The sequence below is a fragment of the Ixodes scapularis genome, unplaced genomic scaffold, assembly GCF_016920785.2.
Source record: "Ixodes scapularis isolate PalLabHiFi unplaced genomic scaffold, ASM1692078v2 PGA_scaffold0__279_contigs__length_252992795, whole genome shotgun sequence".
Classification (NCBI taxonomy): Eukaryota; Metazoa; Arthropoda; class Arachnida; order Ixodida; family Ixodidae; genus Ixodes; species Ixodes scapularis.
In genome coordinates this window covers 229053427-229125515 of record NW_024609835.1, presented here as the reverse complement: position 1 = coordinate 229125515, position 72089 = coordinate 229053427, and the positions used below count along the sequence as shown (strand labels likewise).

At 44.2% G+C, this 72089-nt stretch overlaps 1 pseudogene; it reads left to right on the top strand.

Annotated features, from left to right (window-relative positions):
* The first annotated feature begins 14206 nt into the window (after window positions 1–14206).
* LOC121838178 lies at window positions 14207–63062 on the top strand (annotated as a pseudogene).
* Window positions 63063–72089: the final 9027 nt, after the last annotated feature.

Here is a 72089-nt window from a genome sequence, read left to right as displayed (position 1 = left end):
ATTTGGTTACGTCCCTTTTATGAAATGCCTGGAGGAGTCTGTTTTTGCTCTCGTCGTGTGCGGCTGAGTTTTTCCCTCGTGATTCATTTTTGTTTTGTTTTACCTTTAAGTGTCGTCGACTTCTTTCTCTCACTCTTCACCTGGCGTGGACCTATCGCCTTGCCACCGCTCAAACCTAAATCTTTTTTTTAACGTAATTTTCGTTAAAATCGGAGTTTGGTAGTGTTCTCCTTGTTTATTTATTTTTATTCCACACTTCTTTCCATGACAAGCTCTCCGCGTGTTTTGGACCGTTTCTGTGTCTTCACTTTTCTGTATTCCGGAAGTGAAAGGCCATTCCCTGGTGATACGTGCAATGTGCGGTGAACAAGCCATGGCGCTTGGTTTCGGAAAGAATTGTATGAAATATGTCAATAATAGGGTGACAGTCTATGTCTTAGTAATATAACAGCTAATAACTAGTCATGCTAGTTTACAGTGAAAGCTTCATAAGTCGAAGCAATACAAAGTCTTTTCCTCTTTGATATTGATGGTCTCTAGGCTTCTTAATTTGATTAGATATGTCGCTCGTGGTTTCCCGCTCTTATCAACACCTGAAGCACTATTTAATACCACGAATTGCGTTTATAATTGATTACAAAACGCATACAAAAATTTAAAAATATCACAATTCATAGAAACGCACGGGTCGCTATATCTTACTTGGGGTTTGCAAACTGAAAATGTTTTTTTTTTCGATATTGAGGTTGAAATATAGAACATACAAACAAAATACACACTTTCTCGTCTTGATTTTTGACTATACAGCTAGCATATCTACATTGTAAGAAAAAAAAATATATAAAAACTGATATTTTTTTAGAAAATTGATGTCAAAATCGGTCCTTCTTGGTTTTACCATAACATTAACGTAAATGTACCGCAATGCGAATTTTTTTACAGCATAGTGATTTTATAATATCTATAAAGAACATGTTTTGGGATTTCCATAGAAATCTACCCAAGTAGATCGCCCATACTTAATTGCCAAAGTTCATCAAGCCGAGGGGGCGTTTTTGACATTTTTACAGAAAAAAAATCAAAGCGCCTAAAATTCTTCCGTGGAATTAGAGTTTTTTGCCTTTGCTCACAGAGTGCTTCAAAAACGTTAATATAATGTGTACTGAAAATCCACGGCGGGAGGTTCAGCGAAACATCTGACCCACGACAGATAGGAAAAATGCGGTTTTCCGCCGCGGCCTCTTTTAAAATTCGTAAGTCGACAGCAAAAAATGTGACTAACTTGCAGTTTGGGGTGGCTGGGTTTGTAGAGGTGACGCCATAACCTATGTTTTTTCAACGAAATTACAATCGCCACCCTTTTTTTCCGGCACGATTTGCGATGAAATCCCCAATATAACTATCCTACTTGGGCTGTTTTTGTGGCGGACAATACAATGCTCAAGTATCGAATAACGGACGGTGACTTAGACGCATGTTTTCCTTTATGACGATCCAAGTGAGTCCCCGTACACTATGATTTTCTTTCGACCTAATGAAAGCTTGTATACCAACACTTCTAAAAATAACAAGAGTATAATAAACCTTAGATGTGACACCAAAATCTGAGCTTTCAGAGTTCTGGTAGCTATTATATTCTAGTTTGTCACGCACTAAGGACATCTTTTTTGTAAAAGAAAATTATGATTGCCGAAGGACTCTCTTCTCCCGGAGCAAGTGACGATTATCTCTCTTCGGTAAGGAGACCTCTTCGAGGATCTCTTGATTTGCTCTATTTTTTCGTGATCCCCAGTTTTGGTGTCTATAAATTTGCAGAATTCTATTTATTTTCACTATACTCCATGCGTGTCATTTCTTATCTTGGATATTGTTCTCAAATCATGGATTTGTGCAGCGCTCTTTCTGATCGTGGTGAACAAAAGAGATTTGTCTACAGTCCTCAAAACTGACCCCCCCCCCCCCCCCCCCCCCCTTCATTCGTCGTCCTTTTTTGTACCCGTAAAGAGAGCTCGTATAAAAAAGTGTGCTTTCAGAGGGCGTGCTCGTGTTACGTGTACATTAAACAAAACCTCTCCGGGTTCGACTTTAGTATAACTGTATTACGATTATCAATGAAAAGAATGACGTTTTAATTGACATTTTTCGTTTTGTACGCATGCATGGGGCAATTCCAGTTTTGCATAATTGAGGTGAGGTTTAGGCTCGGGGGCTGCGCTACCCTACAGTACGCTTACAACCCCATCGTCTTTGCTCTGCAAGCTCTGCTCGTTCGTATTTCCTGCGTGGAGGCAGACTTGGCATGTCCCAGAGTAATCCAGCCGCAAAAAAATAACTGCCAGCTTTTACGACGATGCATGAAACGACTCCGCCAATGCCAAGCTTTCTTCTGAACCACCGGCCGCCTAGCAGTCATCGTCGTCGTAAGCGCTATCTACATCAGCCGCAGCTTCCCACGGACCGCTGTTCGGTCTCGGTGGCTGCGCTACAACGCGGTACGCTCGCAACTCTCTCGTCTTGGCTTTGCAGATGTTTAGTACTATCACCTTGTTTGCCAAAAACAAAAAAAACGATATCTGTTTCGTGCAGCTGGCAAGCCCATGCTGCTCTGTTTCAATTTTGTACCTGTTTTGATGTTAATCCGCTTTTGGTGTTGTTCGGGGACGTTGAAGAGAATTCGGGACATTAAAAGGAAACTCGCCCGACTCGTACCAAATCAACTACCCAGTCTCGCGCACCACCATCGCAAGGAATGCTTACAACTTTGGCTAAGATTAATGCTAGACTAGAGGTCCTAATGGAGGAGCTAAAATCAATAAGAAAGTAGCATATGAGTAACATACGCGAAAGTCGGCGACCTATCTAATCAGATGAATCGGATCAAGAAATAAATTTCCTTTCTTCCTGCCGTCCACGACGAAGTCAGTAGTTAGAACTCGATAACCGTCGGGACTGCCAAAAAAACTTGCTGATATGAAGGCACGTGCCAGCGCTGCTAAAAATAGCTCTTGTCAAAGCCTTTTTTTTTGGCTTACAGGAAAATCTTACAAAGTCCTGGAAGAAAACGAAAAAACTGATAGTCGAAGATTGAACACGGCACCTCGATATACAGATCGATCAAAATTATATTGAGCGCTCTCATCGAATTGGCGAATTTCGCCCGGAAAAAAGAGGCCGATAGTCGTACTATTTTTGTATTTTAAGAAAAGCGAGCTAGTTTTGGCAATATTATTTAGTTTTAAAGGCCCTGGTCACAGCGTAAGTGAAGATCGTTTACCTGAAACCCGTCTGGCACGCAATCAACTATTATAATTTACTCGTTCACAATCGTCGCCATTTAAACTCCGCCACACTCACCTCATCATTCGCAATAATAGTAATATTATAATAATGTTTTTTATTTGCACGAGAAAGTTTGCCCACTCAGCGGCGTGCAAGGCTAGACAGAAAGGTCAGTACTTTTACGCATGTGCGGCTGCTAGCCCGCCGCTTTGACCCTCCTGAAGGAGAAGTGAAAACCTGCAGCTCATAGGAAATTACATCAGTGCATCAACTACCCGTAAATGTGAAAGCGACTACGATACAAAACCCAGTTAGCCTATCTGTTTGTTTTTTACTAACGTGCGAAGCTTAATATGGTAACCTGAAGAAGTATGCGGTCAGATTTCTTCCTGCGACTGCGACCTCGTCATCGCCACTAAGGCTTTTCCCCTGTGTTGACGAATTAGAGGTATTTCAAAATACTCCTGGGTACAAGCTTTGTAATGGTAGGAAAACCGGCGAGGAGGGGGGGGGGGGGTGTTAATAGCAATCAAGGATCGTTTAGCCTGCAATCTTGTCAAAGTATCATCACCCTTGGAGGTGCTTTGGATACGCTGCAGCCCTACCACATTCACAATCCTCGTCAGGGTGTGCTACCGTCCTCCTCACAGTGACGTTTTATTTTCATCTAATGTCAATGAAGGCCTCTCATTTCTGACTTAAAAACTCCCTCTATTCAAGCTTCTGCTCTTCGGCAACTTCAACTACCCTGGAATTCAGTGGTCAGACCTATCAGTACAATCAGCCTCAGACACAACCGAATGCTCTGAATTCATTAATGTTTACAATGCTTTTAATCTCGCATAGGTTGTGAATAAACCCACAAGAAGCACAACACCTACAACTAACATTCTCGACTTGATTCTGACATCCGCACCTGACAGCTCACATTCCTTCATAAAATCGGCGATAACAAAATAATCCAAGCCACCTTCGCCTTCCATCTTCAAACCCGAACTCACAGGTAAAAAAACATTAAACTCAACAACAAAGGTAATTACGACACAATTAATACAAAATTAAGAAATTTCCTTGCACTGTTTGAGCAGGAATTTGATGGGCCTTCCGTTCACGAGAACTAGGAACTAGGAACTAGGACTCAAAGAAAACACCAGAAAGTTTTGGAAAGCGCTATATGCTCAGATGCCAGAAGCAGCGGAAGCCATAATGGATAAGTCAGGTGCTTGTGCCGATAAGAACCAGTGCGTCACCATCTTTAACGCAGCATTATGTTCCATATTCACAGAAGAATCTTGACCCACTAACCTCCATCATCAGCATTCAGTATCTAATGATAAATCCGATTTCGTTTGCTCCCCTTGGTGTTCTTAACATAATCGACTCCATAAACCTTTCCTCCTCGACGGGTAATGACGACATTAGTTCCAAGACTCTGAAAAACACTAAAAATATATTCAGTGCTTTGCTCGAAACAATATGTCTTCAGTACCTCACTGTAGGCCTTGTTCCACAGGATTGGAAAGTGGGGAAAGTTATTTCTGTATTTAAGAAAGGGGACCGGTGCTCACCATTTAACTACCATACCATTTCACTAACTTCCGTGTCATCTAAAATTATGAAACACACTATTTACTCTCATGTTGCACGTCCCTTTAAAACTAATGATTTTATTCATCCATCCCAACATAGATTCCGAAAAGGATTCTCATGTGAATCTCAACTTGTCACACTTTCCCATGACCTGCATGTGAACCTCGATACGAACATGTAAACCGATGTAATTTTCTTAGATTTTGCTAAAGCATTTCACAAGGTTCTTCACCAACGCCTAATGCTCAAACTTTCCTAACTTAGACCCGGAGATGCTAATATAGAATGGTACTTTCCTGCAGGATTGCAAACTGTTCGTCAACGTCAAAAATCATTTATCCGACTGCACATCCGTAACCTCTGGTGTTCCCCAGGGCACAGTTTGAAGTCCCATCCTTTTCCTTAATTAGATTAATGACATACCATCTTCTGTTTCCTGCAACATCCCCCTATTTGCTGCTGATTGTGTTGTGTATCGTAATATTACTAATCTAAGCGACCAGGCATCTCTTCAAGATTACCTTAATAGTGCTCAAAACTGGGACGATTTGGGACAAATGTCCTTAAACTTTAGTAAACGTACATTATTTTCCTTTCATCGGCGCTGTAACCCACTAATCTACAGCTATTCTATCAATGTGACTATAATTCCATTAGCATTAAGTTACAAATACCTAGGTGTGCACTTCTCTAGTGACGTATCCTGGACACTTCATAGTAACCATGTCCTTTCTGAGTCTACGTGATCACTCGGGCAACTAAAACGTCACCTCAAATTCGCACAATTTAACTTAAGACTTGCTGCCTATAAAGCACTAATTCGCCAAAGCTTGAGTACGCTGCCGCTATATGGGACCCATTCCAAAATTACTTCTGTCATAAGTTAGATGCAATTTAAAGTAGTGTAGTCATGTTCACTTTTTCTAACTATTCATATAAAATAAGTGTCACCGTCCTAAATGAACGTGCTCAACTAAATAACCTATCACTTTGCCAAAAGTATTTTACACTAACACTCTTTCACCATTTTTTTTTTACGATTTCTAGTCAAATTCACGGTACATCATGACATCCGCACGAACTCCTTATCGTACCGGCCATCCACTCAACCTGATGCGCAGCAACACTAGAACAGTGATCTCTTCTGCTTCATTTTTCCTACGCGCAGCGAAAGAATGGAACGACATTCCCGATAGCCTTGTTTCAGTATCTTATCCTCTTCGTTTCGACGAGGAATTGAGTGAAGCCATCATCTCCGCGGTCTCATAGTTGAAAAGTGAAGAGAAAAAAAGGTGCCTTTATAATGTTTTGTTTTTGACTTATTTCAGTTTACTGTCTTGTGTCGTTTTATTTCTATACCTGGTATACCCTCTTGTGTCATTTTATTCATATAGCTCTTGTTTTCTTTAATAATTTCACAAACGCGAGTGTCAAAATCTTCTGTATTGCCCTCACTGAGGGGGTCTTGAAGTTCAATTGATATAATTACCAGTTCTACCTTGTACACACCCTGACAAAAGCCTAGTGACGTCACTGACGTATATGAGGCGTCTTCTCGATATCATCTCTAGAACAAGCTGATTTTCCAAATTATCAAATCATAATTGCAAATATTTTGTAATAATATTGTATGCGACTGTTGCTCATAATTTTTAAAGCGTGGAATCTTTTAAATGAAAGCCTCCAAACAACAACAACAACAACAAAAACATTTTTCGTTTCTTTGTTTCGTTTCCCGCTCGTGCATTTCCCGCTAACTTTTGCAGGGAAGCTGAGTCGGTCTGTAGATTGCGTGATGCGAATTAATGCCACGTGATCTACACAGCCATTTCATTCCGGCTATACATTTAACGGGTAAATATACCTAATGGGACCTATACACTGATTCACTTCTCCGTAAAATATAGCAAGAAATATAACGTCACTCAGCCTGACGACGCGTTACCTATACACCAATTTCATTTCACCGCTAAATTTAGAAGGTTGTTTGATGTCACGGGAACTAGCGTGACGAGACTTATTCGCCAATTCTCGTTCTTCACTAAATTTGGAGGGAAAACTTACGTCAAGTAACATTGCTACACGTGACAGATACATCAATACAATTTTCGCGCGAGTAGTAGTGGTAAAGTACGTTTATTACGCTAGAGAAATAAGGTGGGGGGGGGAAGGGAAGGGGCGCGCGTACGCGGCTACGAGGCCTGGACGTCGTGGCGCATGACACATATATTTATGTCCACTGAATCAAGCATTAACGTTTACGTCATGTGACCTATATACGAATTGAGTTTCCCGGCTACATTTGAAGTGAATGTTTACTCCACATTAACTATGCAGCTAGTATCCTCCCTCAATGCAGTGGGAACGTTTAATGACATCTAAATAATTTTTTTAACGATCACAACTCTAATACTGCAGTTTGTACAAGAAAAATGTGGAGCTTAAGTTCGCTACGTTATTCTTCTGTTTGTATATTGTCGACAGCGACAGCGGTGTTCTTCATGCTACAACATATTGTGTGTTCTCGATATTGCAGAAAGTGTAATCAGCCTGGAGCATTTCCACTTCCGACACGGGCGGGGAGGGGGGAGGGGGCGACATCAGGGGCTAGCAATCTGACTCGCTCAATAATGCAGCAACGCGAGCGCAAAGAAACGAATTGATGTTGTTACGGCAAAAGATGACTTCATCGCAGAATAAAGTGACTTGACTTTCCCCGCTTCGTAAATAATAAACGGCCTCAAAGGGACATTCACGTTGAGAACGGGGTACTCAGCACAAAGAGGCACTTGGGCCGGTTCTTTCCGTCTACAGCTCTTGCACTTGATCTCATGCCCGAAATTGTGAGGCTGAGTATTATTTGCTGTTTCCCTTAGGTCGTTACAACTATGTTTCAACCAAATCACTCGCAGATCAAAACGGACAGTTACAGCTGGCCCTGCAATATTTACTTAACCGTTTCAAAAGCGTTCACGTTACATACAAACTGTCAAGAAAATGGTTATTTTCTAACAAAGATAGGTCTTGAATAACGCACACCTGCACTATAACGACGCCTAAAAATGTAGTCCTCCCGCTTAAAGGGAAATAATTTTCACCGTCTCAATATAAAAATTGATTGTAGAGATGTCATACGAAATATGTTTAGAAATTGAGTTCAGAATATATTATAATGCATAGGAAGTTTTAAATTAATCTAAGTGCTTAATGTAAGTTGTTTTATAACAAAACTACCCAGCATGTTCATAAGGTGAACAAAAAAGTAACCGTTTTGCCGTACCTGCGTAAGATCTCTCACAACCTGAAATAAGGAATTAAAGTGCTTTTTATACCAGGAACCAATATTAGGACGGAAGTTTAAAGTCCATATTTCCTACAATATTATCCGCGCGGTGACATTGCCAGTGGTCACTATTACAGATTCTCCGGCTTCCAGTTTACAAAAATAAAATATCGTTTTAACGAAATTTTGTGCAAGGCCGTTTTTCCTGACGAAATCTCAGATGTATTCAGCGTTATATTTTTGTTCAGGTGTCTTGGGTCAAAATGGCCTAACGGTGAGCCGGACCACAGGAAAAGAGTTGATTCAGCAATGCCTAAAATCCATGAAAGCAGTACAGCCCCAAGTAGCACGCCAGAGGAATGCCCAACTTGGGCAAAGTCTGGCAAACATAAGGGCCCAACTTTGGCGCAGTTAGGTTTTTGCACCATGGCGCTCATCAGTGCCAAAGTACGGTGCATGACTATGGCCTTAGTTGGGCGATCCTAGGGCATGCCAAGGTGTGGCGTTTCTCTGGTCCGCCACAGGAGCGCCAAAGTTGGTGCCATGCTTGAGCCATAACTGCCATAGTTAGTCCTAATCTGGGAATTCGGATCATTCCAAGGTTTGGCGTTTCTCTGGTCCGCCAGAAGAGCGCCAAAGTTGGTGCCACACTTTAGCCATAACTGCCAGAGCAACGCCTAATTTGGGTATTTTGGACACGCCAAAGTTTGGCGTTTCTCTGGTACGCCACAGGAGTGCCGAAGCGTACCATACTTGAGCCATAACTACCAAAGCAATGCCTAAATACGGTATTTCGGCCACGCCGAGTTTCGCTATTCTCTGGTCCGCCACAGGAGTGCCAAAGTAGTGCCATATTTGAGCCATAACTGCCAGAGCAACGCCCAATTTGGGTGTTTCGAACATGCCAAAGTTTGGCGTTGCTCTGGTCTGCCAGAGGAGCGCCAAAGTTGGCGCCATACTAGAGCCATAACTGCCATAGTAAATCCTAACCTGGGAATTCGGGGCAACCCAAGTTTTGGCGTTTCTCTGGTCCGCCAGAGGAGCGAAAAAGTTGGTGCCATAATTCAGCCATAACTGCCAGAGCAACGCCTAATTTGGGTATTTCGGACACGCCAAAGTATGGCGTTTCTCTGGTACGCCATAGGAGTGCCGAAGTGTGCCATACTTGAGCCATAACTACCAATGCAACGCCTAATTTCGTTATTTCGGCTACGCCGAGTTCGGCTTTTCTCTGGTGCGCCACAGTTCTGCCAAAGTAAGTGCCACACTTGAGCCATAACTGCCGCACTAAATCTTAATTTGGCGATTCGGGGCATGCCGAAGTTTGGCGCTTCTCTGGGTACCCACTGAAGTGCCAAATAAGTGCCAAAAGTGGCAAAGAAAGCCAAGATATCTGCCCAAGTTTTGCATGTCTGGTGTGTCACAGAAGTGCTCTTCCACGCGTCCCAGAAGAGAATTAAATTAAATAAGCGTTGGAAACAGGACGATAAATTTCATCACCTCCGTTCTCAAGGCGCACGGTAATACTTTGCAGTATCGTGCCAGTGCCGGCCGAAAGTCGGTTTCAATATCGCTTAAATGTCCAGTTTTGCACTACCGTTTGATATCCGGCAGGTATTGCCGTACAGCTGTACTGCCCCGGCCCAGCGTTCGCGCAATATTGTGCGACTACCATACAATGCGTCTGCTCTGTATTGGCCGAACATCGTGCAAGAATGTGAACGTTGCATATCATTTGTTGCATGTCCCATCACACATACGGACAAACACATTTTTTTCGATTGCTCCCAGAAGTTTAATAAACCACTATCATTACACACACTGTATTCTCGACATATTTACAAAGGTCACACTTCTCTCACTCTGTAAAACGAGAAGCAAATTATAAAATAGAATTAACACTGTCCTCATGCCAAGCAGAACTTATCACACAAAGAACCGCGGAGATTGACAGGAAAGCAGGACGACTATCAGAAGCATGCTTTCTGTGTACTTACTAATAAAAGAGCGATATCATGTAACTCTTGATAGATGCATAATCCAACTCAGGCACCCCACAAACACATTTGAGAAAGAAGGTTGCGCATATTCAACTGACGTCTCGTCGTCGGCGAAGAGCAGTTTTTGTCGAAGCTTGTCCAACAAACAGATCACAAGAATTCCACGAACTCCGGTGAAAAAAAATGGCTATTATCGAAAAATTGTCATGGACGTATTCCGACCGTTTACGACGAAAAAACACGGCCGCGTCTGCAACGCACGAAAGCAACAAAACACTGAAGAGCGCAGTTCGAAAACCGGACCTACGTGGCACGCCTATTTCTATAACTAGGCGAACGGCGAAAACAACAGCCCAGACATCCCACCAGCGTGACAGAGAAAGTCACGTGACAAATTTACGTTCAAGCGTTTTTGTCCTACGCGTCCTACGTCGAGACGTCACGCCGGGTCACGCGTTTCGCTTCACCCTTTTCATTTGCTTAAAGCGGCTTTCGCGCTCTCTGACACCCACACGAAGACACAAAAGCAGGTAGGGAGGATTTGCAAAAGGTGAGGCCACATTCTGCCGGTGACCTTTTCGCCTTGCCTAGTCTGTCAGCGTTCGGCTTCCATTCTGGGCCTCAGAAAGATAATCACCTTTCTTGGTGCTTATGTTTTGCGGTCTTGTCGCCATCCGATAGGCCTCAATTATTTCTCTCCTGACTCGCTCGCAGTGGCCTCCCATGGCTGTCGTGCCGGCGAAATTATGAGCGCAGCCGAGACATTTTTTCCCGTGAATGACGATCGGGTGCTGAGAATCCGAAGCAGCTCTTTCGGCGTCCATTTGATGTTCTCGGAGTCGGTTCTTGAGGATTCCCCCCGTTTGCCCCATGTACCTGGCCCCACAGGACACGGGGATCGCGTAAACTTCCTGCGATTCCTCTCCTTCCCCCAAGATTTTCCTTTCCGGTACTCCCACGGAGCGGGCGGGCTTTGAGCTTGAAGCCGAAAATAAATGGTGTTAAAGTTGAAAGATAGTCCTGTCTGTATCGTTCCCTTTGTGTCTCCACTTTCTAAATGCTTAAAAAGTACCAACACGCTAAAATAGTACAAGTTCCGGGATTTCATTTTCATTCCCCAAGTGTGATGCGGGAACCGCGCAACGGAGCCCCGGTCGTTTCCGCTCTTTGTTATAGCTAGGATTTGACAGTGCTCAATCACAATGCAAGACACGCACAGAGCCACGCTTGCTTTTGCAATGCGCCGGCTAATAATGATATTTCTTGTGAAGACGTGCGCACATCAGTCTCGCGCAGTGATAGCTCAATGGCAGCACTTTCTGTAAAGGCGGATTCACACCGGGTATGTAAGCAGTCACGCGATCCGACTAAATCGCATCGCAATAAAAAAGTAATTAAACGGTCAATCTGGCGTGCGCGATGAGCGAGTCCAACGCCTTCGTTGGCGAGTCGCTTCTCAAAAACTCTCGCTCCGAACGCCGTTGATAAGCTCGGCCTCTCCGCGACTAGAGCGCATCGCCAAAAGTCGGGTCAGCAAGCGACTGCTCAAATCCCGTCGCTCTTTGCCCGCGATCCTCGCTTTCGCGATGGAAGTTATCGTGCGACTAGAGCGCATCGCCGGAGTGAACGCGCCTTAATGTCGAACCAGTCACACGGCGCGTCCCGATATTGGCTTGTGTACTTACGCGCGAGTACAACATCCGGCACAATTTGCGTTTGCAAAGCCTGCTCCAGCCACGTCAAAACATTCAGCCGACCTTTGGACTGGAGAAATCAAGAGACACCCAAAATAAGATAGAGTTGCCAGCCGAATAAAATCTTATTTCTATTGAATTAAGATGAAGACCACGCGCGTACATCAAATACCTCATCAGCCGAACTGGCACTAAGCCTAGTTCTGAAACTAGTTTGGCAACTTTGGCCCGTAGCTGCCAGATGACAGCCGAACTATCGGGAAGCGAAGCCTAACTTTCGCACTTGTTTGGCGACTTTGGCCCGTAGCTCCTAGATCACACCCGAACTATCGGGAAGCGAAGCCTAACTTTGGCACATGTTTGGCGACTTTGGCCCGTAGCTTTCAGATGACAGCCGAACCATCGGGAAGCGAAGCCTCACTTTGGCACTTGTTTCGTGACTTTGGCCCGTAGCTGCCAGATGACAGCCGAACTATCGGGAAGCGAAGCCTAACTTGGGCAGTCGTTTGGCGACTTGAGCCCAAAGATGCCAGATGTCAACCGAACTACAAAGTATAGTAAGCCTAACTCTGGCACATCCGTGGGGATTTTGGCCCGAATGTGCCAGATGACAGCCGAACTATCAAAAAGTGAAGCCTAACTTTGGCATTAGTTTGGCGATTTTGGCAGTAAACCTAAATCTGGCATTTGTTAGGCGATTTAGGCCAAAAGATGCCAGACGACAGCCAAACTACTAGGCAGTGAAGCCTACGTTTGGCACTTGTTTGGCGAATTAGGGTCAAAATACCCAGACTGTTGCCAAGGGAGGTCAGCTTTGGCTTTACTTTGGCTTCTTCGGGCTTTTTAATGCCCTAAACTCCCAGACGCAAGCCAAGTTTTGGCCCAGAACTCGGTGCTGCCTGGGGCATAATTGAACAGTGCAGTACATCTAAAAAAATCGTCATGGAAACGTGTATGACCAATAATATAGCTGTGTACATTTGCGGATCTGTAGAACTTTTATTTGTCAATAAACGACGTAGAGTAACACTCCTTTACAAACTGTTGTTTTGCGTTTGAAGAGAAATGAAAAATAACCGTGCGACGCTGTCATAATAAAAACAACAACTAAAATAATTTCTGAGTTTTTTTACAGACGATTGTAGGATTCCCGGTTTTGGTTGCGAGATGAATTTAGCACTCTTCATTCTTAATGTACTATATCAAAGTAAAAATACAATCCTAAGACTAAGTACTCTTAAAGGTGAAGGGAGCGTGACGAAGATTGGTACCAAATAGACACATGTCATAATATTGTTGGCATCATTTTAATTTCAGTCGACGTATGCACGTAAATATGCAGATCTAGGTGACGTCACTTATAGGACTGCCAGCTTCTTCATATTTACAAAGAACGGAAATTGAGAGGTCCGTCTGCGTTCTGATGCCAAAGAAATATATTTGCGTCTAATTTTTCTCTTTCTCCCCAAATCCACGTAAAGAAAAAAAAATTAAACTTATCGGCCAAGAAATAAAAGAAAAGAGTACGTCTACAGTTCGACTTGCCGAGATTGGCACTGGTTAACGCTGGTGTTAGCCGATCATCCGCTTGCAGAAGCCGGTCTCATTTGGCTCCAGCTGCCAGGGTACAGAGGGCGACCTGTCGACCAGCTGCTGCGGTGGCTTTGTCGGTGCGTTCTTGAGCCAGGCATGCCGTTCAGTGTTGACGATGGGAACAGGTCGGCAGACTTCTGTGGACAACAGCTTCCCCTGCGTATCCCGGAGCCAAGCTTCTCCCGAATCCGTCCGCTCTTGTCCCTCAACGTCGTCGTCTTTTCTTCTCTTCTTCTCCTTCTTTCTCCCCTCTTTTTTCTTAATATCCCCCGATTTTCTCCCTCCTTTTCGTCGCCATATTGATCACATCAGTACAATGACCCCCTTTGATGTTTTTGTTATTCCTTTTAACAACAAAACAAAATCGTAATGACGTGTTCCTTTGCCAAGTACAAGAGATCACAACCAACAGAGGTAATCAGCCCACATTTTCGCTGTGCTTAGTGTTGCGTCGGTGACTTGCACAATGTTTCGTCGGTGACTTGCGCTGTCATATCTCTGTGTGATATACCGCCCCACGCATGCGCGCCATATATTATAGCTTAGCGTCCTGGCTAGAGCAGCGGAACGCCGCTGCTGTGGGGATCACTTTCATCTTGTTCTTTCTTGACGATGGACCTCGTTGCCATAAAGCAGTAAGCCCTGCTGCCCCGGCGTCTGTCCCGACTTCCGCTCAACGTAACAGTAACGACGAGATGTGGGTCAGTAAGCCTGGTTGCTGAAGAACAATGAGCGTGGAAAAGGACGACAAGACTTCAGACAGGACTATGCAGAACAGTTCCGTCTTGGGGCACCTTCCGGAATTTTCTCCGGAGAAAGGCAACTTCGAAGTGTAAATGGAACGCTTTGAAGCTTTCGCAACTGCAAACAAGATTGACCTGGCTACCAAACAGCAATTATTTCTCACGCTTATCGGGGAGGCGGCGTTCATCGCGCTTCGGAATCTGCTCTTTCCGAAAAAGCCTGTGGAAGCCAACTAGGACCACATCGTCAAGGTCCTCCTGGACCACTACGCTCCCAGGCGTTCGGCGGTGGTGGAACGATACAAATTCTACCGAAGGGATCAACGTCAAGGTAAAAACATCAGTGACTTTGTCGTGGAAATCAAGAAACTAACAGCTACGTGCGACTTCGGCACGTTTCTAGAGGAGGCGCTTCGAGATCGTGTCATCGTGGGACTACAGAATGACGCAATCCGGTGCAAGTTGCTGGCGACAAGCGATAAAGATCTCATTTTTGACCGGGCCTTCAGCTCTGCCTCGGGAATGGAGGCCGCACTAGGCCAAAGCAAAGAGGTTCGACGAACAGAAGAACCCTCTGCTAGCACCAGCGTCCAAGAAGACGTCAACTGGCAGCGAAGGTCCACACAGCGACAAGGTAAAAAGAGCTTTCCGGCTTCAAAGACAAATGTCGCTTGTACTAGGTGTGGTAGCCCACACGATTCAAAGGTGTGTCCTTCAAATGTCCAAAACCTAGCCACATTGCGAAAATGTGCAGAACAAGTATCAAATCCGAAACGACGGTAGAGAAAGCGGTTAAGTAAACTGAACTGTTCGAAGTCAGAGCAAAACCAAGGGCAAACGCCTACTGTGTAAGCTTAATGATTGACGGCAAACAGGCCGAAACGCAAGTAGATACGGGATCTGCTGTTTCAATAATGAGTGAAAGCTCATTTCGTAAAACGTTTGGATACAAACGCCGTGAAAAAAACAACGTAAGGCTAAAAGCTTACAATGGAAGTTCCATTCCAGTGAAAGGGTTTGTTAACGTTCGAGTAACGTACAAGAAACGACCTCACTCTGCCGTTGATCATTGCGCAGATGCAAAAGGGACAGTCACTCCAAACTTGCTGGGTCGCGACTGGTTATCAAAAGTGCGATTGAACTGGTCTGAGATAATTTCAGTGCACACGGTCATGGCGGAAGTGTCTTTAAAACAAAAGAACAGTAACGTGTTTGAAAGGGGATTCAGCGTAATCAAAGACTTAAAAGGCAGCTTACTTCTTAAAGATAACGACCGGCCTATTTTTTGCAAAGCAAGACCGGTGCCTTATGCGCTTCATGAAAGCGTAGTGGAAGAACTAAAATCCTAAAAGAAATAAAATCTACCGAGTCCAACACAGCGATTGGGCAACACCCTTAGTCGTCGTTCCAAAGGAAGACAAGACAGTGAGACCTCGTGGCGATTATCGTGTCACAGTAAATCCGCATTCAAAGGTAGATCACTACCCGCTTCCGTTGCCCGAAGATATTTTTGCGGCAGTATCGGGAGGAGCCGTCTTCACTGTCCTCGACTTGTCAAAAGCTTACTTGCAACTAGACCTCCAGCAGCACTCGCAAGAGCTTCTATCGGTGAATGCCCACCTCGGGTTATACCTGTTTGATGACTTCCCTACGGCGTGGCAAGTGCGCCTGCATTGTTTCAGTCAGTGATGGATCAGATCCTAAAAAAAAATGCCAAGCCCTGCTTGCTACATCGCTGATGTTCTAATTTCCGGTAGAACACACGAAGCATGCGCAGCAAACACCGAGGGTGTGTTGGAACGGCTACGCAAGCACGGAATCTGTGTAAACCCGAGGAAGTGTAAATTTTTTCAGAAAAGTGTCGGGTATCTTGGACACGAGATAAGAAGAAATGGACTGCAGCCAGCAAAAGAAAAGTTGGAAGTGGTGTTGAAAGCGCCAGAGCCACAAAACGAGAAAAAGTTGAGGGCTTTCTTAGGCTTACTGAACGTTTACGCAAAGTTTTTGCCGTGCCTTGCCTCAACGCTAGAACCGATGCACAAACTGCTCAGAAAAGGACACGCATGGAACTGGACGCAGGAGTGTAAAGAAAGTTTTGAGTGTTGCAAACAACTCCTATGAAGCAACGCTGCTCTTAATCTTTATGACGCAGCGAAACCGCTCAAATTGCCGTGTGATGCGTCTTCTTACGGTGTGGGCGCAGTTATCTCTCATGTGATTAACTGGGAAGAAAGGCCAGTGGCTTATGCATCTAGAACGTTAAGGGCCGCTGAGCGGAACTACGCTTATATCAAAAGAGAGACGTTGGCGATCGTGTATGGCATACAGAAATTTCACAAGTATCTGTATGGCCGTCTGTTTACCATCGTAGCAAACCACCAACCGCTCACGCACATTTTCGATCCGAACAAGCATTCTATTTCCTTAGCCGCAGCAAGAATACACCGCTGGTCCAACTTACCTGCCAGTTACCAGTACACGATTAAGTATCGGAAGGGTGGTTGCATTGGAAATGCAGACGGGCTGTCCAGGTTACCGTTACTTTGTCCGCGGACGCACGAAGCCGTTCATTATTTCTCGCCTGTTTCTGACATGACGCTAACAACTGAAGATGTCGCAAAAGAAACTGAGGAAGACGATCAGCTAAGGCAAGTTCGCGAAATGACTTGGCATGTTTGCCCCAAGGTTGTTGACAAAGAGCTGGAACCATACCTTATCAGACGGTACGAACTATCAATGGACATGAATTGCCTCCTATGAAACAACCGCGTGGTTATTCCAAGTTCCCTGAGGAGAAGCGTCCTGGATCTTCTGCACGAAGAACATCCAGGAGTTAACAAGATGAAAATGCTTGCTCGGGGGATCGTATGGTGGCCCAACATTGACAAAGAGCTTGAGGAGTTTGTCAGAGAGTGTGATATTTGTTACAGCGTCCGCGCTTCGGTACCGGCAGCAGCGTTACAACTGTGGTTGTTGTGTTCCAATAATTGGCAACGCGTCCACTTGAACTTCAGCGAAAAAGATGCCAAGACTTTTCTGGTTATGGTTGACTAGCATTCCAAGTGGGTTAAAGTCGAACTCTTGTCTAGCACAGCCGCTCAGAAGACGGTAGAGGTTCTACGGTGGATGTTTGCGTCGTATGGTCTACCGGTCGAAGTTGTGACAGACAATGGTCCACAATTCGCTGGTCACGAGTTTCAAGAATTCCTTCGTAAGAACGGAGTCAAGCACATGCTAACGCCACCATACCACCCGCAGTCAAATGGTGCCACTGAACGGGTAGTCCAGGCTGTAAAGAAGGCTCTGTTAAAATCGTTGTTGGCAGACCGAAAGAATGACTGTACAAGAAGCATGCAACACAAGACTGACAATTTTCTTTTTTCATACAGAATGATACCGCAATCTTTTACGGGCAAAACTCCCAGTAATTTTTTTTTTCGAAAGAAAACTGCGAACAAGGTTATCTATTTTGAAACCAAACATGACGCGAGCAATGCAAACCGAAATGGAAAGCATCGAGAAGAGCTCGAATAAACGACGTGGTACTGATCGCACCTTTTCTGTGGGTGATGCAGTAATGGTGAAATCCGTGAGGGGTGAGAGTGTAAAATGGCTTATGTGAAGAGTGATCAAGGTTGTGTCTAACGTTACATTTTGGTACGGGTACAGCAGCGCATCAGATTGGTGCATGCAGATCATTTGAGAGCCGCGAGCTCTGCACATATCCCCGTGCCAGAACAGGTCGCTCAACCGTATTGGCCTGCTCTGCATTACAGCGCTGAGGATACACTTGTGGAAACGGCTGACGGCACAGGCCGCGCAGAAACTGGTCTGGGTGGTCCCGTTTACCCACACGTCTCTCCTAGGGGAAGCACTCGTGCCAGAAGACAACTGACAGGCTGGCGTATCATTGAGTGTGAATATTGAATTGGATTGTATGAGTTGTGTTATTACATGTTACTTCTACTAATGCCTTAGAAAGTGTACGTTGGTGTAATAGTGACTGTAAACTAAACGGGGAAGGAATGTTGCGTTGGTGACTTGAACAATGTTGCGTCGGTGACTTGCACTGTCATATCTCTGTGTGAAATACCGCCCCAAGCATGCCCGCCATATGATATCGCTTGGCGCCCTGGCTGGAAGAGCGGAGCACCGCTGCTGTGGGGATCACTTTCATCTTGTTCGTTCCTGACGATGGACCTTGTTGCAATAAAGCAGTAAGCCCTGCTCTCCCGGCGTGTGTCCCGACTTTCCCTCAACGTAACGTAATTTAGTGTGTCCAATTCGAAACGACTATTCTTGCAACAACAAACTCCAGCAGAGCACGCGACTGTCGAGCTGCTTTGCTGTGTTTAACTACTGAAACGGCATATAGTCTCTGCACCACGAAATGCCTACCGTATAAATACAGATGGAACTTTTCCACCGCCCATACGAGTGCCAGGCACTCTCTCTGAATCGTAGAAAAGTTCTCTCTCGAAAGGAGCCGCTTACTGGTCTACGCCAAACGATGCAGTATCTCATCGTGTTTTTAAATGAGCACAGCCCCCAAGCTGTGTTTGGAGGCATGAGTTCTTAGGACAAACTCTTTCGAGAAGTATGCGTTTTTAAGAATAGGCGATAGCGCAAGTGCCAGCTTCAACATGTTTATATGAAAAACCTTATGAGTATGACCTAACGTTAACTTGTAGTCGACCTCGTTTTTAGATACGCAATTCGTTGTGGCTGGTAGGCTGCAAGATCAAGACCCGATCTCCTACTTTAAATTGTCGGTCACTCGCGTTTCGGTCATAATGTCGCTTTTGACTCTGTCTTGTTTCGTCCAGTTTCTGGATAGCTAATTCAATTGTTCGCTCTAACGGACCCTCTATCTCTAAGATGAAGCAATATGTCGTCTTCGGCTCCTGGCTGACTGTTTCTTCAGTCCAGATTTCTTTCAGAACCGACAATGGGCCTCGAACGTCTCGTTCACAAATCAACACAAAAGGAGAAAAACCTAAACTGGCCTGAGATGCTTCGCAGTAGGCGAAGAGGACCGGAGCAAATTATTCCTCCCAAGAGTGAGGTTTCTCTTCGCACATCTTTTTCAACGTTTGCCGGAGCGTACCGTTAATTTTTTCAACGAGATCATTGGACATGGGATGGTAAAGTGTAGACAAAAAGGCGCTCGACCGAGAGCAGCTGTAGTACCTTTTTCATCAACTCTGAAATAAAGCTCGGACCCCTGTAAGGAATAATCTGACGGGGTAGACCCACTCGAGTACATTTCGATTAACCCCTCCGCTACTGTCTTCGAGCCAATGGACAATAGAGTGATGGCCTCTGCGTATCGAGTCGCAAAATCTACTAGGGTGAGTATAAACCTATTCCCGTTCTTAGAAGTGGGCGACAGCGGTTCAATCAGGTCGATAGCAACTCGTTTGAAAGGATTTTCAAAGATGGGCATGCACCCCAATGGTGCCTTTGACACCCATCCTTTAGGAATCACTCTGTGGCACATGTCACATGAACACACAAACCGCTTAACATCTGCTAAAACCCCGGGCCAGTAAAAGACTCTTGGACCCTGTCACTCTTGCGATTGACATCCTGGTGGCCTGTCATTACGATAACATGAGCCAGTCAAAGATATTGTGGCGGAACGTTCTGGAGACCACAACTTGGCGGAACCCTTTCCCGTTTCCGTAGTGGCATCGGCGAAAGAGAACTCTCTTACTCAAATGAGCAGAAACGGCAGCTGGTTATCCACCTTTTCCGATACAAAAGAAAAAATTCAACCGTAAACAAGAATCGCAGTTACACAGACTGAGAACGGGTTGCTCGAACACCAACATCCGTTTGCACCTCCTCAGATGGTCAAACACAAAAAATTGCAGCTCATGCAATGAACCCGAAGACATCGACCATATATTTTGGACCTGCCCAGCGCATGAGTATCAGAGAAAGACGCTACTAGAAACCTTCGGAAAACTTCACATTAACGCCAGCACTACACAAGAACTCCTATACCCGAGAGGACCACGGGCCAAGCGGACCGCTGCACTCCAGGCGGAGCTTGACTTCGTGGATGAGGCAGGACTCTCTTCTCGACTTTGATCAAAAACAGCCTGATTGCGCAAATCACGACATGGGGAGCCCGCCCTGACTCTTTAATGCGCCCTGCCTAAGGGCCAATGTACAGTTTTTTTAATGTGTCTTTTTTAACCTTTTCTACCTATATCTTTTCCCCCTTTCCCTCCTCCTGTAGGACGAAAAAGCTGACCCCGCTTACGGGAGACTAACCTTTCGTTCTACGCGTTTCCGTTTCCTTCCTTTTCACTATGTTTATTTTCTTTATTACAAAATAAACAACAACAATTACTCGAAGTAAAACTCTAGGTGTTCCCCCTTTTGTCACATGAGCGTCCACAGTCCTTCCCCGACAGAGATCTAATGACGCGTCTTTCAACTGTTCTTGTCCAAAGACGTCGCGACTTGTGACATCTTGAATCCCGCGGCTGGGTTTGGGATCTGGAATAGCAGGAACATGGCTCTTCAATTCGGCGACTATGTTCCTGTCAAACTGTAAGATCTCTGCTGTTTTAGTCTCATTCTGCCTTCTCCTATTCGGATGGAGGTCTAACACATTCCTGGCTCCCCGAACGTTTCCAATACTCACGTCGTAAAGTGGTTGGTCTATAGATTTTGCGACAACCTAAGCAGTAAAATATGAACAAGCTACTGTAACAACTGCTTCTGGTAATAACCTGTATGCTTCGTCTACCAGTACCACTTGACACTGCTGGCTTGTCAGGTACTGAGGGACAACCCACTTTCCGCGCACAATAATGGTATTGCAGCCAGTATCTCGTAACACCTTACCGGGTTGTCCTTCTGTTAGTCCATGTTCTACTGGCAATCTTACCTTTGGTTGCTGCTCTTTTATCTCGCACACCACACCCTCAAGTGCTTCGTTGTTATGCCCAACATCGTGCATTTCGTCGTTACGTATGTGGCTTTTTTCACACTCGCACTTTTGTGTATCCAGATTGTGATACCATAAAGCATGAGAGCTGAGCTTGTCGCCCTTCCGCCGAAAGCAAACTTTGGCATCGCGTCCCGATCTCTGACAAATCTGACGTATTTGATGGTGCAGTTCTGGTCTGGACAAGCAGTTAATCTCTCTGTGACCAACTCTGTCACACAAGAAAGACCTGGTGTTTGTTTTCTGCTTGCTACTTGGCAGTTTATGTTTTTAATGATTTTCGCTCTGGCTATGGTCTTCCATGAAGTGAGCCAGATTGCCTTGCCCGTGCGCCTCGATCAAGTCATCCGTTGCCGCGGCCATCAAGAAAAGTGTATTGCATCTCCGCTTCTTGAGGGAAACGACCAGCTTCTAATGGCAATCCTTGATGAACTCTTCTGCGATCACAAGGTCCCACAGATCGCCATACGTTTTGGGATGAAGGCCCACCTCCACCCAGCGATCGAATAATCCTTCTAGCCTCGAACCGCACTGACTGCCTGTCTCGACGTTATCTGGAGACCTTCCTCGAAATCTTTCGCGATATCTTCCTGCTGCCAAGCGAAATCGTTGTAAAAGTGTCATCTTTGCTTTCTCAGTATCTAAGGAGTCTTCCGGAGACATTCTTCCGAATACCTTCAGGGCCTCACCCACCAAGCACAGGCCTAATGCAGTAGCCTATTTTCCTCTCGGCCACTCCTGTCTCATTGCTAAAACCTCGAATCTTTTCAAGTACGCATCCATGTCATCACTTTTGTCGTCAGACACCGGCATTAAGTTATGAGGCCTGAAATACTCTAACGCAGTAGCTCCTCGGGGCCCCTCGCCGCCGCCAGTACCATATTTGTGATTTGCTAGCCCCTCGGCCTCAATAAGCTTAAAGGGGCACTGACAACCCAAAGGTCGTATTCTTTTTTATTGTCTAAAATGATGCAAGTTGTGGTCATAGACACGAAAAAAAAAAAACCGCACCGCGAAAAAACATTTTCCCGCGCGCGCGCGCGCCTTTTTATTTTTGGCGTTTATATTTCCCCCGCTCACTTCCTTGCTTCTTTTGATCGGTGACGTCAAAAATCAAGAAATTTAGAAGCTTTGTAGGCGACATTTCTATAACATTTAATAACGGCAATCCTAAAACATGTTTTTTAACGCAATGACGAACGCACTACGCCCTTTCTTTTTGAAATACCAAAGATCAGATTTCGGTGTGATGTCGCTTCCTGGATTTGTGTTCTCCCTCGGAAAACTTGGCGGCGCTCGAGCAGAGGCTTATCGCCGAGTCGGGGAAAAAAACGGTTTTTCCCCGCGCCGGCTCCCTTCTATCCCGCCTGTTCACCTCCTCCTCTCTTCGGGTCGCGGTAGCAACGGCGCTTTGCTTCACAACGTGGTGCGGAGGTCCGAAAGAAAGTCGAGTCGCAGGAGACGGCAAAATTTGACTCACTGCACTGGCGCGGATCGCACGGGAACTTCAAATTCGTCGTTTGGAAATTGTTTTTTTAATTCACAAATACTGAATTCCCAAGTCTCCAATTTTTAGGGTAATGTACCGACATAATTTTCAATTGTTTCGGATAATAAAATTAATTACGATTTTGATGTGTCAGTGCCCCATTAAGCTGAAACGTTCTCTGCATTCTTTCCTTCAGTTCGACTTTCTGTAGGAGAGGTTCTCGTTCTGCCACTTTGTCCTCTCGTTGCCCAGCTCGTTCCTGATGAACCCATGTTCGCAATTCTGTTCCTGTGATCTCCCGTTTTTTACCCCAGCGCCATCAACTCCTTTAAATCCATAACTTATATGTTGCACCGAAAAACCAGGCGGATGATTATCAGCAGTCCTGTCGCGGACGCCGGTTATTGTCAGGTAATTTATGGTAGCGACGAAAGAAAGCTGAGAGGTCCGTCCGACTTTTGATGTCAAAGAAATGCATTTGCGTCTAATTTCGCCCTTCCTTTCCAAATCCACGTAAAGAATAAAAAAGGAAACTTATTCGTCAAGAAATAAAAGAAAAGAGAGTACGTCCACAGTTCAACTAGCAGAGATTGGCACTGGTTTACGCAGGTGTTAGGCGCTTGCCCGGTTGCAGAAGCCGGTCGCGTTTGGCTCCAGCTGCCAGCCTACAGATGGCGAACAGTCGACCAGCTGCTGCAATGACTTCGCCAGTGCGTTCTTGAGACAGGCTTGCCGTTGAGTGTTGACGGTGGGGGCAAGTCGGCAGACCTCTGTGGACAACAGCTTCACCGGTGTATTTGTAGCTAGGCTTCCCCGAATCCGTCCCCTCTTCGCCCTCAACCTCGTCGTCTTTCCTCCTCTTCTTCTTTTCCCCTCTTTTTTCTTAGTATCCCCCGATTTTCTTCCTCTTTTGGGCGCCGTAATGATCACATCATTACAAAGACCCTGCATGACTCACACGCGCAGATAGAGTTGAAGCAGGGTCGCTACTGAGGAGTAATTATTTTTGGTTACAATAAATAACGACTTTTCACCGTGAGGACATCGTACCGGAACACATTTCTTGCTATTTTGTGCCACGCAAACGTAACTTATACTTAGTTATTATATAATTTTTGAATAGAAGCCCCCAAAGCTTTGGGGTTCCCTAACAAATAGGGGATCCCCACTGCTCAGGCGCCTAAACAAAACTGGGTTTTTGGTTTTGGGTTGGCACTCCTATGCAAAATTAGACAAATAGCGTGTGCCCTATTTGCTTGGGGCTGCGCTGCGTCAACGAGCACAGTGGAGCCCTTCCCGCTCGCTTCGGAGCGAATTCGTCGTGGTCGCTGCCGTATTAACCATGCTCATTGCCTTTGAGTGGTGCAGGCGGCTTTCGCTGCGCGTTTCTTTTTTTGCTCAAATGACAAGAGATGTGCGTTGAGCTCACTCCAGTTTAAATATTGTCTTATGATTCTGGCGGCTCCTAAGCCTGAAGGCACGCGTTAGCCGTGAACATGACATCTCTCTCCTTCGAGACTCCGATCAATTTTTTTTGGCACGGTACCCGTAGCTTAAAAACAAGTCTTTCAAGTCATTGAAGTTGCTTCAGCTCATATCTAAATAGGTGCAGCTGCTCGCAAAGCATGCTCGCTAGCCATCGTCTCCGTTTCAGCAAATGTTACGGAGGCAGACGCCTAAAGCGGCACATAAACGCCAAAGACACCCCTAAACGAGCGCCAAGCTCAAGCGCTAGGGACTCGATTGTTTTGAATGAAAATGGTTAGCAATATATATATAGTAATTTTGGCTTTTCTTTCCTTTTACCCGGCTTGATTTGGTTTTTGCCTTAACCATTATTTTTCAAGAAAAGTAGTTGCCTTGCGCATATATTTTACAGTTTTTTTTTATATTCCTTGTTTTCAAATATTACCTTTTTTAACCGAATTGGAGCTTCAAGCGGGAAACGCAAGCGCTCAAAGCTGCGTTGGTAAAAACCTATTCTCTAAACTGGCGGCGCAAACTTTGTTGCGTTTTGCTACACCACTTGCTTAAGGGTCACCCGAACAATGGGACCTCATATTTTAAAACTCCACATGCTTATGACGGCCTCAACCTGTGCAAGCCTACAAAAAGAAAACAGCATACATTTTGTGTACGTGGATTTTGAAACTAAGAATCTATCTAGATTCTTTCTGGATTTAAGGTTTTCAAAATATATTCCTTTGTCTGCAATTTGGATTTCAGGTTCACAGGAGCTATTTCAGTCAGTTTTCGAGTTACATAATTCAGATAGGTGAATATTGCACTGGGTATTTATGTAGGCAAATGACCTCATTCGACAAAAAAAGTGCAAGTGTAAAAACTACAATATGCCTGCCCGAAGACCGTCACCGTTTCATAAAGACAGCTTGCACCCCAGCGTACTTGACACAACCTACATCGTCCCCACCGGGGTTCCATAAAATTGAGCAAGATCTCAATGTCTAGGCTCCATCCGAGACCCAGTAACGAGTAATGAATATATATATATATATATATATATAAAACTCAGAAGAAAAAAACCCTTAGTGAAAAACAGCAACAACGGACGATTTAATCTTCGACGTTTCGGCCGGAGACCGGCCTTCGTCAGGAAGAACTTTTACAGATGAACGCGGGTGGCATTTATACAATGCTACGGTCGAGTCCAAATTTCGGAGGGGTGACGGTTGAAGCTTTCGAGAGAGGGAAGCGTAGGGCAGTTCTTATCCGGGTGAAGAAGCTTGACGGTCGGTGCCAAGTTTCAAGGACGGCGGGATGACGGTTGTAGCTTCTTGAGAGGGGGCGCAGGGTGACTTTGTGTCCGGGCCGGCAGCGGTGACCTATATAGACGATAGCGTACAATAGACGAAAGTTACACGCGCAAACTAAAGTGCTGTCTCAAAAAAAAAAAAAAAAAAAAAAAAATGGGGGCGGCACGGTCACTTGTCTGCATGCAGGCATGCATGCATGAGTCAAACCTGGAAGGGAACAATGTTAAACCTAGAAGTAAAAAGAAATACAATGGATATCAGAACCTGGAAATAAAAGAAAAGTTGATGGTCCAGTTCCGGCCCCAAACACAGTACCACTGTTAACAACAAAATCTTTAAAAAATCTTTAAAAAAGAAGTGTTTTTTGATTGCTGGTGCTATTCGTCTGTTAGCATTTTAATCGATGCCAGAGTACTGGGGCTTTCATTTATTCCTTGTTTAATAGTGTTAAATCGGTAAATTAGGTAGGATTCACGCTGTTCACGTTCGCGATTTGATTTAAATCCAGATTCTAGGAGCGTCACTGTCAATTTATCAAACGAATGTTTTGGGAGAGCGAGATGTTTGGATAAAGGCAGTGCCGGAAGATTTATGGCGTGAGATTTGTGATTATTAAAGCGCAGTCTAAATGCCGTTCTAGTCTGCCCTATGTATTGCATTTTGCATACCTTACACTCTAATAAGTAAATGACATTCGACGAGGCACATGTTAAGTTCCCTTTAATTTTGATCGAGAACTGCGAGTGCGTGCTGCTGGCCGTGCTTGTGTGCTGCATCTGTTTACAGATTAGACATCCTGGGTGCCTGCAAGGCCTACATTCGTTAGGTGGTGGCGATGAATTTATCCAAGAGTTTACTAGCGCGTCTTTGAGGTTACGCGATCGTCTGTGGACTACCCCCGGGGCGGATGGAAACGCGCGTTTAAGGCGCTCGCTTTGTTCGAGAATGTTATAATGTCGTCCCAAGACATTATATACATTAGGGTGGTTTATGCTATAAGTTAGACATAGATTTGTGCGTTGTGTGGCGCTTTGCGTGGGGCGCGGGCTGATGAGGTCTGCGCGGTTCAGTTGCTTGGCTTTTCTGATTGCATCGTCGATTATACGGGGTGGATACTTTTGTTTCTCTAGCACTGACTTTAAATTTTGACTGCTCGCATCAAAATCTGTCTCTTTTGAACAAATTCGTTTGAAACGATGAGCTTGGCTATAGGGAATGCTGTTCTTGCAATGGTGTGGGTGGTCGCTTTGATAATGAAGGTATTGCTGCCGATCTGTTGGCTTACGGTACAGGCTCGTGGCGAGTTTACTTTCGTCTATCTTAAAGTTGACGTCTAGGAAGTTTATTTCGGTTTGAGAGTACGAATGTGTAAAGCGGATGCTCGGATGAGCAGCATTGTATCGAACTATGAAGTCCACCAGCTCCTCCTCAGTGTGCGACCATACAATAAATATATCATCTATAAACCTTTTGTATATTAGCGGCTTTGCGGGACATTCAGAAAGGAACTGAGATTCTAATTTTCCCATGAATATGTTGGCATAGTTCGGGGCCATTTTGGTGCCCATCGCGGTTCCGCTAACCTGCCTAAAGTATTTATTGTTAAATTTGAACGTGTTTAGTTCTAAGACAAGCCTCGCGTGTCTCCATCAGAATGCCGTATTATTGACCAAGATGTGTCAGAAATGCTGAGGAAGAGGATCATCCGCCAATTCTTGAGCCCCTGGTCCTCACCAGTAGTCTTTGTAAGAAAGAAAGATGGTAGCATACGTTTGTGTTTTGATTGCCGTAGACTCAATAAGATCACTCGCAAGGACGTATACCCTTCGCCGCGGGTTGATAACAAACTTGACACCCTACAAGGAGCCGAATATTTTTCGTCCCTGGATTTAAAGTCCGGCTGCTGGCAAATACTAATCAGGGAAGAAGACAAAGAAAAAACAGGTTTCATTACAACTGACGGCATTTTTGATTTCAACGTGATGCCTTTGGGCGTATGCAACGGGACAGCAACGTTTGAGTGCATGATAGATAACGTCCATCGTATTCTTAAATGGAACATATGCCTTTGCTACCTTGACGACATTATTATTTTTTTCTCGTACGTTTAACGACCAGCTCCTTCGCCTTTCCGAAGTATTAGTTTGTCGCACGAAAGCTAACTTCCACCTCAACACAAGAAAGTGCTGCTTCGCCTCTCGACAAATTAAGATCCTTGGGCATCTAATAGATAAAGACGACATTCGGCCCGACCCAGACAAGCTCAAATCAGTACACGAATGTCCTGTTACTCTTAACATCAAACAACTTCGTAGTTTCCTAGGACTCTGCTCGTATTTTCGCCGTTTTCTATCTCACTTCACCCAACTGGCTGCCCCTTTTACACGGTTTTTATGAGCCAATACACCATTCATCTGGTCCCCTGATTGTCGAGACTCATTTAACTCTCTCAAAGCCACTTTACAGTCCAATTCAATCCTGGGGCACTTTAATGACTCTGCCCTTACAGTGTTACACACCGACGCCAGTGGATATGGGATTGGTGTTGTTTTATTGCAGAGCGATTCGAACACACTGAAATAATAAGTTGTAGCCTTTGCGCGCCGAATGCTCTCCGCCGCCTAACAGAATTAGACTATAACCGAGAAAGAATGCCTAGTTGTCGTTTGGGCCATTAACAAATTCCGGCCATGTCTTTACGTTAGACATTTTAATAATCCGACCGATCACCACGCGTTACGTTGGCTTTCTTCCTTAACACTTTGATGCCCAAAACATTACTACGTCCTACACACCTACAAACTTTGATACAGATTTAGAACAGACAAAAAAACAAAAACCTGGTCTCTGAAAAAAATTACCTTTATTACGTTGGGCATCTGCGGCACTACTTCACGCGAAATGACTGAAAACAGTTGCGACTTGGGAGAAGGCACAGGTGTATCTCGCATTTTGCACAGTACAGGAACGTGTAACCAGTTTTTCAGTATTTGCACCTGCTCTTCTTTTCAGTGTACTGAGGCCAGTGGTGCGTTCCATCATACCTCACATTATATGTCGGTCTTGGCTTTAGTGGCCGAGCGATCTTGCTTGGAGGTGCATTTTCATTTTCCACTGTGTCTGACCTTCTGTTCAAAGGCTTAACCTTCACGTGTGCCACGGCTTGTGCGATTTGAGCACGAAAAGCGAGCAGAGAGCCTGCTTTTTATGCAGAGTTGCGTGCAGTGTCGCTTGTACAGGAGCCAACCATTTACAATACAAACGTCAATGATCCAATAGAATATGCGTATGTACCACTTTTTTATTTGTGATCTGTGCGGTACAGCTCAATGAGCATGTCTGCCAAGTCGACGCCGCCCATAAAAGTGTTATACTCCTTGACAGCAAGAGGGCGTAAAACGTCAACCATGCATTTGTCTTTGCTGTTCCACCGCTTGCACGTGTCGGTTGGGTGGACTCCAGCATAGCTGGACACTAGTGTCACGCAATTGTTGTCAACCCACTTATCACTTCGATCTCCGTTTTTTCATCCATTCGGAAGTCCACGGAGCATCTTCCATGCTCTTTCAGGGCGGCGTCAGAAGAAAGAGGACATTTTTCTGTTCGGTCTGCTCTCACGGTCCCTATGCAATGGAACCCTTTTGTCTTCAGTTCATCGACGAGGCGAAGACTGGTAAACCAGTTTTCAAAGAACAACTCGTGGTTTACGTGTTGTGGCAAAGTTTTCACCAGATCGATGACAATATCCCCCGAGATGCCGAACCCATTATCCGAAGCCGTTTCTTTTCTTTCGTAGATTATGAAGTCGTGCATGATTCCGGAAGAACTCGCTCTCGTGAATACTTTGTATCCCCACTTGTGGGGTTTTGACTTGAGATATTGCTTGAGGTGCGATCTCCCCTTGAAGGGATGATTTGCTCATCAATACTTTGTCGTTCATCTGGGGCCACCTTGCTCATGTTTTTTCTCAGCTCATCGAGTAGCGGGCGCACTTTGAGAAGGCGGTCGTAACCGTCTGTGCCCCTCGGCAGCATTTGGAGGTTGTCATTCATGTGGAAGCACTGATGAACTGCCTCGAATCGGTTCCTCGACATCACATTCGCTACCGGCGCAAAACGCGTTCCAGAATGCCAGAACGTCTGGAAATGTTGCATGCGGACTATTCCCGAGATGACCAAGATTGACAGATACTTTCGCATCTCTTCATGTGTCACACTGATGCAGTTGCCATTTCTTTGTGTCGAATACAGATTTGTTTGATAGCGAAGCGCGTCTATCATTTCATTGTCAAAAAACGTAGAAAAGTACTCAAATGGACTGAGCACATCTTCGGGCGGTTCTGACAGTTTGGCTTTCCAGCTGCAATCCTCAATAGCCAGGTCCTTCTTTTTTCAAATCCTTGAAGACTTTTTTTGTTTCCTTTTCTTCCCGTTACTTGAATTAGCGGAAGGTTTGTGCGGTAGCTCTCCTGACAGACCGCTTGATGTATAGTTGCTTTTGACATGTGGTGCCTTGTGGTCGCCAAGACTGGCTTCCCTCGTTGTATTCTTCTTTCCAGAAGTAGCAGAAGTACGCGCCGACATTTCAAAAGATCCGCTCGGCACGTCGTTGCTCTCAACTTGTGGCTCCTCGAGGTCGCGAAGGTTGGTCACAATTTTAAGGGGGCAGGTTTCAAGAAACCTGCGATCTTGCCTTAGATCATACTCAAGGTCGTCAGGGTCGCTGTCGAAATCAATATCCGCTATATCTCCATCCGGAAGGTAAATTATTTCTTGGATCTCCTCATCCGTCAGTTGTCTACGTGGTCTGGATCTTTCCATCCAGAGACAAACATTTATTTTTTTTTTTTAATTTTTTGTGCAAAAATCAATTACCATAAATGACATTCATATTTGAAGATTTTCGCCGCGGGCAACCCCTAACAGATACGCCACCGGTTTTTCGTTACCAATACCAATGCTACCCACATATGCCCGATGATGCTCTTGGGCAACATCACGGTTGTCAGGCTGGTACTGAGTTCTCACAAAATGCAAGTTAATTTTCACTGCACATACGTCTCTTTTAGTCATTCAGTACGAGATTTCAATCAAGGATTTGTTGCATTATCACATCCTGCAGTTGGTTCCATCGAAGTTCACTCACCTGGTACAGCGGCGGGACAAGGTCGCTCGCCAGTCCACCCACGTGTAGCAGATAAGTGAATGCGGACAAGTGCCGCCCTCTGTTTTTTTATTTCTAGAGACGGGTCGCCTCAGCCTTGCGGCAGATGGCTCTAATTGCATAGATTTGCGCGTTTCGGGGGAGAAAAAAAATCATGTTTGAGTTGTTGCTCCTGAGCAACGCTGGGCATCAAAGGGGATCTCACTGGCCGACTTAGCCGATGGACGCTTGCGCTTGAGGAGTGCAATTATACAGTAGTATACAAATCTGGGCGCAAACATACAGACGCTGACAGTCTATCTCGCCGTCCAGTAATCGGACCAGATAAACGGCCTGAAAATATGGATGACGTTTCTGACACTCAATTTTGACTCTATTATACATGAGCAATCCATGGATCAAATTCATCATCGACCATCTTAATAAGCCGAATAACATTGTTTATAAAACGTAACAAGAAGAATTACAGAACTTTTCTCTCCAAGATTGTATACTCTACCGGCATATATTTTCCCCTTCCGGAAATCGCTGGCTCCTCATAGTTCATAGCCAAATGTGCACTGACATCGTTCAATCATTTCATGATGACGCTACTTCAAAAGACATGAAATAAAAAAAAAATATATAAAAAAACGTACGCCTGCATTGGGCAACGCTACTTCTGGTAGCAGCTTCAGACAACTGTTTCTTTAAATATGTTCAGTCCTGCTTGAAATGCCAGCGTAGAAAACGTCCAACCACTGCCCCTGCTGGTTTGCTGCAACCATTAGTTTGCCCCGTACGCCTTTCGAACGAGTAGGAATCAATTTGTTTGGTCCGTTCATCGTTTCTTCTCGTGCTCATTTCTGAATAGTCACGGCCGTTGACCACTTACCTAGATACACCGAAACTGCCAGGCCAACCTCTGCGACATCTGAAGAAATTGCTCAATTTTTGTACACACCATTCTTCTGCGTCATGACGCGCCATAAGACCTCTTAATCGATCGAGGACGGCAGTTTCTTTCGAGTTCAATAACATCTATTCTGTAACCCTGTAACGTACTTCATAAAAAAAAACATCATCTTTTTATCCACAGACAAACGGCTTAACCGATCGTTTTAACTAGACCCTTGCAATTATGATATCTATGTATGATTCCCCCGACCACACAAACTGGGATACTGTACTCCCGTTCGTAAATTTTGCCTATAATACTTCCCTCCAGTCTACCACGGGCTACTCCCCTTTTCATTTAGTCTACGGACGCGAAGCATCGTGTAGTATGGACACCATCTTTCCTGCCGCTCCTTCAATCAACAATCAAAGTGAACTCCCAGAGAACTTCATCTTTGGCGCCGAAGAATACCGCCAGCTCGCGCAGCTCCGCACGTCGCGGCATCCGCAGGTCACCACGGAGCGCTACGACAAGCACCACATGAACACTACTTTCTCCCCTGGTGACCTTGTGTGGGTTTAAACACCAAACCAGTTCGTAATTCCTCATGCCTTTTTTGCTTGTTATTTTAAGTATATGACGACGATTTTTTCTACCCGTCCGGTAAACCTTTTTATGATTCTATTAAATTTGTCGTATATCTGTAGAAAGAATTACAATATCTTCTATGGAATCTGCTAAGGGTTCAGGCTGTACTGCTATTGTTAAGTTAACCATACCGCTATACAAGGATGGTCTGTTTGCTATGTCATAGGTAATTACGATGCATTCAAATCTTTCCGCTGGGTATCCTGTGGAAGATGCATAGTCATGAATGACGTCTATGTCCTTCTCTACTACTTATTTCTGTCCTTCTGGTGATCCTTTTGTGGTCCATATTGTAACATCATCCGCGTAGATGTTATGTTCTAGTCCTTGTATAAGGTTCAACTCTATAGATAGATTTTTAATGACTATGTTAAAGAGGGATAGGGAAAGTATGGTGCCTAGTAAAGTCCCTCTGGTGATGGGGGTGACTCTGATTAAAAATCGTCCAGCTTAACCTTGACCGTCTGGTTATCGAAAAAGTCTTTAAGGTAAAATTTACGGCTTGGAATCATCTCGCGAGGTTTTGAGTATGGCGGTGTGCAAAACTCACTCGAACACTTTGCTCATATCAATTCTTGTTACCATCTTAAGCTGAACCGAGCTTGGGTTCTCAAACATATGTTGTTTAAGTCGTAGCATAGTGTCTTGCGTTCACAAGTGTTTACTGAATCCTGTCACGATCTGTGGCAAGGCTTCGCGGGTGTCTACATGTCACTCAAGCGCTGTGAGAAATATTTCCTTAAATATATCTTTTACGCACGATTTTATAGATATGAGTCTAAAGTTACCGGCGCGGTCGGGTTGCTTCCCCGGCTTTAGGAGAGGAATAATGATGGCTTCATTCCACTGGGGTGGTAGCATACCCTAATGCGAGAAACTGTTCATTTCGCCTAGAAGAAGATCAAGGTTATCTTTAAGATGATGTTTTAGCATCTCTTATGCTAGACCATCCTCACAGGGGGTTAAGCTGCACTTGATACCACTTAAATTCGCGATACAACGATTTTTGTATTTTGCGCGAATACTGCATAGAATGAATCACTGATAATAATGACTTCTGAAACACGCTTCTGCTTTTCAACGCTCGCAATAGAAGTAGAAGAGAAAATTAAATAAAATGAGCAGGTTCATTTCCTCAACCCACAGCCAGAAGAAGTGGACACGGGATCTGCAGTTGATTATACGTAATCAAATTCGATGATACCCACACGCTCTGGTTGGCAAAGTACAGAACACATGCTGACTTTCAGACATTGTTATGGTTCGGCTATTGTCGTTATTGCAGCGGTTGAACACGGGCCACTGCCAGAATACCTATTGATCAACTGATTATCCCGAGAGCAAATCAAATGTGCACGCAATGCTTGGGTGCAATCAATGAGGCGCCTTAAAATACCATCTCTGGTGATACTATGCCGATAGTGCGACTTCCACGCTACGTCCTCACGTTATGCCAAAGAGAGATTGAAAGAAAACGCTCGCTTTTCTCACTGAAATTTGGCCGCAAAAAGGGAGAGTCTTGGTCAGTAGGGTTTCAAGCGAGTATGCTTGGGTCCTGCTAGTTTTAGCAAGCTTGTGGAAAGTAGAAAACTTTAAAAGTGATTACCGTTGCACCGCGCCTGTAAGGCTCCCCCGAGAAGAGGGGGAATTGATGCCCTTATAAATTCCGTCGGTGTAGTCCTCCTCTACTTTATCTGGAGGAGGCGCTGCGAAGAAATCGGTGAAAATTTGTCTATGAATTTTTCGAGTATGTCGAAGGATTCTTCTTGATTGTGAAGGCCTAGTTTCGTGGTCGTTTTTTAATCGCTTTATGCTGTCCCAGTAGTGCTATGAGTACCTGCCATACTTTGGGAGTATGCAACTGGGCGTTTAACTTGCCGCGTGTCGGTAGGGTTTTATCTGGATGATTTGCAGAAACACTCGTGATGTTCTTTTGCTATTGTTTTTATTGTTCACTTTAATAACTGTTCATCACAATGAATGATACGGCACATTGGTCGTCGAAAAATAAAAATTATGCACTGCATTCGACGTCAGACACTGATTACGTTCTTCTATGGGATCTGCAGTCTTTCATGGGAAAGGAGTACGACGGTTCCCTGAAATGTTTTCACTTAAATCTCAATCGGCACGAAATACAGCAAACGAACTTGAATTTTTTTTTATCAATTAAGCTTTGACCTTGATATTATAATTCCTACCAAGACATGGTTTTCGGATGCTTATGATGTTCTAAAGTTACGTATGTATAATACGTGCTTTTTAAAACGCACCGCAAGCAGGGGAGGGGGAGTGCACCCTGGCTAGGGAAGAGCATGTCCTGCGAGATGCTTACTGATTACTGCTGTGTTCACCACAATTACGAGATGCTTTCTCTATTGATAGGCCCTAGTGTTATCGCAATTTGCTATCGTCCACCGGCTGGTAATATATCGTCTTTTTTTTTTTGCTTACCTAGAATCTTTTCTTGAGTTCGCAAATTAAAATAAATAGAATATAATCCTGGGGGGCAACTTCAATATGAACATGCTACTTGAGACCACGGATAAAAGACAGATGGATATGCTGATTAAAGCAAGCGGATGTATAACTACGATATCTTTGGCTACTAGGATCAATACCGAATCTTCCACACTCCTTGATTTGTTTATACCCAGCTTTGCAGCATCACAAACTAAATCTGGCGTAGTAATCACTGACATAAGCGACCACTTAGATATATGTTTGTGTGTAAAGATAAACATAAATAAAGGAGAGAATAAACCGACGGCAGTAAGGTTTCGGAATATAACGCCAGGTAGCCTGAATAACTTTAGAGAAAAACTTTCTTCTATGAACTGAAGCGAAGTCCTTCATGAAACGGATCCAGATAAAGTGTGAAGTATTTTATTGATTCGATTTCAAAAACTCTACGTAAGCTGTTTTAGATATAAATCAAAACGTCCTTCTAGAAAAATTCGTAAACCATGGGTTACGGAGGAATTACTTGAAAAAATAGTATAAAAAATCCGCTATTTCAAACATTTGTGAAGACAAAGGAGACAAAAAACTTTCAAATTTCAAACGCTATCGCAACCAGTTAAAAAGAGAACTTTGAAACGCTCGAGAAACATATTTTGTTCATTTCTTTTCGACATGTGATAATAGAACTGATATTTTATGGAAAAAACTGAACTCTGTCGGAAATCGTACATGTACCCCGAAACAAGTAGAAACGATAAAATCCGATGGTGGGAAGTGACTGGAAAAGTATTAGCAAAACTGTTCAATGATTAATTCGTGAGTTTAGTTAAAGACGTCCCAAACTTAGATGCTTGCAAGTTTATATATTTTCGAAATTGTGCATCCCTGTTGCTTAGTCCCGTTACTGATTTAGAGGTAATATATGTCTTCAGTGCATTAAAAAACAGTGAAAGTTGCGACGCCGAGGGTTTACAGATAAAGTCTGTAAAATATGTAATTGATGTCATTTCCCCTTCTCTGACATATATTGAACCTCTCCTTGCAAAATAGCGTGTACCCCAAGCGAATGCAACTGGCAAAAGTAACGCTTTTATTTAAGAAATGTAATCAAAATGAACTAGGTAATTATAGACCGGTTTCAACTTCGCCAGGGTTTTTGAAGGGCTTAGAACAAAATTTACTACTACAAATGACTTCATTTGCGAATAATCATAATTTAGTAAGTCCAGCTCAATTTGGCTTCCGCAAACAGCGGTCCACTGAACTTGCTCTTCTTGCACAGAAAGAATATATTCTCCAGAACTTTCAAAATAAAGTAACTCTCGGTGTATGTATTGACCTTACGAATGCCTTTGACTAGCTTGATTATGATTTGCTATTTAAAAGAATGAGAAATGTGTGGCTTCCGTGGTCAATTGTTACTACTTATAAGTTCATATTTGCCTTCCCGTCAGCAACACCTACAGATTGATTGTCATTCATCAGCAATAAAATCTATTCGGTCAGGCGTTCCCCAGGGAAGCATCTTGGCCCTTTTTTTTATTCAACCTTTACGTGAATAACATTGTAGATATCAGCCGATCAACGAAGCTCATTACTTATGCTGACGACACTAGTGTATTTTTTTACTGGTGATACCACCTCAGATCTCATAAATACCGCGAATGATGCGCTAGAAAAATTAGCGAAATGGAGCAAATGTAACGCTTTAAAATCAAACATAAATAAGTCTAAGGCAGTTATATTTTGCCCAAAGAATGAACAAGTTGAAATAAACCAGACCATATGTTTAACCTCTTATAGAATCGGGTTAGTCTCTTCTTTTAAAACATTGGGTATTTTTTTTCTCACAGACAATGTCATGGGATGATCACGTTAATTACCTTTAATCCAAATTGTCCGGCATTGTGGCTTGATGTATCGTACTAAACACAAATTTCCACTCAAGGTAAAGTTGTTAATATATAATTCATTATTTTATTCCCATATAAACTATGGTCATCTAGTATGGGGCGAAACTACTTTCACTAACTCTAAAGAAATATTCATTTTGCAAAAAAAAAAAGATATTAATAAGTATTTGAAAAGTCCCGCTTCAATATCCAATGCATTCAATTTTACTCAACTGGGTGTAATTTTTTTTATTTGTATAGATATCGACCTTAAGAAAAACGTATGACTGAAAAAAAACATGCATGTACATCATCTTGAATATTCGGCGAAACTAACACAAAAAGTACACTCCTACCAAACGCGCATTCTGCAACCCTGGGAAGTACATCTTTTTAGAACAAATTACGGTCATTATGCCATAGCATACACACTACCGACCATCCTTAACCACCTTCATATGCACAACATAGAACTTGACACGCTATCAGTAGGTATTTTGAGCGACTTGATACTCTCTGGGCATACCGGCCACGATTGAACGGTGCCTTTGTGTGTATTTTCTATTTTTTTAAAGATGAATACGTTTGTGTTTTATATATTGTACAATTGATGAACGTAGACTATTTTTCTAGTTTTTCCTTGAATGATGTGGCGCAGTGCTCTTTTTTTTCCACTCTTAATGATTTTTGCCAGAATTAGTTTTTTGTTATAGTGCCTTGAACAATGCATGCAAGTGAAGTTTTGCTATAGTGTTTGCTTATTTCCTTTAGTTTTACATATCTCATTGCCGACTGACCAATCTCTTTTTTATTTAGTGTTCTCGGTGTATTTCCCTTTTTCCATGCACGCTGCTTGTAGTTGCTGAAGTTATGGGGGCTTTTGACCGTTCAAGCTGTATAACAGCTTTTTCCCAAAGCCCCCACCAATACTGTAACTCTTGTTGGAAAATAAACCTATTATTATTATTCATTATGTGATCCGAGTTACAATATAAGTTTTCAATAGTTTAATGAATAGTTTTCTTAAGTCCTCCATTCGTTTTTTTTCTTTTTTTTTCTTTTCGATATTTGCAGAGTTTATTTCATTTGTCGCAAAGGTTAACAAGGTGGTAATAGTTAAATCGCGCATGCTCATTCTACTGGATTTTCTTCGTGCCACGTTTGCAGCTGTCGGGGGTCATGTTGAGACCTTGATTCCAGTTCATTCCAGTGCGGTTTTGTAAGCATTTCTTGAGTTCTGACTTCATTTGACCTCATTTCTTCAGTTTGGTTTGCATACCTCAAAATTTTTTCCGGCCCCTCTTACGGACTATGATGGTGTGCTAAGAATCTAAGGTCGACGACCAAAGCTTTTAATGGTTGGATTTTCCTCCTAAAAAAGCTAGGTCTAAGTGTTATTAGTTTCTATGCAGTTGCCTATTTGAGTAGCAATTGTTGCGTCATTTATAAAAGTTATGTGCCTATTCGCCTCCATTGTTTCTAGTTTCCTAGCATTGGGCGAGGTGTAGGACTAACCCCAAACTATGTTGGGCTGTTACAGTCCATGGGAATGATGAATGTCTATTTTTCTTTTAATGAAGCGATCTAGCTCTTTGCATTTCTTGTTTTCCTTTATTTGGAAGCCGATATACGTGTATTATTATTATAACCGTATCAGTGATTTTATTTTGAAAAACAGGCATTCCTGCTCTTGCATATTGAAGTGCGTAGTCTCAATTTATATAGTTGCTAGTCTTTGATGGATGGATGCAGCGGTTGTACATTTTGGGGGCGAATTACATCATCTTTGTTTTTCTTTAGCCCCTTTCTGTGCTATAAGGCATTGGAAGGTTTGTGTTATTTCACACAGTAATTATACAAGATGGCACAATAATTACACTGTAGTTGCGTTAGCCAAATTAACGCCTTACATCACACTAGTAGTTGTAATGAAAGCGTTTACGGTTATGCCACAAACAAAAAAAAAACTGATTTCTTATTTGTGTTGTCCATGTTGCGCTCTTTACGTAAATAACGCAACAATGAATGGTCGGAATAAAGGACGACTGACTACTAATATCTGCTTTGAACGCTTAGAGCTAGACATGCTGCCGAACATGCTAACAAGTACTACAAAATATATTCTGTTGCGGCATTAATGGTTCTCAATGCAAAGGGAGAGGATTGATGTAACAGAATCTTACGCAGATCAGGCATTAAATGGTGCACTAGTGCACGATTTGAATTCTCGTACAAGGCTATTAAGACTATCAGCATTTATAATTTGGAAATTAAAAGACATTTTGTCTGCTAGTGCTTTAATATTATGCCTGGTGAATTCAACAGCCTAAATAATTTCTCAGGCACATTTTTATGCCGAAATATTTCGTATGCCTTGCCGTTTGACTTGTCCGGTTCGCAGTATTGGGTACTTCGCGTGTTGTACGCAAAAGTACGCGCGTTCAGATTTTGATAGCGAATAGCTAGCAAATCTCTGTCCCATTGATAGCAGCTAGTTTTTGGCGTATAACGTAAGTCGTCTTGACGCAGTTATATTTGTGTGTGCCTGTCATATTTACATGTGTTCTCGTTTTCGGCTTTCGATTCATTTTCACACACGAGTATCTAGTTTGCTTTTGTTAAAAGCTCTACTAAGATTTTATGTAGCACTTCCTACACTCCTGCAATTAATGTAGAGCTTGAAATAAATGTATGTTGACTTGAACTTGGGGCAAAAAAGAGTAGGCTGCGAGTACGACAATGCCGCTGGTTTTGGGCGTGGCAACGTCTGCGCGCCCAGTCTAGTAAAATAAAACGCCGGTATGAAATGTAACAAATTTTGTTTTGATGTAACAAAATTATTTAAATAACGCACGAGTATAAAAAGAAGACATGTATATGTTGGTCACAAAATAAATAGACTAAACAAATATTTAAACATCAAAGATTGAAACCCAAGTTACATTTTATCTTCGGAGACGAAAGGCATCGATGAGCACACGCAATTGATTGTAGCATGAGGGTAGAAGAAATACGAAATGTATCGTGCGTTAAAGGGGCGATCTGGGGCGCGCCACCCCGAGCGCCGACCGATGGCTATTGCGCTTCCTCCGGAATTTGATATACAGCTCACGAATCTGCGATAGAAGACCACCTCACCGAGCGCTGACCAAATAATTAATAGAGATATCTATGGGGAAAGGTCCCATGCAATGGTCCAAGTTGGAGATCCAGATGAATAAATCTAGCTGACAATGCTTTAAGAAGCAGAAAGAAACCGCAGCAGATCGCATGTAAGGCCTGTACGTAGACCTTCCTATTTTACATTGCGACAAAACATCGGAATCGCCTATTGATTTAAAATACATAAAGTTCACCAGCTTTCCATCAATCTCATATTGTCACGGCAAGAAGAACGCGCCTAATCTTTGGTTGTTTTTTATTCATTTTTTTGTTAAACTTCGATATCTTTCTCACACTCTCTCTCTCTCTCTTGTTTTTCTTTGTTGTTTGTTTTTTTCGGGACCACCGATTCCAGCTATCAGGAGTTCCCGCATTCTGCTCCCGTATCCTCCCTTGGTGCCGACCGACGTGTATTGCACTCTCTCCGGAATGTACCATACAGATTACAACATCGACCGACGGACAAAACATAAATCATTGAAAACCATATTAAATTGGAGATTGTTGCAGATGAAGAGTTTTGATTTTTTGATTAAGTGTGCATAGCTGAAGACGCTTCCACTAACGACAAGCACGATGGGGGCGGTGTCAATCCAAGGGGTTTCCCCAGCAATTGAAATTAGGGGGGGCGGGGGTCTAAATTTGTAAGGGGTACGGCATCGAGAACAGAGGAGTCGTAGCGAATTCAGGGGTTGACTTTAGAAAACCAAGGGGGTGTACAAGAGTAGTAAGCTCGGCGAGTTGGTAAACGTTGAACATGGGTAAAATCGCGCACAAAGAGACGAGGACAAACGAGGAAGGAACGCGCCTCTCTGTGTTCTGTGTTGCTTCCTCGTTTGTCCTCGTCTCTTAGTGCGCGATTTTAACCATGTTCAAGGGGGTGTACACCTCCCCTAGAGAGTTTGTAGAGAAATCACAGGTCACGTCACCACAATTTACGGGTGGCTTATGAAGTAGGGGTTCGAATTTCCCAATTTTGATGTCCATTTCCGTTGTATACGTTTACGTACATGCAACGCTTCGGCTGAGACGTCTTTAAGTCAACAGAACACATAGAGGGACTGTTCATTTTGCGATGGAGACAAAAGAGCCTTCATCCCCCATCAAAGTGTTATCGCCGCATTTGTACACAAGCTTCGTTCCTATATGTTCCGAACACGAATACAGTGGGGGCCAAAATAGCTTGAATTTTTAAGGAGAGCGAAAATTGGTCAAACCAAAGGATCAAACTCGGTGCCGGGCCATGTTAGGTTCACGCCCTGTTCCTAGACCTGGCTGTGGCGGGCTTTGCCAACGGCATCACTCACGCGGCATTAGACAACCTATAGAAAGCATCGGCCCTCTGCTCTTCCAAAGAAAGGCAAAACAAAACTTGGTGCACTCTATAACGAAATGTCTTGGCATTCGCACTGTTCGCCGATGACAAAGTTTTGTCAAGCCCTTCATTGTTGTCGACACTGTCGTGAGAAGTGCTCTTCGTCTTTCGCGTCATCACTGGCTGTCGTCTCTTCCCCTCAGTCATATTTGTTCTCGTAATTCACCGTCGTCGACCATCGTCGTAAGCAGCCGCTGTTGGCTATTTTGCTAGGTGGTCGTCTTAAGTTCCCGTTGAATGATAGTTCGTCTTCCGATATTAAGATTCTAAATCACTGTCGTGGGTCGTCGTCTTAGGTCGTCATCCTGGGTCACCTTCTTTCGTCTTAACTCGTTATAGCTTGACGTAATTGACCGTGGTCGATGGTTAGCGCCGGTCATTGTTTTCGACTTGGTTAGCTTGAACACCTTGTCGTAACTTAGTGTGTTTTTTTCTTCATGTGAAGTTTGAGGGCGGGTGAACCCTGCACCTCCATTAAAGTCACAAATGAAAAAAATTTAGGTGAATGTAGAAAATAAAACAATTGTTTAATGAGCCATACTTGTGCCATAAACTAAAACAAAAAGGAGATGTAGACTACGATGGTGATGAAAGAGCTACACTCCCACAGCAGCCTGTCATCACTGATGCTACACGCGAGGTTTGCTGTGGAATGTTGTAAACTAGAAAGTACGATGGCAGACGACAAAGGGTTGTAACATTTAAGATTTAAAAAAAGTCACAAAATTGAGAACTGAGCCCAGTTCCTCCGTCTGGCAGCTGCGGCCGTTGGCAACTTCGACATGCATGAGACAATGTTTTGTGAATAATTTAATCAATTTAATATTTCGGAGCAAACCACCAGAAACGACAGTTTAAAGGGCAACACTATTATTTTTTATTATCTTCTTTTTTTCTTTTTTTTTTTTAAGTGACGTTTAAAAGTTTGGTTTTTGGATCATGGTATCTATGTCCTCCGTATAGCCCCAGGGTTTAAATTTGCATTCGCAGTAAAATCTGCAAAACACACTTGAAAGTACGGGGATAAACTTAGGCTAAGAACATCATTATACCCTCTATTCCACTGCGTGCCATGCTTGGCGAGATTTGCAAGAGCAAGGACCGGTGTGACCCGTGTTTCTAACATAGTGTTTTTCGCTTGCATTCCCTTCCACTGAGTAGAATTATCGGCCCCCGTGGGCAAAAAAAGGCTTCGTTTGACTCAGGCTGAGTATAGCATAAAGAATAGCCCCATATTTCTTTTTCAGAACCCTTCATACGGGATGTGATCTGTTTCCACAAGTTTTCCTCGAGTATTTCACGTCTGCCGTGACTGTCAGTTGTAAACAACAATTTGCTTAATGGGGCAGACATAACGTTGTGTTTGTTCAGTGTAGCGACGTTTATGGTTGACATAAAACATCAGCGTTGGGCCTTTTATCATCCATGTCCGCAGTAATATTGCGGAAAACGCCTGGTGCACTTTCTAAGCAAGAGATGATGCTATCCCTTAAACTTTTATTCTCTAACACCCCCTAGCCGGAAGTCTGTATTTATCTGTGCGCAGTGATCTGTGTGACAACAATTAGCTTACAAAAAAAGCACTTCTCAAGATTTTTCTTTTTTCATAATATTGATAAACAAATTTCGAATAGTGCTGCAAATATACTATTATATGTGATATAGGTTTTTTCTGGAGGTCAGTCTACGACCTACAATGGTGAGCAATCGAAATTTAAAAAAAAAACGCGAAATGAAACTAGTAAAAAAATAATGGTTTTAATTCGAGATTTTAAGACAGGCGAGAAAATCTGCAAAGTGTTCCGAGCAGCGTTGTGAGTTAGTAAGTAATTAGTAAGGTTAGGTAGTTCGCCCCACCATGCAACATTTGGTGTTATATGATCACCTTTCACTATATCTTGTGTGCTTCCAAATTTAGTATTGCCGCAAGGTGTTATGTAACGCCACAATTAGAGGAACATAAAAGTTAAAACCGATAAAGGTGGTGGCAGTGTGAGAGTTTTTGCAAATTCACGTTACACGTTTCTGAGAATAATAGTCCTTAAACACATTTTTTCCTAATATTGTTGTCTGGTTAAACCTTGCAAATAAAGAAAAGTTAAATGTGAACTCCAGGGTCTTCAGGGTCGCTAAGCTAGCGGTACGTAAAGATTCTTTAAGGTATGGCGTTGCTGGGGTTGTGGCCGAAACAACGGGATGAAATGTTTCTTTTCTCACAAACCCGCAGATCGCTTTATCTTCGTGAGGATTATCATTGAAGGGGCCAAAGCTCGCTACCAATCCCTAGGCGCGGAAAAATAGCAGCACGAGAAAGCACTTGAAGACGACCATGGTTGAGACGTGTGGGTCACGACAGAAGATTATCAGCTGCGACCAATATGTTTTACGGTTTCTAGAAAGGACGGTGAAGTTGATTCTAAAATCGACAACATCAAGGTTGACAATATGATAGCATTCTTATTTCCGCCGATAAAGCAAAATTCAAAGAAACAAAAAAGCACAAAAACGTCCCTGCCGTTCTTTTCTGTTGGCATTTTGGATATGATCTAAGTGTAGCTCGACGTGGCTAGGTCAGAACCAGCCGAGTTGCGTTGTCCTCCCTCGGGCGGACAACGCCTCCGGGCTGTTTTACCCTATCGGCAAGATAAAATGATTTTACCCTGTTTTTTTTCTAGTAGTGACTATTCGCCAGGCAGGCTACTAAAAGCATCTGCGCGGTGGGCTTTCTCGGATTAGCAAAACTTGGATTAATTCTGCTTTCATCAACGAAAACAATAGTAATGTCAGTTTGTCAATATTTACGGTGATGCCTTAAGAAGGCGATGACTCCAAGTTTCCATCCTACGCCATCAAACTTGTCACCGTCGATTCGAACGCGCACCATCCAATCTGCCGTTCCCAACTGATTATCCTGACTCTGGCGTCAGGTGTAGGAACTAAAAATTGACCTCACTGAACTGGCCTATACACTGCGGGCCCTGGCACCCCTGTTTTTTTCTCGACATCCCCGTCTCTCACTTATCTTTCAAACGCCCCGTCTGGGTAGCTCTGGCAGCGTTGTTAAGATTGCCGGGTGATTAACTCTAAAGCCGTGTACACCACGCGCCGGTCCGGAATACAGCAAAGTTCATTTTTCGCCATGATTCAAAAGGGCACATTTTGGGCTCATATAATTGCTTTCCGAGGTCATAAAGCGTCACTTTGTTGTCACCGATAACTTCCACAAACGGCGATCTTGAGGCAAGAAAGTTCAGAGTATTCACAGCTTGCCTAGGGACCACCCAAAGAGCATAGATTCTAACGCTGCATAGGAATGCAGGAACGAACAGGCGCAACGTCATGAGTGCAGCCGTTCAATCGGCTAGATCTACTGTGTTGCTCGCGCATTTCCCAATGAAGCTCGCTACGACTTGGTGTTTCACAAATTTGCTTGACTTTAAACTCCGTAAGAGCGTGGATGATTGACATCTCGTCCCGCGTGAAGACATCATCGCGTAAGTCTGATCAGCGCGCTCAACTAACTTCGGCCCCAACTTTTTCCTTGACAAGTTTCCGATCCAGCTCTGTCACGGTTTCGGTCTAATGAGAGTAGGAAAGAAAACGGGGTATCTGGATTTAAGATGGACAAGAAGATGAAGAATAAGAAGGGAAAACGCAAGTGACGAAGATCGGCATGCGGTCATTTTGAAGAACGATTAAACCTCGGCTTCGCTCTGGGACGGTACATTATAGACTGGCCCCGCCCCAGCACTGCTGGAACACTACGTCCCTACTCCCTCATTGCTGCCGGTGCTGAAGTCGTAAGGATTGCCAGTCATAAGTGACAATTGGGTAACGATTAGGGGATAGATGTGGACTTAAGACTTGACTCGCAGGATTATGTTTACTCCACATTTGAACTTTCAGATAATTTTGCTTTTCTTGCAGTAGCATTTTTTTCTTTTGTAGATGTTGTAAACGTAGACCTTTTCTTTTTAGTGACGGGAGTCATTTGAACTGCAAAGTTGTTAAGTTGGGGAAAAAAAGGAAATCACTCCTTTTGTTGATTTCAATGCGCTATAAATTAAAGTGGTTGTGCCGATATCTCTATTACATTTATGCTATAGTTTTTTTTATTCTAGTTAGGCATACACTATTTACGTTATTGTTTTTCGTACAACCCAGATAGGGCACCTCTTCAAATTCCAAGCGGCGCACGAAAACGGTCTCTAAGCATTTAGTTATTGTCTATGACTCACCTTGCCTAGACTGATATCGCGCTCCATTCCGGGCGAACGTGAAAACAGCCCCCCCCCCCCCCCCCTCTTCCAATTATATGGGGAACGAATGCAAGGAGAGGAAGTGGTGGCGAGAAGCTGGGGGTGTTTCACGGATACCACAATATCGGTAGGGTGGCACGCCGGCAGACACTTCCGAGGTTGTCTTTTGTTTGACGGTGTCTTCGCGTGGCGTTCTGCCAGTAGAGTTATCTACAAGGACAGTTGTCATTCTTGCTCGACCTATTTCTTTTTTTTTTCTTTCACTTCAACATACGGAGGTCTTGTCATTTTATATTTGTAAACTTATAGTCTTAGATTAGAAGTTTAAGTCCTAACAGCGCCGATTACTCATTTTAGAATTTTAAAGATATGGAGGCAGACTATCTGCAATCTAATGTCTGAGAAAAAAAATATCGTTTGAATTATTTGAAGCAATATTAATCGGTGGTTTCGTAGAAGCAAACACGAATATAATATGTATTTTTGTAGGTGAAGCGACATGGACGTAAGGAGAAGGGTTCACGTGAATTGGCACCTCGGTGTGAACTTGTGGACTTAAGGGATACCATTTTCACGTGACGTCCCGGTGTCCGGTCGTGGTATCTCGAGGCCTCAAGTGAAAGTGTAACATGACCTAACTTTAAGTGACGCTAATTCACAGGATGTCACGGTGTCACTTGACACTCTGGCACGTGACGTGACGCCGCGCGACAATAGGACTCGACGCTGAGCCAGGTGACTTGAGATTACGGTAGCTGGACAGCTGATATGACGTTACGCTGTCAAATAATGGTGACACTGGGCGTCCATTCAAGTGTTTTCTAAATTTCATTTTCTTCTTCTAAAGAACTTTAATGAAAAACAACTTCCAACTTTTTACGCCTTAACGGAACAAACCGACTTTGTCTTTTGGTTTAACTGCTGACCGTTAATGCGGGAGAGAATGTTTCAGCTCCACTCAGGCAAGCAACTGTCTATAGGATTTTTGCGACTGACAACAGTCAAACCGTTGGGTGGAGAGATGGTAATCAAAAAGTAATTACGGCGGCACCACAACGGATGCTGCACAACAAAATACCCGACGTGCTTGCTGGATAAAAGAAAATAACTCGCCACACGCAAAGACAAATAAAGTATTCGAAATTGAATTGCATTCTTCATAGGTACCTCTAAAGAAGAAGTTGACTGCACAAGTACAATGCACTATAGGAAATCAGGCGTACAATAGGTAAGTTAGGGGAGAGCTACAAGCAGAACTTTGCAGAAGTTGATGTATGTCTACGCCGCCACTGTCGTTGAGGCCTTCTTTGTTTGTTTACAATTGTGCAAAGATGCTACATTTACTAAAAAAGTGACTACTTAGATATTAGCATTTCCTACTGGCTGCTAATTAGTGAATTGGCATTTTTTTTTCTAGCTTACGGGGATAATATAATCTAACCAATTCAACAGATTCCTTCACTCCGTGCCCTCGTACTCGCACATCCCGATCCGTGATTTTTTGTTCTGTGACTCGGACAAGGCGCATCCCGGATCGCCCATTTGCACCCTACGGTCCACGCCCGTCTGCCACACTCGGAGCGCTTCACTGTTACCATAGCTATTAAATTCCTTCTGCTGATTCGTTTACACCCTAACGGTCGTCATTGAAGTGTACGCTCAAATGAAGGCGAAAAGAAGCGCAGAACTAAACGAGATCGATCCGTACAACGAGTCCATTTTTGTGCGCCTCAGGCTGTTACCCTTAACGATCCATGCCAAGAGCAGGGACATTTACAGGCGATATCACATCCCCCGTCGACCCCTCCCGCCTCATGCTTCCCGGTTTTTTTTTTCTTAAAGCACATATATAAGGAAACGAAATGGCGGCTACTTTTACAAGATCATTCCGCGCGCTTATTGGGTCGCATCACTGTGAAAGTGCATCTTGTGTCGTCGAGCGTCGTCAAAGCCTTCTAAGGACCGCGCTTTCTAATCATTACAAAACGGAGCGCCTTTTCTGAAATCAAAGCGCGCTGTGATCATTGATGGCAACGTTCCTTTTGATTCGGAATCATTCTTCGAAAAAGCCGGAGCTGCGGAGTTGCTCCCAGAGGATGGGCCGACACAGGTTCTTACTTTGCTCAAATGATCTGAAACTGGAGGGCTTCATGTTTCGGGGCGCTTTTTAACCCCCAAGACACCGAACACTGCAAAAAAAGGTGTTTCCTATTTTAGTCGGTGTCCTTTCAGCTAGTAGTTTTGTTAAGAACATTCGTTAACGGTACATGTTTTTGTGAAAGGGACAAACTTTTAGGCATTTGTGTTGTATGACATAGTAAAGACTAATGGAGTTAGTTCGTTCTTCTCCAAACATATAGAGAAACTCTATTTTATTAGTTTATTCTTTGTCTAGGAAGATGTCCCGCATTCCTATTGAGTTCCAAAAATCTTCAAGGTTATTACCCTGCAAATTAGGCGAGGTACTGATGCCTCTCCAATTACAGGGATCCATGATACTTTTCCCGATTTTTTGCTTATATTTCCTGTGCCCGAGAGTCCGCCGTTCATGCAGTCGGGACACGAAAAGGGGTTATTGCTGAAGGGGTAAACTTAGTGGAAGGAAATCGCAGGTAAAAGCACAAACACAGACTATATTTAAAGCACTTTTCAAAAAGTAATCCATTTTCGTTAATTTTAATGGCTTTTGTCATCCGCGATTTTCACATGTAGCTGCTATTTCGGGAATGCTCAAGTGCTCCTAGTTTGCGTTATTGTGTTAATGCAGCATCGCATGCGTTGTATGCGATGCTACTAAACATATAACATCTAGAGCCTTCTTTCTCGAAATAATATGCTGACATTAGAGGTCTTCAAAAAGAAATTACGTTCTGAAACACTTTCTCATGCGTGTACGCCTACAAAGCTGATATGAACCTAAAGGGTTCGGTGGCAGAGTCTGTTAAGGTACCAAAGCACGGCATGACTTGCAGAAATACTTATTTGTGTTCACCTGGGCATCCTGGTTTTATACGATCCCTAGAAATGTAGGGGTTATGCCGGGCGGCATTTCTCAACCTACTTACCGCGCGAAATCCCTTTCTGGAGTTCTGCCATGAATAAACTTCAGTTACTACTTCGGATAAAAGCATAATTGTCTTTTGGCAATCAATAAATTAGACATCGGTATAATGTAATGTCTTCAGTCAGCTTTTTTGTTGCTTTCAATACTTATTAGAGGAGGTTACTCCAATCCTGGCTATTGATGTTAATAAAAAAAACAAATCTGGTTTTCAGTAATGGTTTGAACAAAAAAAGGCGAATTATTTAAAGGTGGGAGAAAACAGTTTGATGAGTCTAATAGAGTTCCTGGCAATTTTCTATGCCCGGCAGGCTGCGCCATAACTTAGTGAGCCGCCAATAAATCTTGATTAAGCAAGGCTACTTCAGGAGCGCCTTGATATTGTGCCAGGCTACAACATGTATATAAGTTTACCATACTTGCGCTAACCTTTGCACCGCAAACGTGTTGAGACATTTTCAACTAACATCAGACGAAGTAATAATAATTGTCTTACTCGTTCCAATTCTCCAGGAATTATTTTCGTTATTCTTGTACAGCTCGCTTGGATCTTGGCATTAACTGCGTTAACATCGCAACACGAAGTAACTCCGAACACGACATTCTGGTAACAGAACTGGTTATTGTGAGCGTTAAGGCTGGATCTTCTTTATCTCTGGCAAGTGTTCTCGCCTAGTTGAGGGCACAAGTCAAGAAGGTTGTGAAATGGATATATCATGTGACTTGTGTAAAAGCTATTTGCAAGCGATCACAAGCATTTATATTGGAAGCCTCCAGTGCGCTGTACACAATGAGTGTTAAATTCTAATTTTGTTGATTTATTTTAAAATCTGTATAATAGGAACACCATTGACTTCATGACTTCAGATTATGTGTTTATACATTAAAATGGCTTGTAGTAAAATGGCAGATTTTTTTAATAACTCTTTTAAGAACGACATGAAATATTTCCATGTCCTCTCCACTTACATTTCCGAATTCCAGTTAAAGTTGCAACTACTAGCCACAAATAAATGATTCCCAGGATCAGATATGTTAACTACGGCCTTAGTTTAATTAGAAAAGGAAGAATTTTCTTCTAGGCGCAGATTTCTTGAAGAAGTCAGGATCACGTTGCGTCTTATTAAAATAGTCCCGTCCGTACTTTGGTCGTGCTTTTAATGATTATAATATGTAGACTAGATTTGAAGTGATCTATTGCCAGCCGCCGGAACGTTAAAATGCAGGCCACTCACCCTTATTGGCGTTAGACTGGTAGCAGCTTTAAGAACCCGTTCACTCCACTGGCGTCTAACTCCTGGTTAGTTTACATGGTAGAGCACTCCAGCGGAAATGGAGAGGTTTCTCGTTCGATACCTGAACCAGGCGGATTTCCTTTCCGTCGCGCACGAGTCACCTAGCTGTGTTTGAAGATCTGTACTCATACTTTCTCCCCCTTGATCTCCTTCTCCGGGGATTATTACCGTTATTCGTGTCCAGCTCGATTGCACCTTCGCAATAACTTCTTTATCACAAGAAATAACTTTTGAGTTTCCAAAATTAGGCACTCATGTCATTTACTCAAAAACACACTAAAAATAATATGTTCATTCCTATTTCATTTGTTTGCTTTGAAGATAAACTTTTTCGAACTAACTCTTCATATCCAAGTATAACAAATATAAAAAAGACTAGCCTCAATAGTAACCATCTCAAAAATCTAGAAGACGAACAAAAAAAAAAAAATTACAGGCCAATTATTTTACGCTCGACATCTGAACACCTGGTGCGATTCATAATTATGATTGTATATCAAAATCAGGCACGGTGTCGAGGCATGGATCGTTGTACGCACAAACTCTCATTTAAACGTGCGCTGTTTTTAGAGTGAAATGAGGGATATAATTCGATGCTGACGTGCCGAGAGTTTGTGATACAGAGCCAGATCCAGAATATTGCTTTCGCGATCGATGGCCCCAAGGCTCGCTCAACTCTCTCTGCTGAAAAGAGCTGTCACGAACTCAGCTACGCCCAGTGTCGGCTTAGAACGAGGAACAATGTTTATCTCAAACAATGTCGCTTTTTCGACACTTGGGCCGTGTTAACACGCGAGTGTATCAATGAGCCTTGACGCTCTTCTCTCTTTAGAAACCGGTGAAAAAGGGGAGCTGTCGTTTATAAACACATCGTAGAAGTCCCTTACCTATGGACTCGGATGTCTTAAAATGACTGTGAAATGACTAAGGTATAATCATTACCTGTGTCTTTTGCTTTAGACATTGCTTCTATTAATTATAGGTAGTGTTTTCAGGGGTTTATTATTGAACCGTTGTGGTGTTTTATGGTGTTCATTTTTCATGTTGGACAAAAAATGCCATTTACCGGCTATTTTGAATTCAAAAAAAAAAAAAAAAAAAAAAAAAACAGGACACGACCATTTACCGGCTATTTTGAATTAAAAAAAAAAAACAGGACACGACCACGAACTTTTACAACCTCCAGCATTTCGTGTTGGACAAAATATGTCATTTACCGGCAATTCATGAATTAAAAAAAAAGGACACGACCACGAACTTTTTAAACCTCCAGCAAGCATGCGCACGATCCGAAACAAATTAATATATTGCGGTACCCATAAGAAAAGGAAAAACGAGTTGTTTGACTTCCGAAAGATCAAAACCCGCCTCCACCCGAGTGTTCAGTGCGTGCTGTCTTCCAAATGGACAAGAATAGGGATGCAGACTCAAATTACTTCATGTAAAACGTGTGCAAACGGAGAGCCTAAATACCGGTCCTTTCGGATTTCCCAGTAGTGATAAATGCTGCCAGGGGGTTACGTCTTGCGGTTGCTCGTGTTGTACCGTATACGAAAAGCCGCATTGGTAATGGAAAAGCCGGAAGTTGAGTAGAGACCTCCATCGGACCTACCTACCGTGGAATATAAATCCATTATTTTAGAATTTAAGTGACCACACTCCAGATCAAGGAGCTCGATCAAAAAAGTTTGGGCCCAATCTTACGATATAGAAACAAATTATTTCATCAGTCTTAATACGAAGTCTATCACAGTGTTTAGATACATATTTTCGCAATAGAAAGAAAAACTCTTTTTTTTGCCAAGAAACAGGACGCTTCTGATGTAAATTAATATTATTGCGAGGAGCATGACTCTTTGTCGAAGTCAACGTATAATAAACTAGACGTACATCAAACTGAATCCAAATCACTCCAACTAGTTGACACCACCACGGCGCGCAACTGAGCTCAAGATCGAGGCTAGAAAACAACGCGCTCGCCGATATATCTCTATCCGTTCAACCAGACGGTAGCTACATCTTGTTGGCTCATCGAGACTCTGTGATCAAGATATGGCTCTTCCAAAATCCTACATTTTTAGAGCGCAGCTCGTAAGCGTCCGTTTCCTGCTGGAGCGGCGTCGGCGTAACCACGCGGTGCATTATGGGAAACATCTTATAATGCAACGCGCGGGTCTCACTCGTGACGCCCCCGTTGCATAATGGGACGTTTCCCATATTGACGTCACACGTGACGCCACGAGTGACGTCACAACGGTCCCGCGTGTTGCATTTTTGTGGAATGTTCCATGAAGCAACGCGCGGGTCAATCGGGACCCGCAGGTTGCTTCATAGAACGTTTTCCAGAATGATGTCACGAGTCACGTCACGGTCACTCGTGAAGGTCACGACAAAAGTATGCCTCCTACTCCGTACCCTCCTCTCGTTCTCCTCAAGAGCTGCGCTCGTTTTCAGTGTTACATGGAATGGTAACCGTCTTTATTATTTTTTTTTTTCATTTCTGAAATATATTGGCCCTGAAGTTTTTAGACCGCAGCTCTTAAGTGCCCGTTTACAGCTTGAGCGGCATCGCCGTCGATGTCGGCGTAACCGCGCGGTGCATTATGGGACGGTGCCGAAACTTGACCGTGACATTTCGTGGAAGTCACGTGCCGAGTCGTCACCGTGACTTCCACCGCGCCGAAACGTCTCGAGAGGACGCGTGTTTCGCGCGTGAAAGGAGGAGAAGGGAGGAGGAAAGGGCACAAATGAGGAGGAGGGGCATACCCTCTTTTCGGTACCCTCCGCCCCTCCTCCTCAAGAGTTGCGCTCTATATCTGTGTTACACCAGGTTGTAAAAGTCTTTCATTTTTTTACCAAATACTTTACTATATAATACATCTTACTACGGGAAAATGCAAGGTCCTCGGAACCGAGTGCATTTGCAAAGACAGAACGGCTGAAGGCGTGGTGCCTCGGGGTTTTCCCATTTGAATGGGGAGGGGTGACTGCCGACCATCTATCGTCGAGGAGAGCATTAAAAAAAGCGGAGAACGCCACTTCTGCTGTGTTGCTGAATACGATATCTCAATGTGTTGCCGGCAGCCCTCTCGCACGGCGCAGCACAGAGATAGAGCAGGTATAGCACGAAGCGCACGCATTTACTCGGACGCGTTCTGTCTACACCAGTAAGGGAGGATTTGGTGCTGAATGCGCGGTGTGCAATGCAAATGAGCATGAGCAGAGTAGGATGCATTATGCCAGTATAGTATTCATCAATTCAATACTAAGAAGTCATTTTCTCTCTCTGTTCCATCAACAGAAAGAAAAAGAGAGTACCAAATCTCTTTATCGCAGACAAATGTTTCTGGAAAGTTTGTAGTAAACTTTATTGCAATTTAGCGGATTCCTCCCACACAGAGGTAGGCAGATAGGTCCTTATTCCCGATGTATTACAGCTGAAGTCAAATTCATTTGCGCCAATGGGGTGACACTCTTTTCACGCTTTGTCAGATGCACGTCTTTCTAGCTCCTCACACCCACTCCTGGATGACTGTTTCAGCTTATCTATTAATACAAATTGCCTTACTCGCAGGGATGTTTCTTTCATGGCACCGATCAGACGATGCTAATTGGGGACGAGATCTGGGTGTATACATCGCGCAAAAACGATCAATATCCGAATGACACCATATCCCAGTCAACGACGGCGTACGGCTTATACACCTGAGGCTGTGATCGGGTGGCGTCTGGTGTGGTTCGCCCATATTTTTGACCCGTCAGGCGAGCTGCCTGATTTTGGTTGTCTTTCTTTACGTCCAAACGTACCCGCCAGTATTCAACGTCTGCTTGACGTGGTAAAAAGAAGAAGAAAAAAAAAAAGAACAACAAAGGGACGCCGTTTTGCGGTCATTAATGAGGTGGAAGCAGCCGTCCAAAGGCCGTGCCTTGAAGTACTTGCAAAAGCTTGCCCCCTCAGGGGATGGAATAGCTCCCAGAAGAACGGTAGGAGGTGCTTTGGCTCTAGGGGAATAATGTCGAGAAAGTGGGCATAAGCAAAAATTTCTATGTTGTCGGTAGCCGCGGTGAGATAATATATAAATGAATAAAGTAATGAAAGCAACACTGATGGAAGATGAATTTGCCCCTACTCTCCACCGTAACACGCACACAGACAATTAACGCATTCAGGTCAAGACAAAAAGAGGCGAATAACGAGGTCAAAAACCTAACCCTCCTTAAATGAGGGCACTCAAAAAAAAAAAAAAATTCTCAGCATTGCAAAAGATTTTCCCCATTCCTCTTTTCTTTTTTTTTTTTTTCTCCTCCCCTTTCCTCCGTTATTTTCCTCTTCGCTTTTCGCGTGCTTCTCGCACGAGTGCTAATGGGCTTACCGGCACCCCGAAAAAATCTATGTAACCCATCAAGGTTCTCTGCTTCAATCCCAAACATCAAGGATTAGTTTGGCACGCTGCATATGAGCTTGGAGCGGGGCCAGCCATACAACTTTCTAAAAAAACGGTCCTAAGCCGCCGCCAAGTTGCTTCATATTAAAAATAGCGCAAAAGAGACGGGACAAAAAGACGAAGAAGCACACAGGACAAACGCCATGTTGCTAATGCTGATGTGGCTGTTGCGACTCTAGCACCCTCTATCAGCTAGACATTTTTTGCACTCTTTTGGACTGTGAAAAGCCGCTCAGCCCGATTCTACGTACGATTTTTGACGTACGTTTTTTGCGGTTTTGCATTCGACGTTCTGTAGCCCCTCTTGAAAGTTTTCACTTAACTTTTTTATTCGTGCTGTGATCTTTCTTTGTGTGTTATCTTCCACTGCGAGAATTAGGGCTGGTAGGTGCCTGCCATTCAAGTATTTCTGTTCGACATTCACGGGAAATGAGACGTCGAATGGCCTTTGACGCGATTTTGCGGACATTGACAATTGTTCTTCCTTTCCCAGAGATGATCCGCGTGAAACCCTCAGTCATCTCCAAAAATAGTTGTGCGGGTTGGGGACCTGGGGTGGGAAACGGGTGAGTCCCGTTCGTTCCTTCGCCTTGGTGACGTTGTGAAAAAAGTCAGCTTTCCCCAAAATGTGCCCCAAAACGAAGTTACCTTGAATTTTGTATGATTGTCAAGATATGACTGTCGGTGACTGTGACTGCGTTATTTAAAATCTTTTTGAAATAAATTCTTTTTAGATAACTCTGCATCGTGTGGTACGTACAATTATTGTTCGAATGTTATCGCTCGCTAAATTGATGTCCGTGTCCTATCCATCGGTAAACACGTTATTTGTGAGCGTCAAAAATGCATTCCTTTCGGCTATTCTCTGTTGTGAATTATTTTCGACTGCTAAGCGCTTCGTCGTTTCAAACACGGCTAATCGGACGGTACCGTCGAAACTCATCGTAAAAAAACAAAAGCAAAAAAAAAAAAAGAAAGACAACATTCCAGTCGGACTCGGTCTGTCGCGCGCGCGCGTACCCCAAAAATGGTTTACAGTTTTCTTGTCTTTTATGTGGTAAAATTTTTTTCAATATTTTCGGGAAAATACATGCACCATCAGACACGAAATACAGCGGGAAAAGGCGAGGATTTAGCCGCCAGCAGTGTTTGAAGCTGCGCCTATCGAAATCACAGTACACTCGGTTAGGGTTAGCACGGACTCCGGTGAGAGTCTAGCCTCAAGCCCACTGACTGGGCTCGAAAACGGTCTGCTGCCCCTGGGGTTGAGTGTTTCTTGGAAAGGTGTATAAACTGGCTCGATTTTTACTTTTTTTATCTATTTTTTTCTGCAGCTCTAAATCACACACCGATGCTTCCGCATGCGGCCGCATATACCATAACACCTCATATTTATCTTGAGCGAACGGAACTTGAACATCACAGCAGAAGAAGAAAACGTGGGTATTTTTTCTGAACTTTGAGCTCAGCCCAAAGAGTTGAAAATTTGTCGTTCTAACAATGACACACTAAAGACATATTGTATAGATATTCCGTTTTTTTTTTTTTTCAAAGTAATAACCATGAGTAAATACAAGGCGAAAATGTAAACGTAAGGGGGCGAAGCCTGTAAAATGATTTGCATTTTGTCAGTATAGTCATTTATCGAAATGAACACAGCCTGACCGTTTCTTGCTCATGATATTTATGTTCGTACTACAAGTGCTTTCTTGAGTAACGGAAGCCTCGTTGAAGCAACTAAGAAGAGTAAAAAACAAACTTCCATAAAAAGAGTATCAGTTGATGGTATATTTCATGTATCCTCAGCCTTCGAAAAAAATTTTTCTTGGCCAAACTTGCACTTAGTTTCTGTCAACAAATGTAACTGAAAACTCGACAGCCGACAAATACCGTGCGTATCAGCAAAGAGAGCGGGAAAGACAGCGATTGAACCGCAAAATCACAATTTTCTTCGCGTAAAATAGTGCAACCAGCAATAATAGCATATTACGCTATTTATCAAAAGACAAAAGGTATTAAGAAGTTCTCATTCTCTCCTGATCCCATATCTTCGCAGATTAAGATATGAAATGCCCAGATAGCCTCTGCAGAACTTGCATAATTGTTCGGGGCTCTGTTAGAGTGGGCGAAGGCCAGCGACCACCTCCGAAAACCCAGGAGTGCGGAACGTGAACTACCGCAAGCTTTTTTTTTTAGGCTGCTTGACTAATTTAGACGTATGGCGTTGCCAAGCCTACCTAAAGAAAGAAGGGCAACAGCGGCCAGCTCAGAGTCATCACCGAGCGAGATATCATGCCCAAATGTGTTCTTAAAGGGACACTGACAGGGTATTTATGCTCGCCGAAGTTTTTTGTTGTACATGACTTATGAGAGCCCAACTACCCAGAACACAATTTGCGGTTCGAAATTCGTTTTTGATTCCGCCCGAAAACCGCCGATCAAGAAGTGGCCGGTTCGAGTCTCGCGCAGTCTCTTTTCCGTGGTCACGGTCCGTTTTCTAAAGTATCGAAGCTACCACCAAATTTAATCAAAGTCGTTGGTCACTGAAGGCACACACTCAGTATTAAAAATAGAAACAAAACATTAAACCCATTTTTTTGCGGCTTATAAAAAGCTGCAAATACGCTGATTCAAAAAAAAAAAAAAGTTCCACAGAGAAATGGAAGCATTCTGTGCGTGCGTCGTTTCGCGTATCGTGGGGCTCGCGGGGACGCATGCGGACGACGGGCGTGGGACCTCTACTTCAAAACTGTCGTTCCCGGTACCGGCGAATTCTGTCTGCCTTTAAAAGAGGAATTTGGGACTGATCAAAAGGATTGGTATTCACCCCGTACACGCCTGACCACCAAGCCGATTTGCACGAAGACGTCCCTGAACCGTCACTCCCTTCTCCTGGCTGAAGACATCGCTCGCGCAAACGTCAAGCACCGCACGAAGTGTTTACTTCGAGTTGAATATGCGCGCGTACGATTTCTTTACTAGATGCGAATGTCGCCATTGCGTCGCGCTTCCCCCCCTCTTCCAGAGTGCTTTTGCTGGAGAAAAATCGGCAGCAAACTTTCCAACTTAGAGTTTACCGGCTCAATTATTACTAATGAAAGAGATCCCCCGATAAAGAGATGCTCCAGTAGCTCAGTAGGAAAGACGTACGCTTCACACACGGTAGGAGCGTGTTTAATCCCTGGTGAGCTTTTTTTTTCTTGTTTTCAAACATTTTCCGACGTCTATTTTTTTTTTTACAATTATCACTGAAGAAACAAGCAAAGAATAACAAACAAATGTTGTGAACGACAAGTCACTAAATTAAATGGTATGGCATTTTTTTTTGACACCTGCAAATTCAATCTAATCACTTTCCACAAAATGTAAGTAGCATATAAATCAGGTAGCATCCGCCTTCCGAGGTGCCCGTAAATGTTCTACAGGAATTGCAGCCAGCCATTGGTCCCGATCCCGTTGATTTTTTGGAAACTCTGTCGCACAATGCCACTTTTTTTTTGGACGCAGGACATGTGAGTCAGCTCTTCACGCAACATATCTTGGATGTATTCTTTCCGGAGCCGATCATGGAAATTCGCCACGGGCACTCACTGCTTATCTCCAACTCCTCAATGTACAAAACAATTCATCTTGGAGTACAAAACAGTGAGCGGAACAAACATAGCAGAAAAAGAATCGCACGGCATGTCGTCTGCTACGCAGAAGAGAGAGAAAAAAAAATAAAACGCACGGTCGGGTGTAGTCACGTGACTTAAGCCACTCACACTCTTCTCTCCACTTCTCCGACCTCCGTGCGCGGGTTTCGGTTTCGGTTTTGAGCAGTTGCGTCTTTTGGCTTTATTGAAGAAATACGCCACTCTGTTGCTAAATATTAATTGAGTAGTCCTCCGACAAACCATAATGAAGCGCCTGGCAAAAAATTAAGGTAATTTTCGGGGGTGTCAGTGTCCCTTTAAACACGTCCGAGATCTGTACTCGAACCCAGCCGGAATGCGCATCATTGGACAAAAGTGGGAATAGGGGACATTGAATGGATCTGTGCAAATGTAGTTTTTGCTATGTTACTCGAAATAAAGCAGAGTAAAGCTCTCCAACATCACCAGACCCAGATGTGACAGAACTACTGCTTGTAAACCTAATAAAGATTTTTTTTTCATGTCGTAATACGGCTTTTTGAATGATCATAGAGAGCGAATAGACTTATTCTTATATCCTGGTTTAGACTTGGTCTTGAGTAGCAAATTTTAAGCAAAGTTGCAGATATGAAGTACTCCGCTCATGATTTCACGTACAGTTCCCTCCTTACAGGAATGCCATCAAGACTTATCATTTTTACGCCGACAGATTGTTATATTTATTTCGTAATTAACCTATAAAACAAACCATAAAAAAGGAAGCACGTGATTTGGCAATTTTTGAATAGAGTCATGCGGGCTAACTGCCTACAAGTACAAAAAAAATGAAGTAGAAATTCAGAGCTGTGTTGTGTTCTTCATGTCCTTACTTGTATTTGGCGCTGTACGCCCATTAAATAAAATCCGCAATATCTGTAGATTTCGCCTGCTTACATTGACTCAAGTTCGGCATCGTGCCACAATTTGTGCAAATGCAATTTTTTTGTGGAATTCAACGTCGAAAGAGTAGTTCCGCGGGAAATAATGCATCCATCGTTTTTGTCTTCCAGAAGTTGTGAACTACCGATCTCGGCTGGAGGACTTTCGGGTCCACAAAATATCACACTCAGTAGGAAATTCGCCTTTTCTGCCAAAAGTAATGGAAATTATTTTTTTTTTTTTTCATACAGTTCGGGTGGTGTGTGTGGTTGAGTGTAGGATGGAGCAAGACCGTTGACTGGGCACTCATTCGCGCCCAGAGTGCAGTGCTTCCTTTCGTGCTGCCTGCGACGAGTGGTGAAATTTGAATAGGACAGCAATGAAAAGAAATAACACTCTGATAACTATCTTAAACTTGCAATTTATTTAGGCATCTAGATTCAATCGTACCTTTTATTCATCGTCATCTCCGATGAGGGAACTACTTGCCGAGGGAACCGCGAACGCGGCTTGACAGAGTAGGTCGCGAATGCTTTTCACAATTCTTTAAGGAACAAGCATAACAATGAAAGATGTTTACAAATCTCTGCAACGCGAAATGAGAGCGCATTTTTCGATCCGCGGTTGTCGGGCGAAAAGAAAACAAATTTCGAGCCGGAAATTGTGTTCTGAGTAATTGGGCTCTCACATCATCGCACCCGATTTATTTTATCAAAAAAATTAACACTTTACGCTAATAAAACGAACTTTATGTTGTTAAAAAAGTCTTTCGAGAATTGCAATATTTTTAATTAAGTCAAATAAATTAAATGTTTAGGACTAATCACCCAACTTTTCAAATGTATTAAGAACCGAAATGGCAATTGGAAAGTTCTAGAGCTCCTTGAAAAACACCCGAGTTAGCTTCATTCAACGTGATATGACTCGCTTGGGTTTCCTCTGAAAAGAAATAAAGCTTGGGAAACATGACAAAATACCCCGTGATAAAGCGACCGCCGCATCATAAACTGAATTTTGAATGTCCCAAGTTTTTTTTAGTTCTCTTTTTATGCCCCCCCCCCCCCTCCAAAAAAAAATGCACGCAGGTCGCGTGCCCCACGCTTTATTTATATCAGAAACAAACTGTCCTAAGCTTTATATACAGCATTTCGTTTATATTTATTTACTTGTTTTTCAAAAACAAATGTGCAAATAAACGCAAATACATGTTTTGTGGGTTTGAGCTATACGGCCCACCAAGGATTAGGTTCAAGAAAGAACGCAACTAAAAACCGAGTGATTGCCAATAATTCGCTAATCAACCTTTTAATTATAAAAGAAAACGGCATAGTGTATTTTGAAAGTTTGGGCACATTCGAAAGTCACTAAACCGTCCATTCATAAAAAGATGTAGCGCGCGTACACCATTATAACGCGTCCTAAAAAACCTCCTAATTTGGGCGCGAAAATATAGTTCTGGTTTGATGTGGCCTCCAATTCCACGTGGCACAGCCAAACACCATGAACCCAAAGCAATAAATCTTGCGCATTGCTGTGAGAACGACACCGTAGAAGGGGCGAGATAAAATGGCTCAGTTCCCTTTGTGAGGAGCGCGGTAGCGGAAAAGATAGCGGTGACACGATTCGCGTCAAAATCAGATTTTTTAGGACGCCGCGAACTATTTTACGTGGATTACTCTCTTTAAAAATCAATGATCTTGTGTTTCTTATGACTACAGATAAGACACAAACCGCAATTGTGTTACTCTGACGTCTTTTTAGAAAAAAGTCTAGTCGCTAAAAAAATCACCGTGTATAAACACGATTGGTTGACTGTTTTTTTACGGCCGGCAACATCATTACGCCACAGAAGGAGACGGTGACGACAGATCTCACACAGCCACTGTTTTTTTCGTAAGAGAATGAGTGAACATTGGATGCCAAATAATATAGATCTAGCTTTCACCCAATTCGGCTTGTTTATTTGATTCACATCAATATTTGACTAGATTACACTTGTTTTGTAACCACAGACGCCTACTTTATTGCCTAATGAGGTACAAGTGATAATTACGCTGTTTTTCGACGTGTGAGGTTATTAAGAATTCATTATTAACAAATTATTAAACAATCGAAGCTATAGAATTACGCGGCGGAGCTGAATTTGAAGATATTTAAAATTGTTCTGGGCTATCGTTCACAAACTACTTCTCAGGTTTCTTGCCGTTTTGAACTTTTCCTACACGCAGTGCCAGTAATAAAGCCAAAACCTCATAGAGGAGACCACCTATATTGACTCAACGCTTAAACAGGATGTGAAGTGTGTAGTGCGTACGTTGGAAAAGAGATACCTTAAGTCAAAGTCACTTAGTAGCTTCGAAGCATAGCATCTGACGTCACTTTAAACAAATCACCTAGGTCGTATATCAGTAAGTTACCGTAGATGAATGGCAAAGTCTACAAAATTATAAAGTGAAGAGTTAGTTTCTTGCTAAAATAGTGCTTATTACTGTAGTGATGGGGATTTTATGTGTGCGCGTGCAACACATATAGCAGCGGGGAAAAGGAAAAAGAGGAAGAATAAATCCAGGGAATGGAAATGGCTGCTCCTCGTTCATTCTACACGCAGTAGTAGCACACCGCTTATGCACCGCGACTGCAAGTCTACAATGGCGACGGGGATGCTTCAGACTGTCTCCGGCTACAGTTCAGACAGGTAACTCCCTTGCATGAACTCACAGCCAGCCAGTGATCTACCAAACTGTGTCGGCTCCAAAGCTAGGCCTACATTCCCACCAACAATGGCGTTGATCCCGGCTCCTCTGCTCATGTTCGACTTGGACGCCACCGACGCCGCTAACATCGGCTCCGAATGGTGACGGTGGGTAACCAGATTCGAAAACTTTATCATTGCTTTTGACGTGAAAGATGACGCACGCAAACGCGCCCTTCTACTTCACTATGCGGGGGAGCGAATTCACGAAATCTCCGAGACTCTCCCTGACTTGCCGAGTAACTTAACATCCGGCCAAACGCCAGCCACTGTCGTGGCTGATTCCTCATCAGGCACCACAACAACCGTGAGCAAGTATAACGATCTCAAAGACAAGCTCGACGCCTACTTCAACCCACACATGAACAGTACGTTTGAAATCTTTCAATTTCGGCAGACGAAGCAACTCGATGGCGAGTCTATGAGTCAATTTTCAATCCGACTTCGGCTTCTTGCTCGGAATTGCGGATTTGCTAACCCCGATCTCGAAATCAAGAATGAAATCAAATTTGCGACAACATCATCGCGTCTGAGACGGACAGCTTTGAGACAGGACCTTGACCTTGCAGCGCTTCTGAAACAAGGTCGGCTCCTCGAAGATGTCGAACGCTCAACTACAGCCATGGAGACATCAACTGATGCCGCTGTCGACAATCTCGATAAAGAACCTCGCCAAGACCGTGCAGGCTATTCACCAAGAAGCACTTCATCACCTCGGCGGAAGCCAGAACTCCAAGCACAACACTGTCAAGACTCATCTCCTCAGTGCTTCCACTGTGGTGGCAGTTGGCCCCATGAGGGAGGACAAGCAAACTGTCCTGCCAAGTCGTCCTCCTGCAGAGCTTGTGGCAGAAAAGGCCAGTTCAGAAAAGTCTGTCAGTCAGCCCACAAGCCCATACTTCATCTGTCACGTGACTCTGACTCTGACGAGAACATATACGCCATTGGAACCGTTTCGGAGATATCTAACCATAGCCTTCCACAAGCTTGTGTAGATATCAACGACACCCTCGTGCACTTTCTAATCGACACAGGTGCTTCAGTATCAGTCATCGGGACTCACACCTTAGAAACTCTAAGGACATCTGCTGAGCTGCAACATGCGGGAGTTCGGATTTACGCATATGGGTCAAGCACGCCTCTTTCTATCCTTGGCAAACTAAGCGCCACGCTGACATACAAGGACAACAGCATAAGAGAAGACATTTTTCTGATGGAGGGTTCAATGAGGTCATTGTTAAGCTTCGCTGCTGCAAACAGACTGGGCCTCATCAAAATCACGTACGCCGTGGATTCGTCCCAGCAAGCTGCACCTATGAGCCCGAGCGCTGAAGCCACGTCGAGCTCCTTTGGGACACCACTCAAGGCCTTTCCTGAGCTATGTGCCGGTATTGGCAAACTAAAAAACATCCAAGTACATCTTCACGTTGACAGGGGAGTCGTTCCAGTCTCTCAACCTCACCGAAGAATACCCTTTGCGCTGCGAAGCAAAGTGGAAGAAAAAATCAGCCAGCTTCTATCCTTGGACATCATTGAAGAAGCAACATGACCCACCCCGTGAATTTCTCCAGTTGTAATCGTGCCGAAACCGCAAAACCCAGACGAGATTCGATTATTCATCGACATGAGATGCGCAAACAGAGCCATCCTTCGTGAGAGGCATGTCTGCCCTACCTTCGACGACTTGGTCATCGCACTGAGTGGCTAAACGTTATTTACAAAACTTGACCTAAAGGATGGATACCATCAACTAGAACTTGACGAAGAATCAAGAATAATAACGACATTTACGACACACACCAAGCTCTATCGATACAAGCGCCTAATGTCTGGCATTAAAGCGGCCGCCGAAGTCTTTCAGGAAACTATTCGCCAAGTCCTTAATGGAATACCTCACGTCCTTAACATCAGTGACGACATACTAGTGTTTGGTAAAACAAAACAAGAACACGACCAAGCCGTAGAGGCCACACCTGTAAGGTTGAAAGAATGGGGCCTTACAGTTAACCCAAAGAAATGCCTCTTCGCACAGACGAGCCTGTGCTTCTTTGGACACATCTTCTCCGCTTCTGGCATTACTGCGGATCCCGAAAAGATTGCAGCAATTAGGGAAATGGAAGCTCCTACTAACGCGCATGAGGTTTGAAGTCTGCTTGGCACTGTAAGCTACAGCGGACGCGTCCTTCCTAATCTCGCGGACCTTACACACCCACTTCGGCTCGTCATCAAGAAAACTGCCAAGTGGGTCTGGGCACCAACAGAGCGGGCTTCCCTGGACAGCTTGAAGGGAAAACTCTCTGTAGCACATAATCTCGCATTTTTTGATGGCACAAAGGAGATCAGTTGACGCATACCCTGTTGGACTCGGTGCCATATTAGCACAGAAGACGGACAATATCATTGAAACTGTCGCGTACGCTAGCTGTGCTTTGACCCCCACAGAATCACGATACTCCAAAATTGAACGTGAACTACTTGCTGTGGTATGGGGAGTTGAGCAATTTCACCGGCACCTATATGGCAACACATTTCTTCTCCACACAGACCACAAACCACTCGTGTCAATCCTTACCAATCCAAGAGCCTCTCCTTCGGCACGCCTTGAGCGTCTCGCTCTGAGAATTCAGCAATTTAACTTCTGAGTGGAACATACGCGTGGAAGCAGCAACCCTTCGGACTACTTGTCTCGCCATCCCTTGCCAAATCTTCCCGCTGATGCCAACCTGGCTCATGCCACTGATGCGTATGTCAACCTTATTGCTCAATGCCATCTTCCAAAAGCTATGACTAGCGCAGAAGTAGTTGAGGCCATAGCTAGTGACCAACATCTATAGGAAGTGATCGCTGCCCTCAAGAGCCCTGCCAGATGGCGCAACCCAGCTCTCAGGGACTTTGTTTCAATACAGCACGAGCTCTTTGTGGCAGACAATGGCCTGCTGCTGAAAGGTACTCGTCTCGTTCTACCCGCCGCTCTCCAGCAACGAGCCATATCTCTTGCACATGTGGGGCACCAAGGGAAAACCAAGACAACCAAGCTCATGAAGCGGAAGGTCTGGTTCCCTCATCTCGATACTAAAGTGCAAACAGCTCTGAAAACCTGTATGGCGTGCCAAGCGACCATTCAGTACCAACATGCCGACCCCATCGCCATTCCCGAAAAGCCCAGTCGGCCTTGGGAAGCCCTCTCACTTGACTTCGCCGGTCCATTTCCAAACAGCAAATACCTGATGGTCCTTATGGATGACACGTCCCGCTATCCTGTCGCAAAAGATATTATCATTGCTCACCGGCCAATCCGTCATCAATAGCATCACCAAGATCTTCAGCATCTTCGGAATTCCAAAGGTGATCAAAACGGAGAACGGACCCCCGTTCCAGAGCCACGACTTCAAGCAATTCGCCGACACGCTAGGATTCCACCATCAGCGTATTACACCGCACTGGCCGCAAGCGAATGGGGAAGTGGAGAGATTCATGCGAACATTGAAACCGTTCATACAAGCGACAACACTAGAAAACAATAGCTGGACCTCCAAGCTGGGCGAATTCTTGATGGCCTACAGGGCAACACCCCATTCAGCAACTGGAACCCCACCTTTTGATGTGCTTTTCGGCAGGTCCATGGGATATCTTCACTCAAGCTGCTCCAATGACAACCCACCTCAGAAGTTGCAAGACACAGGTCTCCAAAATCGCACGAAACACAAGATATACGTTGACAAACGTAGGCATGTTCGGCCTCACAACCTCACTGTGGGAGACCGAATTCTCTCCAAACAAAACCGAAGAAACAAGCTGACCCCTGCCTATGATCCCAAGCCATACCAGGTCATCGATGTCAAGGGGACGCAAGTTACGGCACGGAGGGATCACGGCATAATAACAAGAAACGCTAGTTTTTTTAAACCCATGCCCCCACAACGAGCAAAGGATCCGAAGCTGACTGTGACTCGAACAACGCGTGGTTCAATGTCCACCTCTCTCAAGATGACTGCAGGGGAACGCTTCCAGACCCGACTGATCGAGAAACAGAGCAACGCCTCCTTCGGGGGGAGGACGAAAGAGACCGATCTGTTGAAGCCCCTGTCCCTGATCCATCAGGAACATCGCGACCCACCCGTACCAGGTGCCCTCCTGCACGACTCAAGGACTACGTCTGCTCTTAATGGGACTTTCGTTCTGGTCATTTGTCTGCTTCTTGGGGAGAAGTGATGTAGTGATGTGGATTTTATGTGTGCGCGTGCAACACATATAGCAGCGCGGAAAAGGAAAAAGAGGAAGAATAAATACAGGGAATGGAAATGGCTGCCCCTCGTTCATTCTACACGGAGTAGTAGCACACCGCTTATGCACCGCAACTGCAACTCTACAATTACGTTTGTCAAAAAAAAAGCGATTTTGATTGTCCATGCATTAAAATGTCCGGGCACCTAAATATCCGCGCACCGAAAAGTCCAACACCGAAAAGTCTCTTCAGCAAAAAGTCCGTACATCGAAATGTCTGTGCACCTAAAAGTCCGCACCGGATTACCCTAGGGCAAAACGCTCACTACACCCGAAAGTGCTAGACTCACCACAGATAGGATCCTCCGTCGCCACTACCGGTCGACGAACCATAATGATTCAGAACCACTGGTCCATAGAATCAACGCCGCTCGTACTTTCCGTTGCCGCCATAAATTCGCCTAAACAACTGAAGATGCCAAATCAGATATTTATAACAAAATTGATGCTTCAATGACTACTTTGAACGGAACAAGTTATTTGTGCTCTCAAAACAGCAATAATCGTTCTCTAAATCCATGCTAAAGAACAAAAACCACAACAATCGAACTTGTTGGGAAGAGCTAATGCCAAGCTCGCTCAAAACAGCTCCTACGGTGGTTCAGCTCTGTATAATAGTTTAATTAGAACTTTATTTCTTGAGTGAAAACGATGAAAAAGACATGCTAGATCACGAGAAAAACGACATCACTGAGTGAAGAAAACGAAGTGCTGAACAGATCGCCTCAACGAATACCGGACGACGCAATGTGCATTGAACGCCTCAACAAATTGCAACGTTTCCCACCAATGGAAATATTGTCCATAAACCTTTTGTATCCCTCCTCTTAACGCCATTAAAAAAATCATGGTGCCGAAACCCGGGAGCTAATCGCCAAGAAAAGACGTTCAACGCAAGCCACGACGACCTGCGGCAACCCAAGCAACGAAACAACGTGAACGACAGCGGCTGCTATTGAGAAGCTGAAGAAGAAGCGAGGAGTCGTCCGCTCCGCGGTCACAAGGCTCACTAATCAGATGACAACAGCCATGAACCAACTTCCAGCGCAGCAAGGTGAACTTGCAGATAAGATCACTCTCCTTGCGTTAAAAGAAAAATAGCTTCGGGAGATCGACACGCTGATAGCGGACCTTGTTCATGAGACCAACATGGAAGAGAAAATGGAATCTAGCCTCGGTTACGAAGACTCCATCAGCATAGCCAGGTCGAGAGCTTCGACAGAACTACAGAAACTGCATCCAAATAATAACGAAACAACCTTTTAGGTCTCTACCAACGCGTAACTTTCAAAGGGACAAAGGATGAACGGTGCGACAGTCCCAAACGTGAAATTGCCGAAGATGGAGCTGCCGAAGTTCAACGGAGAGCTGGCGGAGTAGCAGATATTCTGGGACCAATTTCAATCGTCTATCGGCTAGAACCCCGACTTGTCTCCCGTGGATAAGCTGAAGTAGCTCAAGGTGCACCTGATCGGCCGAGATGAGGCGGTGATCAAAGGAATTCCGCTAACGGATGACGGCTACGACACGGCCAAAGAGCTGCTCAAAAAGAGATTTGGTCAACCTTCTCTCATGAATAACGACTACCTCACACACTTCTTGAACATAAAGCCAATCCCGATGTCCGATGCAGTGGATGGACTGCGGAAACCCTATGACGATGTGATGACCCGGATGAGGAGTATAAAAAGCCGAGCTGTTGACACGGACTCATATGAGGTACCACTGCATATTGTACTACAGAAATCTCTCCCTTCAAAGCTCATTCTCAGATACAATCGCAGCTTCAGTGTAAAAAAAAAACGACATCAAAGCGAAGACAAAAATGAACTCGGTAGGCTTTCGAGTTCATGTATATCGAGGTGCAAACCAGAGAAAGTGCCGCCAGTTCACACCTCACACATCACAACGACCCACACCCGATTCACATCGCCTAGAACGCCACTCCGAGAGGGAAGGATCGGCGGCAGCATTGACCAGTGCCATGAAATCTGAACTAAGGCGCTGCGTATTCTTCAGCTCTAAGGAGCGCAACTTGAAGAACTTCACGTTCCCTCTAACAATCGAAGAAAAAAAAATGAAAGCCGTTTACAACTCCCTGTAACGCCGATTTAGAACGCAGCTCTTGAGGAGGAGGAGGGAAGGGTACTGAGCTTCACGTGTTTTCGGGGGGGGGGGGGGGGGGGGGGGGTCAAGAGACCTGGGGGGGGGGGTTGTGCTCACGTGACCTTGGTGGGGTCAGATGACCCCCTCCCCAAGGTCACGTGACCCCCAGAGAACTTTTTCCGCTTGATTAAGCGGGAAATATTTTCCGCTAGATTTAGTAGAGAAATTTTTCCGCTAGATTCAGCGGTGAAATTTCATCCGTTAGATTTAGCTGCGAAATGTTTCCGCTAGACTCTGCGGGGAAATTTTTCCGCTAGATTTAGCGGGGGAATTTTCCCGCTAGATTTAGCGGGGAACTTTTCCAGCTAGATTTAGCAGGGAAATTTTTCCGCTGGATTTAGCGGGGGCATTTTTTTCGCTAGATTTAGCGGGGGAATTTTTCCACTAAATTTAGCGGGGAAATTTTTCCGCAAAATTGAGTGGTAAAAATTTTTCCGCTAGATTTAGCGGGGATATTTTTCCGCTAGATTTAGCCGGCAAATTTTTCCGCTAGATTTAGCGTGGAAATTTTTCCGCTAGATTTAGCGGGGAACTTTTTTCACTAGATTTAGCGGGGAAATTTTTCCGCTAAATTTAGCGGGGAAACTTTTTCGGTAGATTTAGCGGGGAAGTTTTTCCGCTAGATTTAGCGGGGAAATTTACCCATAATGCACCGCCCGGTTACGCCGACGACGACGGCGACACCGACGCCGCTCAAGCTGGAAACGGGCGCCTAAGAGCAGCGCTCTGAAAAAAAGACAAGCTGAAGGTGTAAAGCAGGTGCTTTCGGTTCACTAAACAGTTACATTGCTCCAGAGAGTGCAGATCCGCTCGCAAACTTTCGTGTACAAAGTGCTCCGGAAAAATATTTAACCGTAATGGGTGACCCCGAGTCGGAGGCGACAAGGCAGCCCACTAACACCAGGTCGACTCCTTCTCAATTTATCCTTAACTCGAGCTCAAGTACGACAGCTCACAATCAAGTACTGCCTCAGGCAGCCTTGATACGAGCGAGTGGTCAGACCGAAACGTCCCTACGAGCGCTGATCCACAGAGGGAGTCAACGAACCTTCATCCGTCGAGACACCTCTGAAAGGCATGGATGTCGACCGCTTGGAGAGAAGGAGCTAACGATTCTGGCTTTTGGCGACTCAGGGCGTGGAACAAAACGAAACTGTCGTCGTGTGGAACTTCGCCTTCAAAGCCATCACGGTCCCGCCAAGATCGTAGTCGAGGACTAGGAGGCTCCGGAAGCCCACCGAGATCGTAGTCGAGGCTTAGGAGGTTCCGGAAATCTGCGGAAAGATCCTTACTTTCACTGATGGTGACATCATCAGAAATCTGCGAAGATAACAGATCACACTCGCTGACATACCTGTGAGGGACTGTCAAGGGGAGCGTGGAGTGAGCATTCTAATAGGAGCAAACTACTATTCGAGGGTCACCACCGGAAACGTACGTCGCGTCAATTTTCTTTGACCGCAGTGGAGACCATTTTCGGGTGGTGTCTGCAGGAACCCATCAAGATGAGCAACGCCGCCAACGTATGCTTGACGACAAATGTTTTCGAGATTGCCAATGGCGATGAGCCTTGAAGGTTCGGTCGTGGCGACACTCCAGCGAGGCCTATCAGGGACGACCGCAAACCATACGGTGACGAAAACCCTACGGTAGGGTTCAACGACCAAGGTTACACTCCTGCGGGGCCTTTCATGGGTGATCGCAATTCGTACGACTTCTCCTCTGCGGACCGCTCGCTTTCGACATCTTATCTGGTTCACATTTACGGAAGGCCGGTTCAAGTCCTAACCGAGGAGAAGGCGCATCAACAAGAGGAACTGCTACGACGAATGTACGAAAGGGTCGAATCAAGCAGGAACATTCAGGAGTCGACTAGAAGGCCCGTTGAAGAAGGGCATAGATCTCCTTGCGAGGACAGACACATAGCCGCGGGCAAGAACAAGTAACGGACCACGAATCCTCCAGGGAGTCGAGGGGACCAGCCACAGAAGGAACGAGTGGAGGATTGCGCTTCAGTAAGGATGACATGAAGTTGGTGAGCAAGCTTACGCCAGATGTCAGGGAGAGCTACTTGAAGGATCTGCGCGAAGCCCGAATGAAGGAAGAGACTGATCCCATGAGCGCGAACCATTCCTGAGTTGGTACCAAACACCTGGGAGACTAGAACGTCCCAGCACACAAAGTCCCTTGACAATGAACCGGCAAATGATGCCCTGAACGAAGACAACGTCGAAGACAAGGACACCTACGATGACGAGCTCCAGAACGACCAGCCGGAAGAAGACGTCTCGCTGACCGCAGCAAGCACTGAGGACAGGTCATCCGAATCGAGCGAAGACAACTCAACGTGGGACGCCACGACTACCTTTACATCCAGCGAGGCGTCCTACGAACAGACGTGCCTACGCGACCGAAAACAAGGAACTTCCTTTTTAAGCGCACCTAAGGAACAGTACGCCTACGTTTACAAGTCAGAACGCAAAGTGTTCACGAGGCCGCCGATATCCAAAACCGTTGGAAACATACGAAAGCAGTGACTATAACCACTTCTGGGGGAGATGGCGAAGAGAGTAGTTAAATTAATTACGCACACCGCACCACTCTCGACCCATCAAATCCAGTGGACTCGACGGAGGTGATTTCGCCATAGTGTACGAACATCTACAGTCACGTCAGAGCTGGAAAACAGGATGCATAGCTCAACTTTCCCCGAACACAACAGACTCGAGCATTCATGCCGGTAAAGCTTCTCCGTAGAAGGGTTATCAAACGACTGGTCCATCTTTTCTACCCCCCCCCCTTTCCCCCACAAGTCCCTCAACAAATAAGCTGGTCTATGCTCATTTCGGGGGTGTGTTTGTAAAATAGTTTAACTAGAACTTTATTTCTTGCGTGGCAACAATGAAAGGGCATGCTAGATCGCGAGAAAAACGACAGCAAAATGAAGAGAACAAAGTGCTGAACAGATCGCCTTAACGAATACCGAACCACGCAACACATATTGAACGCCTCAACGGATTGCAACGCTTCCCACCAATGAAAATATAGAACATAAACCTTTTTTATTCCTTCTGTTAACACTATTTAACAAGCTCTTTGTCGCGGGTGTGCCGGCTGGCTTCTGGATAATCATTTCAAATCCTTCAAGCTCTCAATTTCCCCATCCCAAAGTTGCACAAAAAAAAAAAAAAATCCGGCGAAAAAAAAATTAGACATGTCGAGGAGGAAACGAGAAGCGATTTCCTTCCTTTCACATTGGCGAGAAGAAAGGAGAGGGTCGGGTTCCTTCTCTCTGCTAGCGGGCCGTCCTTTAAAATTAAGATATCCGCAAAAAAACATTTTTGCGTAAAAACGTTATCTCCTCCCCATAATTCGCTTGCATCTTTCCATCAATCCTGATGATTGGTACTCCGCGTGCCTCGCGGCTAAGCAGACCGACAGACTTTGTTTAAATGTAGTGCGTCTATTATCGAATAAACACGGTTACACGTAAATCAATATCGTGCGCCTTTCCTAAATACACTTTGCACAACAAAAACGTGAGACGTCCATAAAGATGAGGGAGGGTAGGTCAATTAACAATGAAAAACGCCTTTGAGAAATGATGGGTCTTGTGTACAGCAGTTTCTGTGTTACGGCTTCTTTCTCTCTGTTCTCAAGCAATACTCATTCGAATAATTTCTTTATCTTGTTCGAAGCGCCGAGAAAATATGAGAGAGAAGACGAGAGTGCGCGGAAATGCTAGAACGCCAAGCTCTGACTGGAATGATTAGTGGGGTGACGTAAAGCTGGCCGCCTTTGTCTCTACGAACTCTTCGAGAACGCGGAACGCAGGCGTTTGAAGTGTAAGTATAGGAAAAGGAAGCTAGCCTTGGGTCTGCCAACTACCACCATGCCTTGACCCTCGAGAGCTGGCCGGCAGTATTCTCAAGATAAATAAAATAAAAATAGCATAATCCTTCTAACCAGAGCTCGTGGTTGTGACGTCTTACGCGCTTTCGACCCCTTCTGTTCCTCAATATCTCTATGCCTTACACCACAGCGTCTATTAAAATAGTTGGGCTTGGAGCTTCGATTCGAAAGTTTTCGTTCTTCAACCTCTTCCCTCTAACCTGTTTTTCAACCATGGGCGTACGGAGAGCTGATCATATCCCCAAAATTCCCCCTTGGATTATTCGTTATATTAATGACGAGCAGATTCGGTGGCGGACCTCTCGGTCACACTATACATCTTACAAATGACAGTCTGCGCACACTATTTGATTCGTGTTTATATCTTGTATGA